This window comes from Thalia democratica, chromosome 7, assembly GCF_965202585.1.
Source record: "Thalia democratica chromosome 7, ktThaDemo2.hap1.1, whole genome shotgun sequence".
NCBI classification, from domain to species: Eukaryota; Metazoa; Chordata; class Thaliacea; order Salpida; family Salpidae; genus Thalia; species Thalia democratica.
Genome location: NC_139171.1, coordinates 17769847 through 17841935, shown reverse-complemented (window position 1 = coordinate 17841935; position 72089 = coordinate 17769847). Strand labels below are relative to the sequence as shown.

At 25.6% G+C, this 72089-nt stretch overlaps 2 protein-coding genes across 2 annotated transcripts; both read left to right on the top strand.

Annotated features, from left to right (window-relative positions):
- The first annotated feature begins 30364 nt into the window (after positions 1-30364).
- LOC145841151 (5'-deoxynucleotidase HDDC2-like) lies at positions 30365-31479 on the top strand. Its single transcript, XM_082948522.1, has 2 exons — positions 30365-30665; positions 31215-31479. The coding sequence occupies exons 1-2, from the start codon at positions 30370-30372 to the stop codon at positions 31477-31479; spliced, it is 561 nt and encodes a 186-aa protein (XP_082804648.1). The 5' UTR covers positions 30365-30369.
- Positions 31480-32480: 1001 nt separating this feature from the next.
- LOC145841044 (putative ATP-dependent RNA helicase DDX23) lies at positions 32481-44680 on the top strand. The gene is made up of 16 exons (XM_082948401.1): positions 32481-32686; positions 33470-33602; positions 34664-34729; positions 35455-35700; positions 37112-37233; positions 37444-37581; positions 38146-38256; positions 39092-39209; positions 39531-39676; positions 40245-40422; positions 40700-40939; positions 41616-41767; positions 42091-42202; positions 43168-43342; positions 43827-44003; positions 44417-44680. The coding sequence occupies exons 1-16, from the start codon at positions 32487-32489 to the stop codon at positions 44461-44463; spliced, it is 2361 nt and encodes a 786-aa protein (XP_082804527.1). The 5' UTR covers positions 32481-32486; the 3' UTR covers positions 44464-44680.
- Positions 44681-72089: the final 27409 nt, after the last annotated feature.

Genomic DNA, 72089 nt, shown 5'->3' with positions numbered 1-72089 from the left:
TTTAAAACTTGTATTAACAAAAACAGAATGTTTTAAACAACTTTTTACTTTTACTTACTATATCAAAAAAATTTGTAATTTTATTATAGTTATACAATTTCGTAGATATAAATTCGAGCGTACAAACATTTAATCACACCAAAAATAAAAGAAATAGTATACCTAAAACCGTGGTAAACATTACTTTGAAGCTTTAATTTTTTTACAATAAAGTTTTGTTTTATTCATGATAGTATTTCATATGCCACACTTGATATAAAACTAAAAAACAATATGCAAAAAACTATAACTAAAAATATAATTTTATGTAAAATATATCGGTATTCAAGTAAAAATTACTATTCAAATATCAAATTAAACATCAAAAGTATTTATATCAATTCTGGGTTTTCACCGATTCAAACTTTCCCAAATCTCAAGCCTTCTGTCCTCAGCACCATAAATTAAACCCATATCTCTGCGAGGCATTTCATCCGTGGTAACCTTGTTGTTGTGTTGAGTTAGTTTGTTACCATGGTAACCGCAACCTCTTTTAGGGTTATAACAATTTCTCCTTGAATTCCTGCACTGGTTTGTATTTCTGCTGTTTAAATCATGGTGATACCTCTGCATTCCAGGGTTGACTGCACTCTCAACATTATTCTGTTTGTATCGAACAACAACGTCGTCATCAATGCAATCAAATTTGACCTGGTTTTCGTCAAATGCGCCGTTTGCATTGCCATCAGCAGTGTTGTTTCTCTCTGAAACTTTTATGTTTGCATCTTTTTTTGATGCTTCGAAATCTGGATAGCTGATGTTGTCGAAACTTTTGTAGGTGTCTTTTTTACTTTTTAACCTGTTTAAATTTTGATTTCTATTGCTTTTGTCTACGTACCGGAACTAACGTTCAAAAACAAAAATTTGGTTGTAAATGATTTAATTTAATAAATCGTTTAGCAACACTGCGCATTTAGTAATATGACGTCATTGAGCAATAAACTAAATCAATAAATATTTATGATTTTTAAATAGGTTCGGCAACATTTTATAAATTGTTGGTTGCACTTTGCAGAAAAAATCTTTGGTGGATAGCAGTTTTTAAAATTTATAAATTATAAAAATAGAAATAATATAAAAGCTTTGATTAGACTCAAAAATGTTTAAGATAAGCAGTAATAAAGTATTAATGACTACTAGTAACTAGTCAATAGCATTGTATAAATTAAACACCTACTTGTTTTTATTTAAAAAAAGTAAATTTTAGCTGAAAAGCAGTTGCTTGCCGCTGGTTTTAGCTTTGCAAGTAGAGGATCCGCGTTATAATACTTTTAATTTGATAATTTTAAAACTTATTGTTGAATAATGTTTTAGGAAAAGTCAAACCTTAAATATAATTTTTTTTTAATCTTCTTAAACTTAAAAGAGTTCATAAACTTAAGGTGTGTTTTTAGCTACGTATGAGTTTATTAACTCAAAGTGTAATAATCTTTTGTATTTTTAAAATGAATTTAGTTTAGATTAAAGCATGAAACTTGAAGAACTTGTGATTTATATAGTTTAATTAAAAATAAAATTCATATTCATTTAGAAAAAACAATCTTTTTAAGATTTATGATTCTTACAAAAAAACAAACAAAAACTGTGTTTAAAAAATGTAGACTATAAAAAATTGCAGCAAAAACAACTTACTTTTTCTTATAATAGTTCTTGACTAGGCAAAATATTATGATAGATATTCCAATACACACGCCTGCACTAACACAAATCACCAAAGTAAGTTTCTTTTCGGCTACGTATAGAGAATATATATAAGTGACTAAAAAACTGTCTACAAAATAGCAATTCTAAAATTAATTAAAAAATTCAGTTCTTACATTAAAATGCAATTTGTGGGTTTAGCAAGCTTTATAGTATCTTCAAAGATATTTATAAACATATTTTTCATTTAATTAAGACAGTCAAAAATAGTTTTTCTACTTTATGCGTAGTACTATTGTATTGATTAATGTTTATATTGAATTTATTTCAATTATCTGAAAAACGGTACTTTTTCGTCTAAATTAGTAGTCAGCGTAACAAATAAGCTTAAAACATTAAAAGTTAAAAATATCAAATAATTTTGTATTAAAACAGCAATTTTAAGTATAACATACCACTAGTAGGTTTAGCTTCACACTCATATTTGCTAATCAAATAATTTCTAACATTATAAACTTTTCTGATGCACAGATGGGTGTTTGGATCGCATGATTCACATAAGTTATCTGTATAAATAACAATATTACAATGTTGAAGGTAAAAATATCCTCACTTATTTGATTAAAATTGATAGTGATTATTCATTTTCGCTTTAACTTTTATCACATAAGTAACAAATAAGCTATTTTGAAAATATTTTTCATATACTCACTATTAACAATGTTGTAGTAGTAAGTAGTTGATTGCTTATTTAAAACAATTGGAAAATGTACTTTATGTATTTATAAACAATAAGTACAGTTGTTGTAAAACTACGAAAAAAACTTGAATTAGGTATAGTGATACGTTCAACTTCTGTTTTAACTTTTTAATCAAGAGATTCAGCTAGCATATTTATTAATGATTATATGACAAACACATTTATTTATATCTACTTTAAGTTATTAAATTTGATGGGATATGAAGCTATTTAAAAGTAAATCTATTAAGTACTTTTATAAAATGAACTTAGAACACCACTTTTTAACTATTTAACAGTAGAACTCGCGCTGACCTACTCAAACGCTTTTATAAAACAGAACTAACAGTTTGCTATTTTCCTAAAAAATTCTAAAACAAAATTTTGTTTTCTGAATTTCAAAATCAACTTACTCGGAGCGACATCCCTCTCCGGGTGTAGACAATACCAGCTTGCTTTCTTGGCGGTGACCTTCAAGCAGGTTCCATCCGGTGCACATCGAGTGTTGCACTTGGCGGAGTCTGTGCGAGTGGAGTTTTTTAAAGTAAAAGTTTTAAGCTGAAATAAATACTGATTGTTTATTGAACAAAAAAGTCCTAAAACAGTTTGACCCGAGGACCTTGTGTACTTAAAAACCTCTGTGTTATCAAGTCATACTCAACGGGTACAAATTAATGTCTAGGACATAAGAACTGTGTAACATAATTACTAAGGACGTAATTTATTTTTTTTTTGCACATCACTAAACTAAACATTTACATAATTGTGCAAAAAATTAAATATTACTGTTTATACTAAAAAATAACTATTCAGTGCAATCAGTAGTCACAAAAATTTAAACAAAGGTCATGTACACACATCGAAATACAGAACAAGCTTTTATACAGAAGTTGTTTAAATTCAAATAATCAGCTAGCAATATTTGACTGTATATTTCTAATGAACAACAACGTTGAAAAATTTATTTATTATTTGCTTAATAGTTTTTTATCTGTGAGGTCATACAAGCGTTAAAAAGTATGTATAAACATTATTAAGTACAATTAAAATAAGCAAGAAAAGATCATAGTTTACCTAATTAAAATATTTTTTTTATTATGATTTCTAGAAATAATAAAAAAATTAGAGAAAATCTTTAATAAAATACTTTAGTTTCTTAATATTCTTTCAATCATACGACTTAATTGCTTTTAAAAAGGTCTAGATTTGGCAAATGTAAAAATTTATATGACCATTGAACTTAAATTGGTTTCCTTTTTGTTGAAGTTTTAGTATTGTTTGTGCAAAACTGTATACAGCAAATAAAATAAAGTTATAACTAAATTAAGGTAGAACAATAAAATGTTTACTTATATTAAAGTGTCATGAAAAATTAACTGTGCGACTTTTTAAGGAACATGTAAGATATTGAAGTTTTTGCAATTTATAAACCACTTTTTCGAATATGAACTTTAACTGGTAATCATTAAATATTTTACTATAACTTTGCTTCGTCGAGTTTATACTTATGTTGTCATAAAATTAGCAGTTACGTCTAATTAGATTATTTTCGTGGTACAAGAACACTAGTCTTAAACCCTTAGAAACAAGAAATGTTTTCTGGGCAAAAATTTCAATTTTATTCGTATTTGTACTTATACGTAAAGATAAAAACCTGGTGTTTGAAATTTGAATTTACGGCACTTCAACTCTCCATGAAAACCCATTTTTGTGCACACTTCATCAGCTGCACACTTTCCACATTTGTTTGTTTTCACATCTGTTTGAAAGTTTTTAACTGTTGTTAAGTCTACTAGTTTGTTAAAGCTTTGAGTATATGATTTTCTCTTTGAATATACAATATCTTTCAATAAAATAACTTTCAAAGTACATACTGTGACTAAAGTTATTTTTAGACTTACTTAGAACCTTACGTAAGTATGTAATGAAATAAAAATTATACGAATATTCAGTACACCATTTCAAACAAAAAACTCACATTTTTCACACCGTTTTCCCTTGTAATTGTAAGGACAATAGCACATGAGAGCGTTGTTAAAATTTTTAATATCTTGTGGAAAACTCATATTAGTCGTAACTGCTCCGTCTTTCAGCGCTCTGGTAATGTTGACGCAACTCCCGAATTTGCAATGGTTTACCAAACATTTGTACTTGCTGCTACTGAACAACCCAACCACTGCGTCATCATTACGATCTGTTGACGTCACTGAATGATGACGATCGTCTAAATGGTGGTCAAAATAATCTGACATAGCTACTACCACTTGTTGGCTTGCTGCATAGCGTAAGAACAGTGCTAATACAAACTTTATGTATATAAGCCTCATGGTTTAATTTTATTACCTTGAAAGTGAAGAAGATTATTAAAGCTTACACAAACATAAAGTAAATTATTTAAAAGCTATGTAGTGATGATTTTGTAGCTCATATACAGTTGAGTTTATTTTTACAGTGTACCCAAAAGATAGTGGTTAAACTTTAAAAAGTAAAAACTTGAGTAAAGTTTGTTAAAGTTTGAGAAAATTATTGATAAAACCTATAAGTAGAGTACAAAATAAAAGATAAAACCTAAAAACTTTTAAGTAAACAAATATAGTCATAAACTATAAATGTTTTTAGATATAAATGAAACCTAGATCAAACTAAAATAATAAAGAATAACTAAACTACAAAATTTTTAAAATAAAAACTAAAAAAAGTATTTTTTGTCATAATAAAATATAAAACAAATTATACTCAAATTAAACTCCTTATACTTTATTGTCATTATATTTTTGAATGAAGATGACGAAGTAAAACTTTTTTCCTTTTCTTTTAGATTTCGACGTAACAAAAAACCTTCAAATAAAACTATAATAAGCATAAAAATACTTTTAATCAAGGTTCTTATTAGTCTTGCAAACTTATTTTTAAATTTTACTTTGTATTAACCTATTATGTCATTTAATGTTTAGTTAATTATATATTATTTTAATTTTAACTCAGTTGATTATACTTACACTTGATTAAACTAAGTTTGTTTTATGCAATAAAGGTTATAGGATAAGATATCTCAAGTCTATTAAGATAAAGTTGTACTTCTAAAAAAGTTTAAATAAAATTAGAACATCTTTACTACATACTGACAATAAACTTAAACACTTTAATACTAAAATCCATACTAATAAAATGATTTAATAACTTTTTAAGTAATTTCGAAAACAGTGGTAATGAAAAACTAAGTTAGATAGTAATGTATTATAAAAATGACAATTTTGTAAACACACTAACTTAAAATTGTTAAAAACTGAGACTAGTAGTTAATAAACTGAATTTAGATTTTTTAAATTAATTGCTTGTTTTAAAATTAGGTAATAAGTATGTAAAACACAGTCACAGTGTGATGGAAATTTTAAAACAAATTTATTTTTCATGCTTGAGTTTTTTTTTTTATTGCAATCACTAAAACTTTGAAATTAAAATCTTATTTAATGTAGCTTTGTAGTAGTATTTCTTAATTTTAGATTTTAATTTTCCACGACATTAGCGATGTAAAATAAATAAAAAAACAAAATAAAAGTACGAACAATAAAAAATACAGACTATAAGTGCAGCGTATTTTTATCAATTAACCTAAGTAAATAGTCTAAACTACACTTAAATAAAAATTCTCAATTGAAGTCGACAAAATACAGTAAACAACTTTTCGAATAATTTTATTTTCTTAAATTTAAAGTTTATATAAAATAATGCATTATTTTGTTTTCTTTGTCAGAAGTTTTTTTGTTCAAACTAATATTAAAAAAAAAGTTTATTAAACAGACTGTAATAAACTTCTTTTTATGTTTTGAGCTAGTAGCACAGATCTTAAGCATAAACAAAACAAAGTCTATAAAGTACCCAAATTAGTTTTTATATCATTTAAACTAAAGTTCTTTAAAAGTAAAAGGGTATTGAAAACAGTATTGTTATAGTTTTGAAGAACTATATCATAACAAAAACAATACAGTAATTAATAAAAAAAAGTGTATTGGTAAAATATTTTTAAACTTTGCAAAACTAAAATCAGGTATTAAACAACGATTTATTTGTTAAGTCAAATTTTAATCAAATAATAAAAACAACTTGGTCTTATAACACAAACTCTAAGACCATTTATTATTTCTTATTTGAAAGCATACCCTTTAAATACAACTATATTTAGTAGTTTACTAACCAGATGATTGTATAAAAAGTTAAACTAATTAAATTTGCCTTTAAGCAACTAAATAACTACAAAGCAACTTTTGTTTGCTCAATAAGTTTGGTTACATTTGGAGTTTTCTTTAGGTCTAATTAACTTCTTTTTTTTGGCAGACTCTCTTAATTTTTTATTATTTTAATACCTTCATAGTATTAAATTTAAAATATTCTATTCTAATTTTGTTCAAAAGAAAATGTTAAAAAATAAAAAAAAAAGTTATATTAGAGTATGTTTCAAATATAAACTACCTATAAAATAATTTAAAGGTGTTTTTATTTGTCATCAAAAAATGTTGTCTGTTTAAATACCAGTATCTTACTATTTTCAATGTTTCAACTATTACATTTTTATATATATAAAATGTAGTGTTATTAGTATTTAATGAAATTTCGATTGAAAAAACTATTTTTGTAAAAACTTGTAATATAAGTAGAATAACACTTAAAATGTATTCATGAGAAACTTGGACATTTTGAGGTTTTTAAATACATAGCAATTACAATCAGCAAACAATGTCGTTGTTAACGATGTTTTTTTATAGAATGTAATAAATCTGGTTTAAAAAGATAATAGCGAGCGGGTTTGTTGAAAATGTTTTAGCTAGTCAAGTAATTAAGAAAAAAATAAAGAAACTCTGTTGAAGCAAAGTTGCAATAAAAAAAATTAATTAAACAGGCTGTGTACTTTGAACCGAAATCCATCATATTTGTAGTTAAAATTTCAAATTTATTTTTTTTGCACAAAAAGTTTCCAAGCCGAAAAAGCGTCACGGTCCAGAGATTTCTGTTGGCGAGTCGTACGTTGCTCATCCCTTAGTTACTTCTTAAAGCGCTAAAGGGTAAACAGACCTTTGGTGGTCGCAAGTTCAAAAGTAAAAGTATTCGTGGACTGTCATTGTAGTTTTACATAAAACAAGGCTTAAGTTCCTTATAAATTATACCTAAGACTTTTTTAAAAGCTTATTTCAAACTGTAAAACACCTTGTGTGAGTTTCAAAATAGTTAGAACGAACAACTTAAACGGTAAGAACAAGTTTAGCAAAAGTTGGTACTTAAAACCTGCTTATGATTTTACTTTTATTATTGTATTTAAAAAGAGAAACCAAAAATTCATTGTTTTATGTTAAAATATAAAGTAAATTTTTTTAACTGACAAAATTTTATTTAGAAGCCATGTGCTTGTTCATTTTATTAAGTAAGCTAAGAAATTACACAACTAATTATCTAAAAATTTTTACAACAGAAAAAAAGATTCTTCTGTTACAGTATGTATTTCAATCTTTACTGTGTGTATAAGGATGAAAAGTATTACTATATCCTTTTAACAGAATTGCTACTATTACTAATTTTCAATGAAAAAGTATGGAGACTAGTAGTTGAATAACATTACGTTTATTTTGCTGTTATGTCATCGTTATGCTGCTAGCAATTGCTATGTATTTAAAAATCTTAAATATCGACATATTTTATATAAAAATGTTGCAGTTTAAACAAAAAAATGTTTTTTATTATACTACGTTTTATATTAAAATATGCTTTAATAAAAACAAAAGTCATTGTTCGTTTTAAAGGTGAACTGTTTTAGTAACATGTAAGACCACATAAAAAATATTATACAATAGGTAATTTACTCTCAAAACTTACTTAATTTTAGTTGTTTTCTTTTTTTAAGCATTTTCGTTTTAACAAAAATGGTTAAAGACATATTTTAAATTTAATATTATAAAGGTATTTAGACGATCGTAAAGATTTTAATGAGTTTATTATAAAATCTAGATAGGCTTAAAGAAAATTAGTAATATAAAAGATAACTTAACTAATGGAGCAAAAAAAAACTTTGTTTTTTGATAAATGCTCAAAGACAAATTTGATAAGTAAGATTTTAGTTTAATCGGCCGGTTAATTTAAATATTAAAAACAAAACTTTTAGAATGGTATGTGTTGAAAAGGTGCTTAATGTTAAAGCTTGTGTTACTAAATCAAGTTGTTTTTAGTCTTCCTTTAACTTAACCAATATGTTCTTGCTAAATATATGATTTTATCTTTGCAAAGCTGACAAAGATCTACGAACGCAACATTTCTTAAAATCAACATACTTCTTTTTGTAACTTTATAATTGTATGTACAAAAATTATGACACCAAGCATTATTTTTGTCTTTTGCTTAATTGAGAAGTTTATCTAACTTAATTTAGTTCTTGTGAACTTTATTTTGATTTCCTAGGTTATTTTATAGTTTTTGATCAGTATATATTTTTTTATTTATACTAGCTCAAAACTTTTAATTGAGAATAATAGCTTAGATAACTTGAACCTATTTATGTAAGCAACTCAAAATTGAACCTTTATGAGATAACAAATATGGAAAATGTAAAAAAAATATATTTGAATTTGAAATATTAGATAATAAAAGATCTTAAAAATATTATTTTCTGCATTTTGTAAATTTTAAAAAAAACATTATATTTTAAGTAGATCGAGAGTTAGCTTAGCTGCTTTAATCAATTGCACTAAAAGTCTGTCTTTATGTGTTTTCATATTTGTATTGTAGTTTTTAATTCTTTATATTGAAAACAGTTTTAGAAATTCTAAAGTGTTTTGATTATAAAACATTTATTAAAAAAAATTTCCATGCTTCAAATTTTAAACTTTTAGTGTTGGCAATAAACAATTTTTAAACATAAAACTTAATTAATTTTAATTTTGACTCATATTGTAATAGTTTTTAAACACAATAAACCTAATTTGAAAACAACAAGGAAATTATTAAACCAAAACTGTGTGTATACTAATTACTGTTTTGATTATTTAACATTTTTGCATAACTTTATAATTGTTTTTAAATCTTTACCATTTATAAGTTTAAACAAATTAAATTAAAATGTTAAACATTTTCAGTTTAGTATATAACTATTCTACCATTAAAGGTTTTATCACAACTGTTTTTTAAAAAAAATAAGAAACTAGTAAATCAATTTTTTTATTTTAACTTTTGCATTAAAACGTTTGAGTTTTTTGTCAGTTTGTAGTTAAAAAGTGTTAAACTTCATAAATATTGCTTAGTAATAGTACTATAACTAAATAAACTTTATAAACATTATTTACCCAATTTTATAATATAAAGCAAATTTTTTATATTGATTGTAAATGTTTAGTAAATAAATTTTAGATCTAATACAGTAACTAGTAAATAACACGAAATGTAAACAAAAAGTAGAGTCAAAAAAAAAGTTTCTTAAACTGACAAGAACTTTGACTGAAAATGTTTTTGTGCTTATTAATGCTTTAACTTATGGTTTTTTGTTATGTCGAAAGCTAAATGAAAAGGAAAAAAAAGTTTTACTTAAACATTTTCATTTATAAAATAATAACTTAAAAATTAAATCTATTCAAATTTGAGTAACAATTTTTTCTTAAATCTACGGTAAATAATTAATGATTTTTTTAGTTTTAAATATATTTTTTTCAAACTTTAAAAATATTAATCCCTTTTTAAATTTTTTTTTTAAATTTTTATATAAAAGCATTTGATAGTTGTTTATTTTAACAGTTAATCAACAAACTTGCTTTTCTACTTCAAATCTTTTACATTTCTAATTAAATTAAAAGAAAATTGTTAAACGTTTTTACAACACAAAATTCAGAGTTTTCTCATAGATTACCAGTATTTTTTGCCTACATTATAAATCTAACTCAACTGTACATGGAGTTTGAAATCAACACTATGCATAAACTATTTGAATGTATTTTTCACAAAATAAATTCATAGCTAAGTTTACAAAATTTTTTTAAATTTCTACTGAACTTTCAAGGTTGATAAACTAAACCATGAACCTTATTAATATAAAGCTTATATTAGCACTGTTCTTACGCTGTGCAGTAAGCAAAAAAACATCAGTGACGTCATCATTTGACGACTACACAGACGATCGCCACGCGGTAGTCGGGCTGTTCAGTTCCAAGCGCAACTACAAGTGCGCGGTGAACCACTGCAAGTTCGGGAGTTGCGTCGACGTGACGTCAGCGTTGAACGACGGAGAGGTGGAGGTCAGTATGACGTTTCCGAACAAAATTGACGATTACAACAACGCCCTCATGTGTTACTGTCCGTACAATTACGAGGGAAAGCTGTGTGAAAAATGTGAGTTGTTGTTAGGTGTGCTGTAAAAAACTATTCCAAATATTTTTTGTGTAGTTACATATTTTTTTGGTGATTGTGCATTTTGCATTTTAAAGATTATTTTTAAGTTTCACGTGAATTTTTATTTTTTTTAACTGGTCTATTTTGTAAGGCACAAATGCTTTAAAAGCAGTTGTTTTAGTAACCCACTTTTAATTGTCGAGTATAAACGAAATATTTCGAAAACTTCAAACAGACGTGCACGCCAGCAGATGTGGAAAGTGTGCACAGGGTAAAGTATGCACAAGAATGAGCTATTTTGGAGAGTTTCATTGCCGTAAATTCGAATTTCAATCACCAGGTGTTTTTTTTTTTAATTTAATACATTTGTACATAAAATTGCTTTTATTGCTTCAAATATAAGAACTTGAGATTTTTTGCCTTAAAGATGTTGCTCCATCGAGATCTTAATTGTGCTGTTATAAAGCAGTTTCGTCATACGAAATGATTTAAGTTAATCTGTAAAATTTATTGTAAAATAAAAGATAGTTAGTACTCTTATGGTGCTTTAAAAAAATTAAGTGGCAGCTTGTGTGTTTCTCAAAATTTTTAACTTGCTCATTTTGTTTTTGATGATGATTTGGTACAAGTGAGCTTTTTTTTGTTGTCCCTAAATTAGTTTATCTTCATCTGATTTGCTTTTTATGATTTTGGCCAAGTATTAGTAAAACTTCAAAATAATAGAAAGTATATTTATGTAATGGTTATAATATATATATATATATATATATATACATATATTTTATAGACCCGTATCATTCTTAACAACCTGTTTAGTTTATTTTCATTTGCTTACATAGGTAAAACAATTAGTAAATAAATTAACTTACCTAATAATACTGTATAATAATTTTATTTTGAATTTATCAACCCGTTTCAACAATTACTTTATACAGACGCCGAACAGTGCAATACTCTTTGCAAACCTGAGAATACTTGCATTAAGATCAGCACGAAGTTAGCATACAACGCAAATTCAACAAGCTGGTATTGTCTGCGCGCAGAGCGAGATGTTGCTCCGAGTAAGTTAAATTATTTGCTTTAATAAAAACATACGTATTGTTACAGCTAATCAGTTAGTTGTTCAGTTTAGACTTAGTATTTTTATAAAGCTAGTAGCCCTTTAACATACAAGTAGTTTGGTGTGTCAGCGGTAATTTGCTGATAAAAAATTATAGCGTGGTGCTTTCATCCTTAAAATATTTTTTTTTTTGGTAGGTTCATAAGTTTTGAAAACTTGTTTTTGCCACTAAATATACAAATATATTGTTGTTATATAATACTAAGACTAAAATAGCCCACTGAATGTGTAATTATCTTGATTACAAAGATAAAAAAAAGTTAAATGGTTACTACACCTAATTTAAGACTTATTTTTGTATTTCACCCTAAAACTCTCTTACATTTTGTTTTAGTAATTGTTTATAAGTTTATAAAATGTATTTTAACTTTTAAAAAAGAAGTGAATAACTACTAACTATTACAACATACTTAAAAGTAAGTATAAAAGTGTTTTTTTTTAAATACATTAACTATTTTTCTCATAACAACTTTCAGCTAAAAAAGAAAAACAATTAAGGTCAGTTTGAATAGAACGACAAACAAAAAATTAAACTTCAAAAATAAAATATTGTTTTTATACAGATAACTTATGTGAATCATGCGATCCAAACACCCATCTGTGCATCAGAAAAGTTTACAATGTTGGAAATTATTTGATGAGCAAGTATGAGTGCGAAACTAAACCTACTAGTGGTATGAGTGGTATGTTATTGAAATTTCTTCATAAATGAAATACTATTTCGTTCTTCTTTTTATTACTTTCACTACAGATTCACTTAAAAATATAGAACAAGTTTTATTAAAATCAATGTAACTATAAGTAGATTAATAATAGTATATATACAACGGAAAGTAGTTTTTAAGGTATTAAAAAAATATGTTTGTAAATATTCTATAAGTACTACAAAGTTTATGAGACCTAAAAATTTGTATTTTAGAACAGTTTTTAACCATGCATATGGTTTTTTTTTAACCTAAATTTAGCTTTCAATTTCCTTTTCTTAAAAGTAGTTTGTATTTAACTATCAAAATTTTATTAACTTAAAACTTATGTTGTGTCTAATATATATTCTCTATACGCAGCCGAAAAAAAACTTATTTTGGTGACTTGTGTAAATGCAGGCGTGTGTCTTGGAGTATCTATCTTAATATTTTGCCTAGTCAAGAACCACTATAAGAAAAAGTAAGTTGTTTTGTATGTTTTATTGTTTTGCAAACTTACTTAGACTTGTTTATCGTTATTTACGGTTTCAGTTTGTTTTAGTTGTAATAAAATAGGTCACTTGTATATTTTAATCTTAAAAGGAATTACAAGTAATTGTTTTTAATAAAAATTATCTAATTAATAACTTTTTCAAACTTCTTGAACTAATCTTAACTTTTTAGGAGTTTATATTAAAACACAACATCTATTGCACATAATGCACAGTTCTATTATGTTTTATATGTCATATGCAAACATGGTTAACTTGACATAATACTTTAATTTTCAAGTAACTATTATACAACTTACTATGAGCTAGCAAGTTTTAATATTTTCCAACTAAAAGTTTGATAACGAGGTTTTTCAAAATCGCAAAGCAAAAATTAACAGCAAGCAATGTACTTTTCAGCTTAAAATATTCAAAAAAAAAAACCCTCGTATAAAAGGTAAGCTTGCAATTTGAAAAATCTCTAATGACTAGTGCTTTACTAATGTTTATACTAGCACATTTTATGAGTCAAATCATAGCTTTTGTATTATTTACTTCAACAAAGTAGAATAACTGCTTACCAACCAAAAACTTTTCTCTGCAAAGTTCAGCCCACAACCTATCAAACGCTTCCGACCTCTGTTTAAAAAAGCACTGACATTTATTATTAATTTAAAACTTAGTGAAGTCATAAATGGTGTTAACGAAAAATCAAGTTAGAGTTTTCTTATCAACTAGAATTTTTTTAACAAACTTTTTTCACTGAACCACATAAAAATAACAATTTTCAAAAAAACAGGTTAGAAAATGAAGACACAAACAAAACTTTCGATGACGTCAGCTATCCAGATTTTGACGCAACAAACACAGATGCGGAAAGAAGCAGTTCTGTTGAAAGTAACACAAATGCCGTTTTTAATGGGAACCCAACAGAATTTGACTGTGTTGATGATGACATTGTGATTAGAAACAAACAGAATAATGTTGAGAGTGCAATCAACACTGAAATGCAGAGGTATTACCGTGATTCAAACAGCAGAAATACAAACATGCCGAGATACTATCACCAGTGCAGAAATTCAAGGAGAAATGTAAATGACAACCAACCAAGAGGTTACGGTTGCCATGGTAACCAACTGACTCCCCACAATAACAAGATTTCCAAAATGTCTCAAATAGAAATGAGGCGGGTCTATGGGGCTGAGGACAGAAGACTTGAGATTTGGGAAAGTTTGAATCGGTGAAAACCCTGAAATGATATAAATACCTTTGATAATACCAAGTAGCTAGTTAAATAGTTTTTATACTTGACTAACATTATATTTTACATAAAGATATCTTTTTATAGTTGTTTTTGTGCATATTCAATTTTTTGTTTTGAAACTAGATTGATCAAAAAGTTTAAAGCTTTAAAAATTTGTTTTTAATGCTTTAGATAATAGCTTATTTTCTATTTTTAGTCTTATTTAATTATTTATAAAGTTTACTTAAAAAAATTGGATTTACAAAAAATAAAACTAAGTTAATAAAAAATATTAAAAAAACATATAAATAGGGTTATTTTTTAAATCTTCTACTTACAATATGTTTTGGTTTCAAATAGGTTTTTGTAAAAAAAAATTAATTAAAAATGTTTATAAAATCTAAGCTGAAATATATATATGATTTATAATGTTTTCTATTAGTTACAATGATGTAACTTAATCTTTAGTCTAACACAAACTTTTCTATATAATCTATAAAAGCTCTTGATTTTAAGATGTTCTATTAAGTTGTGCTTGTGTACAACCACTGAAAACAGAAAGAAAGTAAGAAAGTTTAGTATATTTATATAACTTTTGAAAGATAATGACTAATACAAAAACGTAAACGTAGTTTTGTACAATTTGGTATTTTCCTGCCACTAATTATTTTAAATCTTTTTTTTTGTTTTCTAAGATTTGCTATTTGAATGTTTTTGATGAAAAAATAACTAATTATCAGTTAAAAAAAACATAATAAATTAAAGATGTTGTTTTAAAGAGAAAAGTAGAACTATAAAACATAAAGATAATGTTAAAAGCATTTTTATACTTTTAATATTTACGAAGTCGTATAATTAAAAATTTGTTCGGTTACAATTTTATATGGTGTAGCAAGTTATAAAGTTTATTTATAACATTATCTATTTATCAATACAAGAGATGACACTTTGATGAAACTTCGATAAACAAAACTATTTATCTAAAAATCCAATAACAATAACGTGCATAATGTTTATTTTATATTTAAGGCTGGAAAATTGATGTTTTAGGCAGTTTTAATAAACCTCAAGTATGCACGATACTATTCTGTAAAATGATGTTAGATTAAGTAGTATGTTTTTATTGACACATCAATTAAAAAAAACTATAAGAAAAGACCATAGTGTTAGTTTATTTTAAAACTATAGATTGTTAATTGTTATAACTGTTTTTATTTTGCATAACTTAACTTGGTAGACACAAAGGTTGACGGTAACAACATTGGGTGCGCGACAATTCAATTTCTTGAATTTTTTTAAAGGTTGCAACTCAGAAATTGAAATATATGTATGAAAAAAAATATGTAGGTCTTAATGATATGTACAAACTGTTTTTTTAAGTTTAAATAACATTTTAATAACGTCTAAAATAATGTTTAAAAAGTTATATCTTTAAGTAATTTTTTTGATATCTAAAAACACATTTAAAGTTTTGTAAATAAGAAAGAATGTGTTGTAGGTTGTATTTTTGGCCGACAAAGCTATATCGTACTTTTTCAAACTTTTGTATCTTTTAAAGATATGGTTTCTTGAATTTTTTGTACGAGTTTGATTTGTCGAAACTTGAATTGTCCGAATTTGAATTTTCATGTAACCAGCAACAGTAAAAAAAACTATATCAAAAAATTTTTTAACTTAAGTTTCTTTGAATATTAAAACTAAACTTTTATATTTTAAATAAATAATTGTTATTTCTTTTCAACTGAATAAGTTTGTATTTTTTCACCGCTATTTTTATGCTAAGTTTAGATCAGGGACTCACAAAGTGAGTTGTATTTATTTCGGTAATTCTAGTAAGTCGAGGGCTACAAAAAGTTAATGCAACTAGATATTCTGAAGTCTGTAAAGAAAAAGAAAGGTCTGTGCGATATTTGACTAAAGATTATATACTTTAATTTATTTTTAAGACTTGTCTACCTATACCTGAATAGGATACTATTGTTTTTTAAACTTCTCGGAAGAGGGGTTGTTTTTTGAAATTAGTTTGAGAAACCTTGAAAAGTTTATAGAAACATTTATAACATATATATTTGTAACGTATTTCGTTCTTGGTCTTAAATGTGATTCTAAAAAGTAAACAATTCTACAAAACAACTTACTTAATCATACTTGAAAACAGGAAATTAATAAAATAAAAGGTTTTTTTCAAATTATATTTGTTAGTATATTTATAAAAATCCAAAAAAATAAACTAAAATAATATTTTATTGTTCAACAAACGATAAGGTAAAAACACCGTTTTATTCAAACTTATGCCTGCAAAGAGGGCAAGTGTTGTGGCCCTCAAACCACCCATCTGCGCAATCCTTGCACAAATAATGGTCAACGTGACAGTCCAAACGAACCATTCGAGTACCGATCTCAGTTTTGCTGAGGCAAACAACACATTTGGCACCAACCATGGACTCGTCCGCGTCGAAATGCTGAAACCTTTCAATTCGTTCGGATGTCAGGCCTTGCAACTGGTCGTGCCTTGCAAGTATCCTAGCCCTTAAGGCACCAACCATGGACTCGTCCGCGTCGAAATGCTGAAACCTTTCAATTCGTTCGGATGTCAGGCCTTGCAACTGGTCGTGCCTTGCAAGTATCCTAGCCCTTAAGGCACCAACCATGGACTGGTCCGCGTCGAAATGCTGAAACCTTTCAATTCGTTCGGATGTCAGGCCTTGCAACTGGTTGTGCCTTGCAAGTATCCTAGCCCTTAAGGCACCAACCATGGACTCGTCCGCGTCGAAATGCTGAAACCTTTCAATTCGTTCGGATGTCAGGCCTTGCAACTGGTTGTGCCTTGCAAGTATCCTAGCCCTTAAGGCACCAACCATGGACTCGTTCGCGTCGAAATGCTGAAACCTTTCAATTCGTTCGGATGTCAGGCCTTGCAACTGGTTGTGCCTTGCAAGTATCCTAGCCCTTAAGGCACCAACCATGGACTCGTCCGCGTCGAAATGCTGAAACCTTTCAATTCGTTCGGATGTCAGGCCTTGCAACTGGTTGTGCCTTGCAAATTGGCGATTCCTTCGATTCCTTTGGCGACGACGACGTGGACGAAGGATAAGTTGTTGTTGTAAAACATTCTGGTCCTCTGGAGCTTGTTGAGGATGGTCAAGAGGTGGCGGTTGGTTTTCCAAGCGTGGTTGCTGCAAAAGATGTCGACGGTGTTCTGGAGATTGTGAGCGTCTGCCTGGTGATTGGCTTGGAGACCGTCTAGGGTTGCCTAGTAATTGAAGGCTTCCAACTGTTGACCTGCTTGGTGATCTTCTAGGGTTGCTTGGAGATCGTCTTTCATTGCGGCGATCCATATCGACCAGATAATTGTTCCCTACTAGATTTTGATGACCGTCCCTTCTCACAAGCCTTCTTCCCCGATTTCTTTGATTTTCTTCATGCTCATGCATATCATAATCGTCCATTATGTTACTAGGTTAATTCTGAAAATTGAAAAAAAAAGTTTGTGTCAAGATTGCTATATTGAAAAAAATTCAAACGAAGCACAATAACTTTATAAACTAACATGCAACATCATATTTAAGCAACTATGCTTTGTACTACCTCAAATAATTTTTAAAATGTTAAACTTTAAAATATTAGTAATTGAAATGTCTATTTAACTTATTAATTGACAACTTATAGTTTTAACTAGTTGAAATGTAAATTTTATCTTCATGCTGTTTTATGAAATTAGTCTTTATTATGGTTTTTTAAATAAAAGGGTGAAACAAAACTCCTGGTCAGTCACTTCTAATTCAGTTAAGCACTTTCCCTAAAACTAACTGTAAAACAAGCTGAAATGTAACTACTTTTATGATCATAGTTAAACAAACAGTTTCAGAAATTTGTTTCAAAAAATGTTAAGTATAATAAAAACTTTCCTTGCAATAGGAATTTAAGCTTCTTTTAATTTATGAAAACCATTTTAAATAAAAGCAAATTTTATTCATTGTTCTTGACTAAAAAAAATCAGAATAAAAGTTTTCTGTTCTTAAACAACTTCTTTATTCTAATTGCTTTAGGACACAAGATAATTCTTTTTTTTTTGAATTAAGGTTTGTTGGACTGGTGCAGAAGCCCATAAAAGAAGTGGAACATTTTTGATTTTTTTTAGTCCTCAGAATAAATCTCAAAAAGTGCACGTATTTTTTAAGTATTACTTTTTTTATATTCTTCAATGCATAAGCTTTGTTCTTCAGGTTCTTTCTTTTTTTATATAAAACTAATATTTTATGGGATATAAGCCATTTCCGTTATTTTTTTAATTTTGGTCTTAAATTATGGTCTTCCTGCTCAGTGAAAAAAATAGAAAATATAAATTAATTTACTTAATATTTTTATTTTACTTTTTAAAATAAATTAAATACTTGATTTATCTTTAAAAAATATATAGCGAGAACTAAGCAACATAAATAAAACCTTTTTTATTGACTAAGCAGAAAGATCGTAACAAAAGACCAAAGTTGAAAAAAATAGCTTATATCCCTAAAAATATTAAGTTTATTTAAACAAGAAAGACATTTTGGCATAAAATTAATTTACTAGAATCTTTTTTTTTTAATTAAAAAAATGTATGTTTTATAATGAGATTTTTTCGAGACTAAAAATAACTAATTTTTCTCTTTTTTTTATGGGCTCTAGCACCAACTAAATAAACCCAGACTAAAAAAAAACATAATTTATTTTTGCTATATCCTTTACTTACCTATATACTTTATAAAAATAAAATTGATAATACTATTTAAGAACATAAAATAAAGAAGTCATTGTGTTTTGAAACTTTTAATTCAAAAACAATTGACTACATATCTAAAGTATGGATGTTGGTACTCTTAATTTTTTGGTTTTTCTAATCATAACTAAATCATACCTTATTAATTACTACCATATATACTAGATTTTATTTAGGACTACTTTCTACAAATTAGATAAGATAGTTTCAGTAGTGAATCTATTGTATAAAAGAACCTCAAAACACTATTACAGAGATTCTTAAACTTGGGTAAACTTACCACTGCAGGTAAATTCCCTTATTTTAGGGGCTAAACTTTCTTTATTGCATGTTTTGTAAATTAATGTATACTAATTGCATTTCTAGTTTATTATTTAGTGTTTAACTGTAGTTTTTTAAAGTTTAATTAATTCTTTATTTTTATGATTTTGTATATTTAATAAGCTTAAAGTTCAAAAAAATCTAAATTTACCTCAAAATTAAAAATTATTTTGTAAATTGTAACTATCTTATTAAATAGTAAAAAGGGTAAAAATGGTAATTATCTTCCAAAAAGGGGTAGAAAATTAAAAAATATTTAAGAACCGCTGCACTTCTATAACAACACAATTTCAAAAATTACTTTTAAAACTAACCTGGAATAAACAAACCTATTTAAAAGTAAACTAGAAGTAAAAAATAGTTTATAACTTTACATATAAATTATAAAATGCTAAAATAACTCTAAAACAATTTAAAAATGTTAAACAAAAACTCATAATACTTAAATAATAGACATACAAAAATAAATAATATGCATTCATAAAAAATGTCTCATAATAACTTATAGCCAAATCTCTTTACAAAATCTACATACTTTAATTAAAATTCACACTATTTTTTATATTTTTACTGCAAATACATTTGTATCTAAACGCTTCATTGATTCAGCTAGTTTTTTAAAACTCAACGTTTAAAATTAAACAATTGAATAGCGTATGAAAGATGCATTTCATTACAACTCAAATTTCCACATATTCTAGTATGATTATCGTGATATATTTAGCTAATAAAATTATGTTAGTTTTAATTTTAAATATCACTTAATTAATATAATTAATAGAGTATTTTTGATGATTTTAACCCTGTTTGTAACAAAACATTGTTAAAAGAGACGCAACTTTTAATTTACTTAAACGCGAGGTACAAAAAAATTTTAATATTTCACTATAGTAGTTTCGTGGTCATATATTTGAAATAACACGGTTACGTTTTTGTAGAATCTAAAAATTACAGGTAATTACTTAAACAAAAATTTATATTTAAATAAACATATCATTATAAAAAGTGTGGAGAAGTCTTATTTATTATAACCAAAAATTTAGTATTACTCTTAAAATATATAAGCTTTTAATAAGACATTGCAGGGTTGCCACAGATAGAGCTGAGAACAATTTCTTGAATTTCCTTGATTTTTTATTTCAACTCTGCTGACTTTTTTATCACTTTTTGTAAGTTATGTTGAATTTCCAGTTTTGTTGTTCAAAAAATCAAGAAATACCACCATACATGTTTTTTTAAATTGTTTTAAATTGTGCACAATATGTTTTTGTGATAATTGCCACATGAAGAAATTTTCTAAATAAATTATCAAAAAATAAAATTTCACTAAGATGAAACTTTTCTTAAAACGTCTAAAATCTTGCACATGGTGTTTTTGTGGTATTTGACAATTGTATTTTTATTTATAGCTGAATACTCAAAGGTTGCTGTATTGATAGTTCTATCCTAGTGAACATTAGATGCATTAAAATTCTTTACATCATCATCTTTAATGAGCCATTCATAATTTTTTTAGAAAGCCAAGAATTCTTAAAATATTTTGTTTTACCCTGAAATAATTAAAAATAAAAGACTTATCCAAGTAATATAAACTGATTTAAAAAGAAAAACACCAATGATAATTCTAAGTTTGAAAACCCTACAAATGACTAATAAAACATTAGTTTTCTGTACAAGTAATTCTACTTAAACACCTAAAAGCAAAAAAAAAATCAACTATCTACCACATAGTAAATACCTACGTGAGATCATAAAAGTCTTTAATTAGCCCCTGGATTTTAATCAACTGCAAAAGCAATGTTTTTTTAGAATACAACACTAGAAAAATGCATTTTTGGTAATGATAAACTTTCTTAAAAAAGAATGTTAGTATCAAATTTCCTAACTTTCCTGGCATTTCTTGAATATTGTCTTTTTTTTTCTGACTTTCCTGATTTTACTGACATTTTTCCTGTTGCAACCCTGGCATTTTTTTTTTCTGTTACATATACTATAGCTTTAATTTATTAAAACTATAAAACTTGAAAAGTAGGACTTTCTTTTTTATTTATCATTAATTTTGAACTAAGTTTGGTTTCTGAAATTTACATACAGCTATGAACTTTATATTGTTAACAGGTGTTTTAAAGGTGTTATTTTTCAAGTTGTACTCCTTTTTTATAAAAAGATTTTCATTTTGTTTTGTTATTTTAAGAAATCAACAAATATAATTTAAAATGAGTGTAAAAGAAGAAGTAAATATAATACCATTAGTTCAGTTTCTAATTTTTAAAATTAGTAAATACCTAAATAGAAATCCAGTCAGAAAAATATTTAAATGCATACATTGATATTAGATTTTTTAATTAGTTTACAAAAAGCACTCTTTTCACACCTTTAACTGGTAATTAACAAAGATGATGTTGCACCAATATAAAAGTGAAAAATAATTTCAATTAAATTGAAAAGATCAGAATCTATACCAGGGTTTGCTAAAGTGGTCTATGACAGATGTTCAGGGGACCAAGAGCAGCAAAGAGGCCAAAGGGGAGCCATGAGGTCATAATTTGAAATTTACACTAGAGAGTCTGGAGTTGCTAATAAAGAGCAAATAAAATACAGGTCTTCGGTTTTTCAAATGTTTTTTTTAGTAACATTATTAAAAAGGGCTATAGTTTATTTAATTTCTTCAAAAGGGGTCATATGAAAAAAGTTCGAGAAATTCTGACCTACATAATTTTTTTTAAATTTTAGATTGCATTTAACATTAATTCAAATCTTTATTTCAAAGCATTTTAAATTTTTTGCAGTAATTTGACAAATGATACTTTTAAAAAGTTTAACTCAAAAAAATGTATATTGTGAATTTTATCATTGTTATGTGTTAAGAAGTAGTCTCAATTAAAGTTTTAGAAATTACTAGAACGAATACAACTCTTGAATAAGTAACTTCTAGTTTAGTTGAACAGTTGCATAAAACTTACTTTAAAATAATCCAAAACATATTCACTTCTTTTTTATATGTAAAATTTATTTAAAAAAAATATTTACTCAGTGAAAACTTTTCTTAAAAGTTTGATTTTTTTGTTTATCCTTAACTAATGAAACTATATAAGTTCAAATGAAAGTTTCGTGCTTACAACATGCAATTCTTTTTCATAGATATCAGAAGAAAAATTTAAAACAACTTGAAAAGAAATGTATATAAATCATTAAAAATATTTTTGACTTATTAAAAATTAGTTCAACTTCACTGGAGTTTATTTCAAGTTTTTGTAACAACATTAACACTTACACAGTCAAACACTTTAGACAAGTGTTACATACAAATATAAAATCTTCTTTAAAAAAACTACAATTATTTTAAAATACTTTATTAGCAATCTTTATCCTTTTTTAGTTATTAAGTTTTATTTAAGTTTATTAAGTTTTTATTTACTTTTAATTTAAGTTTATTGTTAAGTTTATTAAGTTTTATTTAAGTTTATCAAGTTTTTATCTACTACCATATTTTTTAAACTCAAATGCAGAAACTTTGTAAGCAGGGTTTCTCAAACTTAGACACTTTAACATATAGACGTCTCACTGTAAAACGCCCGAATGGCTGATGTTGGCTATTTTTTGTTAAATAAAAGTTACTTAATTTTATAACAACTTTTGATCCATTACACTTGGAAATTAGCATCATACTTTTTTTTTATACTGAAATTCATTATTCTTCGAAAAATTACGAATTTTTAACATCATATAAAACATAAAACTTAATAAATAAGCTCTTTTAAACTGAGTTTTGACGTAAAACAACTTAGGCTTATTCATGTTTCTTATTAATCGATATGTCTAATTTAAACTAATAGTTTTTTAAAGTTGATCTAACTTATACTTTTTCACTTTTTTTTCTTTTAGATTAAAACCCAACTAAATTAAAATTCCAAAGAAAAAGCAAAAATAATTCTGAAAGTTTTACTTTTCTTAACTAAAAAAAAGAGATTGAGCTTTAAATTTTCCAATAAGCTATTTATACAAAAAACAACACAACTGGTTTAACAGCTACAATTAGTTTATTTTGTTTCCGGCAAGTATAGGGCAGGGCAGGGTTTCGAAAATTTTAAGAATGAAGAGTTTTCAACATTGAATAAACGTTTTTTATCGTAATTTATGGTACTAGAGTAATTTTGTGTTTTTTTTATATGAACCTTGTAACTGTTAAGTAAAATTGACTTGCTAGAAATAGAGTTTTCAACATTTAGTAGTTAATAAACAATAGTTTGTTCAGATAGAAAACTTTATACTATGCTATTAAAAATATATTGACAAAAGCAACTCTGGTACATCGTGTATTACAGTATAGATATAGAATTAAGCTAATAATATATTTGAGATGTGATACTTAAACTGTTTTTTTAAATTAAATTGTCCTAATTTTTTGTTATGCCATGTATCTTTTAGAAAAAATAGTAGTATAACAACTAATTAGCTGTTATCGCAGTTGCTAGATTTTAATGAAATAAAGCGATTACTTAAACATAGAATTTTATTTTAAATCAAACAAAAATTTATCCAGTTTTCAAAACTTTTTATGTGAAAAATCTTTGGAGCTCTTGTAACCTAGGCTGTAATTCAAAGTATACTATTAATTTTTTTTCATTTGTTTTGAATAATTCAAAATCTTAAAAAACGAAGTTATCCTATAAAAGATTAAGATAAAATTTATGAACAACTTAAGTAATAGCTCATTCTGATATATCAGCCAATTACTAGTTGAAATACTAGAGAATTTTTCTTTTAAATCAATGACTTGGCTTATTGGACGATTCTGAATTCTTAATACTTGAGTTTTTAGGGTAGTTTGATTTTTTGGTATACATTTTAAAAAGCAAATCAATTTTACAAATACTGAACAAATAAATTTATGCTGTTTTCAATCTTGAGAATATGTAAGGTACAAAAAGTATATTTTAAAAAACTTTATAAGCAAGGCCTGATGGCATGGGGTCCATGTGATGCTTTTGAAAACTTGTTAATGAGTTTAATGTTGTGAGATTAAACTGCCATGGCTGACAAATATACAAAACAAGTATTGAATTATTTCTTACATCATTTATCAACAAAGTTTTTTTTTTAGCATAAACTTAAATTAGTTCAATCCAGTCGAATTGCTCTGTTTGAAAGTCTTTGTTCTTTCTGTACATTTCCCTATTTTAGTACAAGTTTGAACTTCCTTCTTAGCTTGTAAAAAGTTTGTATTTGACACACTCAGGTTATTTTTTAAATTTGTATTCGGTTAGCCTTTTAATATTAAGAAAAATCTAGATGTTTTTTAGATTTTGAATGTTTTTGTTGATTCAGTCTAAAAAAGTTTAATTTTTTCACTATCGATTATGTTTTTTTTAAGGTAGAAAAACATCTGAAAATACTCACTCTCCCCTCTGCAATGATAAACGTTTTCTGAAGGTCAAGCAAGTGAGTTTGAGCTCATCACATGTTATTCCACCTGCCCTATTTTTAAATTTTACTAAGAAAAAAAAACTTATTAATTAAAAATAAAACTAAAAATGTCTATGTAATAAAAAAAAAACTTTAGCTAACTGAAATAAAAAATAATCTTATCCCTTTTTTGAAAAAACCTCTGGTGACACGTCATTTGGCAAACACTCATAAGGTTAAAATCTCTACACTAAAAACCACTAAGTGTGGGAAAATCATGAAGCTCAAATCCCCAAGTAAGTATTTGCTGAACCTACAACAAAAACACACCAACAATCCAATCATGTGATCACTGCCACCAGTGTGAGCTCACAATCAGCTGTTGTAAATAAACCAATATCTAATTTTAAGTATCTAGTTCTAAAAAATAAAAAAACTAACTAGAATAAAGAAATACTGTTAGTAGGAAAAAAAGATACTACTTGTAGTGAAAAAAAAAACATACATATATATATATATCAACAATAAAGTCAATAAATAATAAGAGTTTTAAAAATTTGTTAGTATTAACTTTCTACAAAAATCAAAAAAAAAAAAAAAAAAAGTAATAAACAAATAAAATTAGTGAAAAAAAAAGTAAAATAAATATTAAATAGATAACAAAAATTAATAAAACTAAAACTTTTAAAATAAATAATTAAAAAATAAATAAAAATTTTGTATTAAATTAATACTTTTACCTCTAATTTCTAATAAAAAAATAAATAAAAAATGAATTATCTTAAATCTAACACAATAACAAAATTAAAACAAGCAAAACAACTTAGCAATAAACATAATTTATTCTAATAATTTATAACAATCACTCTTTCATTACCAGGACATTCATAAAATAAAGACCCACACATCACAATCTGGTCCCAAATAACATGAATCAAATTTCAACACAAACAAAACATACATGTAGAAGCACTCTAGATCTACTCCATGTAGTTATTCAACAAAAAGTTTTTATATCTAAATATAAAAGGATCTTTTTTTAAGTTTTTAAAAGTTTCAGGGACACTAGACCAAAACTTGGGACCCAAATACCTAAAGCAGTTTAAGCCAAGTCTTGTTCTAGGTATTTCAGTTATAAAATTAATTTTCTTTAAAAATTTTGTATTGTGTGGGTGAACAGAGCTAGCAAGTGTAAATCTATTGTGTTCTACATCAAACCCTGTTATACAAATTACGCATCAACTTACAAATTTGCAATTTATACACATCCTTTAATTTTAGCACACCAGTTTTTTAAACAAAGTTTCATTATTTTGCTTTCTTTAATTTACAGTGTTTGTTTAAACTAGCAGTTGATTAAAATTTTCTGCTTTTACTTACTATAGCAAATATATTTTAAAAGTTTGAAACCTTATGTAATTATTTAGTGTGGAAGCATATATTCACTATATTGCTTTTACTGTTTTAAAAAAGAAGCACAAATTTAAAATGAAAGCAGTGCTTTTTGGAATCTTAGGTAGTGTGCTCTGTGAATAATGGAAACAATAGTAGATTACTGTAAAAATTTTTGTGCACATTAAAAAGCTAGTTTAAACTTTTTTTTTATTAAAAAGCTTGTTTAAACCTTTTTGTTATTAAAAAACAACTTTTTCAAGTTTAAGTTACTTTGCTAATATTCATAAAGTAGAACCAACCTATTATGTATGTATTGAAGTATGGTTTAAACTCTCAAACATTTCTTATGTGCACAATGTCTTTTTTATAATTGTGCTATATGCACAAATTAGTTAGAATATTTTTGATAAACTCATGATAGCATATATCAGGGGTCGGCAGGTCAAAAAGGAACCTTTTATATGTCCTTTTAAAAACATACTTAATAACAATTTTTTTGAACAAAAAAAATTAGGCGATAGATTATTCTTTAAAGATAACAGAAAAGTTTAATTTTTGTGTTTTAAGAATATTAATATATTAAACTAGTTTAATAAAAATTATAATGTGGCCTGCGGGCTGCAGTTTGCAGACCCCTGGCATATATAATTATCACTTTAGCTAGTATTTGGTCAATCATGTTTTTTTTTTGGCTAAAAGAGTGGTAACCCCAGTAAACTGTTTTACATGCTTGACATTGTTAAAACAGTTATATTATTTTATTTTAGTTCTATTATATTTGATCACTCAAATCTAACATTAATTACTTATGTATAACGTACAGTGAAAACTATTTATTAGAAGCATAAAGGGTAAAACTTTTGTTTTTTACAAATTGATTATTCTTTTAAGATTTTCATTTAAACTACCATTGACTTTTTACTGCTTAATGAAGTTTTAAGTAATTATTGTAAAAATGAGTTCAAATTTATAGAATTAAACAGATAGAAGCTTCTAAAATAATTTAGAAAAAAACTTTTAACAATAATTTTTTTAAACTTCAATTATAATCTTAAAATATTGAGCGGTTAATTATACAAATGTGGATATTTATAAAATATTTTTTTTAAAATATAATTGTACTGTATGATAATTATTTATTAATTTTTTGATGTAAAATTAAAACTAAAAGATTTTCAACTATTTAAGAAGTACTTTATAAGAAGTTTGGTGTGGTTGTGTAGATAGGTTGGTCATTTAATTTGGAATTTGAAAGTTTTTAAGAAAACTATCAGAAAATATTTTGAATTTTTAAGTATAATTATTATAATAAAACTTGAAGTTTTGAACAATTTTAGATACAAAATAATTAATTTTAGATGAGATAATAAATACCCCAAAAATACTATCTAAAATTTTCTTTGTTAAGGGTTGCCACTTTACCTGGAAAAACCTTGAATTTGAAAGTTTAGGCACAAAATCCTGGAATTTGAGAAATTTTGAAAAAATCTGGAATTTTGAGAAAAAGTCATATTACCAATTACTTTTGATTATATTAAGCAGGAATATTATTTTTAAACAATTTTTACATGCCAAGTAGAAAAGTTTTCAATATGATACAAATAATTTCTCATATAGATAATATTTTTTGGTCATTGTCAAATTTTTTTTATTCAAAGAGAAATTCAAAGTAACTTAACAACCTACTTTTAATCTTTTTATCCTATTTAAGTCAAATTTTTTACCTTAAACTAAACTTTAAACAAAAAATAGACCCAAAAAATTTGTTATTTTTAAAACCTGGAGAAAATTTTGAAAACCTAGAAAAAAAAAAAAAAAAAAAAAGTGGCAACCCTCTTTGTTATAATACACCTTTAAAGTAGCATTACAGTATTTTTCGTATTTAAAAAACTATTTTTATCCTTTAGTTTAAGATTCTTCTCAAAAGAAACAAGAAAACTAGTACTTTTAAAATCTGATAAGAGTGTCAGAAAACATAGAGAGAGCTTATAAAAAAACAGTTGCCACCCTATTTCCCAATGACAAAAAATACTAGAAAGATGAAATGGTTAGATTAAAACTGGCATGGAAAGCATATAACAGGGTTGCCATTAAACCTGGAATATTTTACAATTTATGCAAAAATAGAAACAGAAAAAAATTAAAATTTTAAATGAAAATAACTAACTAACTAAAAAACCTGGACTAATTTACAATTTTTACATGTTAAGTTATAAGATTTTAATTAGATATGAAAAATCTTTCACAATAATTTTTTTTTTATCAATCACAGATTTATTTATAAACAGGCTACCACTTACTTAAGATATTCAAGATTTTTTTTGATCAAGATAAGTTTTTAAAAATATCAGGATTAATTGATCTCAGGATTGAAAAGCACAGGATAACTCAGGATATTTTGAATTTTCTTTAAACTTGAGATGATTCTTGATATTTTTGTTATTATGAAAAACTTTAAGTAGATTTAGCTTTATTTATCTCAGGATATATATTTTTCTAGATTTTTAATGAGATATTGTTTCAATATTTTGTTATTTTATGACCAATTTTGATAACAAACTTGATTTTATCAATTTTCAAAGGTTTAATTTTTATTAAAAGATGAAAAAAATTCAAGATGACTCATTACAGTTTAGGTCACTGAGGGTATCTTTTTGATTCATAGAGACATTATACATACTTGTAGATAATGTTAACCAAAGGTGCAGACTATTTATTTATAATTATATGATTTCTAATAAAAATCTTAAAAATACTAATGTTTTTGTGATGAAAATAAAATACAACTACTCATATAATGTTTTTTGTTGTGGTAGAAAAAATCATGTGTACTTCTATTTCTTGATTGAAATAAGTCTTCTACTTTATTGGAAATGTTTGATCAGTTTGTACTTAAATTAAAGTTAGTTTTACTTTTAACTGTTCTATTTATATTTAAAATTAAAAACCTAGGGTTGCCACAAAATCTGAAATCCTGTATTAACCTAGAATTAGACAATTTAGCTAAAAAATATGAAAAAATCTTGAATTTGAGGAATTTTGAAAAAAAAATCACCAAAAAACATTAAACAAATTAAAAATTACATGTTAGTAGTAAAGTTTGAGTTTGACATGAAAAATCTATCATATTGATAATTTTTTGTCATCATCAATTTTTTTATTTTTTAAAACATTTAAAAAGGCTTTACAGAAGATAATAGCTTTAAAGAAGTTTTCCATGTTATTATACTACTTACACATCTCTTAAGGGTATAAGGGGTGGTAAAACATTTTGTATGAAATTTGATTATATTTTATTAAGTGTTTACTAAGCTACAAGATGCTTTTTACAGATTTAAAATATTCAAAATTATTTTTAAGATATAGGGGGTCAAAGTCGGAGGATACAATAGGATCCTTATGGGAGATGCAAACTAAAAATGTAAATAACTAGAAATCACTAAAATTTTATCTCCTCTTACGTTATTTGTGTTAACTGCCGCAAATTTCAAGCAAATGTTCCTTACAATATTTAGAAAATTCTGTTAGAACAAAATTTATAAATATTAAAAATTTTATAACAAAAAAACCAAAAAAAAACTGATTTTTTTGTTTATTTTTAATTTTTTTGAAATTCTTTCTGACAGAATTTTCTGAATATATCAAGTAATACTTCCTAAAATTTTGAGGTAGTTATCTTAAAAAAACGCAGGAGAAGATAAATTTTCAGTGAAATAGTCTATTTTGACAGTTCCAATTTGCACCTCTCATAAAGAACATATTGTTCCCTACAATATGTTTTAATTTTTAATAATCTATATTTTTTTAAGTATATACTTAAATTTACTTGTTGCTTTAGTTATATAGGTTTTTTGATTTATTAAGTACTATGTTATCTAAGCATTTATTTTTTATCTTAGATAGTACTTTCTTTAACATGATGTTGAAGTAAATATTTCAACAAATATTTTAATATCCCCTTTACATCCGCATTACTTTTTACATATTGTGCTTTAAAACAAGCTAAGTTAATGCTTCTAAGTCTCCAAAATATATTTTTTCGCATACAAAATAAGTAGTTATAATCTAATTAAAAGATTTTTTTTTAAGTATAACTTGTTTACACTTAAAGTTGCACTCTATTCAGAATAAATAAATTGTTCTTTTATTTCAGACAACATTTCATTTAATTATGGAGGGCTTGTTGAAATTTCTCACTGAAGTTGGAAAATTGAAACGGGTTAGGAGAACAGGATGGGTGGTGAGGGAAGTCCCCGACCCTGAAGCGGTCAGTGGCCACATGTACCGCATGTCTGTCATTGCCATGGTGACAAGACTCCCTCAAAACGTGGACAGGGACAAGTGTGTGAAGATGTGTCTCGTGCACGACATGGCGGAGTGTGTGGTTGGTGACATTGCTCCTTGTGACAATGTTCCAAAGGATGTGAAGAAGAAAATGGAGCAAGATGCCATGAATGACCTGTGCAAGTTGGTTGTAAAATTATATAGCATTAGCAATAACTGTTTTTTAATTAAAAAATGGTTATATAATTTTGGTGATATGTATAAATTTACAATGAATAAATATAAGATGCACTTAAGCATATAAATAAATTAAAACATGTTATATGTTTATTGGAAACTCTTGAAAATGTGTTTTTTTAAGAAGCCATTAATGATCTGCACAGGTTAGTGTTAGAATGTTAATAAAAAAAAAAACATTAAAAAGTTAGGTTAAAGTTTAAGTATAAATAGAAAACTATGTTGAATATATTTTTTATTATATTGGATGCCAAGATTGATTTGTGCAAGTTTGTGATAAAAATTAAAGCATAAAGATCTTTGTTTTTTTATTTTAACTAAACAATAGTCAGCTTACATGACAACATAATTTGTTATATAAACAAAACTTGACAAGCTTTTGTAAACTCTAACAGTTTATTTTTTCTTAAAAGAATGTTATACTCACCACAGCAAACAGCCTTTTCTCAAATGTTTATACTAGCAAAAAAAAAAACCACAAAATTCAACAAACAGACTGATATCTGATGATAACATCAGAAACGAGATCCTCACTCTCTTTCACGAGTACGAAGATCAATCTTCAGATGAAGCGATATTAGTGAAAGACATCGACAGGTTCGAGATGATCTTACAGGCGAAGGAGTATGAGGAAGAGGGGATGGGCGCGGGGAAGTTGCAGGAATTTTTTGACGGGGTCAGGGGCAAGTTCAAGACTGACGTTGTCAAGGAGATGGTGCAAGAGCTTGAAAGGGAGAGAATGGAGAAAATTGAATCTTAGTTGGAATTGAATCATATTACTGTGAATTTTAGATAATGTCTGTTGTTGCAATCTCCACATTGTGAACAAGTTTATTTTTTGTTGTGTTAGGTATAATTAGAAACTTTCAACTTAGTAATGAACTACATTCTTTAGCAAGTTTATCTAGTCTGGTTTTTAGCTGCTTTAATTTTTTTTAACCCTTTAAATAAAACTTTTTGATTAACAAATTATATGTTAACTTTTTTTTTTGAAATGTTTTTATTTATGAAAGTATTTTTAAAGCTTTTAATAATTCAAATGTTTAAAAGTTGTTTAATTTTAAAAGTTTTTAATAATCGTTTAACTTACAATGTAAAACTATTTAAAGTGCTTTAATTGAAAATATAATTTTTTGACTATTTTTTTATTATTTAATGCATTATTGTCACTTAATTATTGAAAAGGCATTTTTTTCATAAATTTTTAATTTTTTACACCAAGTAACATTAGACATTGACAGAGGATTGTTTAACATATTGCTTAAAATTAATGTGATATTTTTATTTTAAGAAGTATTAAATGTTTATAATGAATAGTCATAATATTATTTTGACTTTTAATTATCTGTTTTAGATTTCTTTAGTAAGCAAATTTCGTTTACAAAATTTTTAACTTAGATCTCTTTCACATTTAAAAGCATCCAATTTTTTATTTCTTTTTCTTATATAGACTATTATAGAGTTTGTACACATTTTATAAGACATACAGTTATCTGCATTTATTCATCTAGCATTTTGCAATATTTAAAATGTAATTTAATGCAAAAGTGTATTGACTTTAAATAATTTTTTCAAAACAAATATGTTTTTTTTTACAATTAAACACGACCAATAACCTTTTAAATGTTTTATGCCAAGCTTAGCTACCAAATAATTACTTAAGTAATTCTTTTGCACTTTAAAACTTGTAATTTGATTATTGAAATTAAGAAATTGCATCATAACTTACAACAGAAAATTTTCAGTTTTTTATAAACTTATTAAAACATGGACTCAAGAAGAGAAGGAAGAGATAGAAAGAGAAGGTCTCGATCCAGAGAGCGTAGATCCAGGTCCAGGGACAGAAGATCGAAGTCAAGAGAGAGAAGATCCAGATCTAGAGACAGGAGGTCCAGGTCTAGGGAGAGGACGAAAAGGTCTTCTCCTTCAAGACACAGACATAGATCGCGCTCTCCCGAAAAAAGAAGGTAATTGTATTAGTTTTTTTTTTAAATTCAAATTGCCTACTATTTAAATTCCTACAGTGTTTTAACAGATTAGTTTTAGAAATCCAAGGTTTGGGAATTAGAAGATACAATTAAAGGTTAGCTGTTAAAAATACTGTGTATAAGATGAATCGTTATCTATGTCAAATCTAGTAAGATGGTATAAAATTCAGGTAAAAAATTGGGGTGTTTTGTCAAAGAATAGAGTTACAAGTTATAAATTAAAGTCTAAGACCAAATAATAAAGATTTTAAAGTTTCAAAGATTTTTTTAAATGTTTAAAAGTCAAGTCTAACAGTTTTGGGCTAACGATTTGTTTATAAATCAAAATTTGGGTCCAATACTTTGGGAATACGAGTTAAAACTTAAAATTGAAGATGAACTATTTATGGTAGAAGCTTGACACCTATCCAATATTGATTACAATTGAAAAATTGAATCTCCTGAAGTAATTGATTATATAATTTTTTGTACTTATGTTGAAATAATATTTTTATCTGGTTATAAGTTTTACATTAATATCATTACGATAGAAAGTGATTATTTCAGAAAACTTTTATCAGTCATTGTACCATAAATTAAGAATTTTTACTACTCTTATTGAAAAGTTATATTTGAATAAATATAAATATAAAAATTTAGGCATGAAATTTAATTATTTAAGAGAGAAAATAGTAATTTAATATTTAGAAATCATACTGAGATAAATTCAACTCAAAAGTGTATAATTAAAAAACTTTAATTAATATATAAATATTTATACAGGGATAGAGACAGATCTCGTAGATCAAAATCACCTCGCGACAGAAGAGACAGAGACAAGAAAGGAGATGCAAGAGATAAGAACAAGAATCAGCCGCAACCAGTTGAAGAAGAGGAAGAAAAACCAAGACCCAAGGTAATAAGTTATATATATATGGTATATACAGTAACCTCTCGCATCTTTACGCACTCGTGACGTTACGAAATCTCGTTTAGTTACGCATTTTAGAATTCTAAAAATTCTAAAACTAAAAGTTTTAATTTTTTTAATATTGCACAAATTAGGTTTATTGTATATTTTTAAGTGAAATTAGTATTTTTTCATTTTTAGTTTGTGCTTTCCATAAGGAGCTTACTAAACTCTATTGCTTTGATTTTATAGCTTAGGTGTCTTAACACTCCTCCTTTTATACCTTTAAATAAAAAAAAATCAATTCCTCAAATTCTTATGACATGAAATTTCATTCCTACTTAAAAAATCCATTAATATATCCTTGATACAATGCAAGACAAGTTTATTCTTATGTGGGCAAAGGACAATTTAAAAAAGTTGTAGTAGCATAAACAATTTTTATTAAACATTTTTCTTATATTTTATAGATTTTTGTTCAAAAGAAGACATCCATTACAGCACCAAATGCATAATTTTGTAAAAGGATATAGAAACAAATTTTAATATAGACACCACACCATTTCTTAATTGTAAGCAAATGCTTAATTATGAATTGAAATTGCTAAGTGGAATAGAATATAAACGTCAAGTATCAAATATGTTACATATAAATAAAGATAAAATCTATTTATTATTAAAATTATTAAATTTAATTAGTAAAATTATTTTATACAAATTTAAATTCTTTTTTTTTAATATTTGTATAGTTTCATCTTTTGTTTTCGTATTCATAAATAAAGTAAACTATTGTTAAAAGATGAATAGATCCTAGTCTGCTTTTAAATAGCAGCAATATCAAAAAACAGCCATTTTAATAAGTATATTTAGTACCTCTCGTATCTTTACGCACTTTTTCTGTGGACACAATGTGCGTAAATAAGCGAGAGGCTACTGTAGTTAAATTATTTTTTTAAGTGTTTAATATTTTTAAAACAAATGGAGTAATTTTTTTTAAATAAATAGTGTTTTACTGAGCTCATAATATTTGTTATGTACTTTTTATTAAATACGATGAATTTTGACAGACCCAACCAATCAGTTTGGAAGAAATGCTTCAGAAAAAGAAGGAGCAAGAAGCTCTCGCTGCTAAAGTTTGTTTGATTGAATTTAAAATATTTATACATAAATTTATACTTCAATCACATAAATTATTTGTGTTTTTAATTAGTTTTGTAAATGAAGTTTTTTTAAATAAAGTAGATAAGTGTAGTAAATTTATAATATAACTTTAAGCAGACTTAGACCAGTTCGTCAACAAATTAAACTGAATTAATTATGTAAAAGGTTTAGCACAGGTACAAAATTAGTTGTTAAGCATTTAATTTTTTCAAAAACAAAGTTCATTTCAAAGTAAAGCTATAATGGAAAAAGTAAATAAACAAACTTAAGATGCATTAAGAAAAAAAAAATTGTAAACTTACATTAAAGGTCATTAAGGTCTTTCTTCAAATTTATATAAAAATTATATTAGGCATACACTAAAGGCTTAAAACTGTTTAGGGAACATGTGGGTTAAAATTTACAGGTTGAGGCGTAAAGAAATTAGAAGTTAAGCTTTAAAAGGTATGTAAGGTAATGTTTTAGTAAAAGGATTACAAAATGTAATGATCCATGGAAGTAATCTTTTAAAGATTTAAAGCAGGAAGTCTGACCCAAATTTTAAAAGTTAGAGGCTGCTTTTTTAAGTTGAATCTTCCCTAATTGTAGTATATTCAAGTAAAAAGCAAAAACTTTTTCCAACAGCTTCTAACTAGGAACTTTTAACCAGTCTTAAGTAGAAGTAGGTGTAAATTTAATATTATATTCTTTTAAACAGCCGAAGTTCCTGACAAAAGAAGAAAGGGCCGCAGCCGCACTGGAACGACGCAGGCTCAAGGTGGAGGAGGAGAAGAAGAAGTTGGAGGAGGTGCGGAAGAAGAACAAGGAGATGCTGGAGGAGGGAAGGAAGCTGCTGCAGGATCCGAGGGAGAGGGACCGGAGGGAGAGGGAGGAGAGAAGGAGGCAGCGGAATGAGGAGGAGCAGAGCAGGAGGATCGACAAGGACAAGAGCAAGGAGCTCGAGGTTTGTTGTTGTTTTGATAATTTGCTATATTTTATTTGGTTTCTAATTTGATTTGTAGTTCGAGCATTAGTATAGTTTTAGTTGCGTTTAACTTTGGTATTTACTGTGAATTTTTAGTTGTTTGAAAGTTTATTTTTATATATTAAATGTATTTTAAGTTAAGTATTATAAAAAAAGTATTTTTTATTGCTTTAGTTGCAACTTCTAAGGTCAAACACTCAGCTCTTTTATACAAGTTTATCTAAATGCACCTCGAAAAACAAAATAATTTAATTGTTCAGGGTTGCCACTCGGTCAGGAAAAGTCAGGAAATCAGAAAAAGTCAGGAAAAATTAAAAACAAATGACAAAAGTCAGGAAATTTGATAAAATTTAAAAAAAAAGTCAGATTTTGTCAGTTTAAATTTACAAAATTCCTTCTTTTTCAAAGCCTTTAAATGGTAAAAATTCATTAAAAGTCCTTTAAAGTCGGAAAAAAATTCCAAAATTTTCCTAGAAATTTACAAGTATATTTAATTAAATTTCCAATGCCTTCATCTGGTATAAATTAGTAAAATATCCTTTACAAAACTGCAAAAATTTTCTATTAACAATTTTCTATTTAAAAATTTCTTTATTGAACAAGTACCCTACTTGAAGAAGCAGATTTTGTAGACTGCTCGTTCAACTGTAAAAAATTGTTATTGTTTTAAGGTTTTAGTTGTGAAAGTTTGTTATTAATTCAAGGTTTTAATTGTAAAAGTTCCTTACATGTCGTTTGTATATCAAGATATATTTATGCTAGGAAATGCTATAAAATTGTGTCTTTTTTCAGATAAGCTGTGTTTATAAGGTAATAATACAAGTATTTTGCTGATAGAGCTGTTTATTGCAAATACATCAATCATACACAGATGGTTTAAGTGATGTACTGGAAGTTTGATGATAGAATTAAGCAAAAAATTGTTGTTTTTAACCTGTATTAAAATTAGATGAAAAACTTTATATAGTTTCAAGTGTTAGATTAAGTATTTTAGAATAAGTTTAATTTAAGAGTTTGATTTAGAAAAGTCAGGAAAATTTTAATAAAAAGTCAGGAAAAAGTCAGGAAGTTTTTCTCAGCTTGATCAGTGGCAACCATGATTGTTGTTTGTTTAAAAGAAAACATATTGTCAAAAAAGTTTTATTTAAGCTGTATAAAATTAACAATTAAGTTTTTGAATAGATTTGTTGTTAAGTTGGTATTTGTAATTGCCGAATTTAAAATAAATCTCTTATTAATAGTTGAACGGCGTTGAAGTTTTGCTTTAAATATGCAGTAAAAGTTGAAATAAACTAATTGAAAGAACTATAGGAAAAAGTATGCCTAAGACTTGATACCGTGGCAGCATGTGAAACTTTTTTTTCTTAACTAACTAAATATTATTTGCCAGGCAATCAAGAAGCGATACTTGGGAGGTGAAAAGAAAAAGAAGAGAGTAAGGAGATTGAACGACAGAAAATTTGTGTTTGACTGGGATGCTGGTGATGATACATCTGTTGATTATAATCCAATGTTGGTTTGATTGATTAAAAATGAATATGTTGTTAATGTTTGATTTTGAATAAAACTTATAAATATTAATTATTTTATGCAATATTATAATAATTTATTTGAATTTTCATATTTTTGTATAACATAGTTAACTTATATAAAATCTAAGTAGCTGTAGATAATATTGATATTTTTTATGACGTCACATAACTTATTATGTATCGTTCGCAGTTACAAGGAGAAACACGAGGTTAGGTTGTTCGGAAGGGGCACAGTTGCTGGTATCGACGTGAAAACGCAGAAAAAATCCGACTTCTACATGAGCATCATCGAAGAAAGAAGGAGCGCACAGGAGAAAGAACAAGAAAAGTTTGTTACTTAAGTGCTTGTAATTATTTTTCAGGTCTCCGTCGGGAAGCCTTTTTTAGTCTAATATTTTGTATAGAAATTACAAAGTTATTTATTATTTCTGTGTTTAATTATTTTATTATTATTTATAAGTTTTTTTTCCAAAATTAATTGTTTAATAGTTTGTTCTTTTTTTTTACATTTCCGATCGCGTCCGTTCATTACACAGTCCAATTAACAGGACTCAGTTAAAAAATATATTTAGAAAATATTATTTATTCATTTTTAGAACGCGATTGAAGAATATAATTTAAAGATTTATTTGTTCATTTTTTGGAGGCGATTGAAGAATTTAATTTATAGATTTATTTATTCATTTCTAGGACGTGATTAAAAATATATTTTAAGTATTTTTATTAACTTATTTTCCAATCAGGACTCGTTTGAAGAACATAATTCAATGGTTTATTTATTCATTTTTAGAACGTGACTGAAGAATATAATTTAAAGATTTGTTTATTCACTTCTAGGACGCGATTGAAGAAAATAAAATAAGTATTTTAATCAACTAATTTTTCTCACCAGGACCCGTTTAAAGAACATACAAAGGAAGGAGAGAAAGAGACTCCACGGAGACAGACACTGGAGCAAGAAGAAGAAAGAAGAAATGACCGAGAGAGATTGGAGAATTTTCAGGTAGTTGAATTTATTTTTTGATTAATACATTTTAAATGTAAGTGAGTAATCAAAAAAAAAAAATTAAATTAAATTTTTTCCTAAGTTTTATTTAATATTAAACGGGTAGTTTTTTTTTGTTATTTCTATTAGCTGTAGAAAATTCACCTATAAATTATGTAGAATGAACAATAATAATTAGAAGAATTTTTAATACTAAAAACTAGTTCTTAAGTTAGAACAAATGAATATTAAGCTAGCCTGTAAAAAGTACATTAATTAGTTTACCATTACCTAAACAAAACAAATTAAAAACCTACTGCTCCTTATTCAGGGTTTGGAAAAAATCTGGAATTTGACAATTGAGGCTGAAAAAATCTGGAAAAACCTAAGATTTTGAGATATTTTGAAAAAAAACTATAACTGTGAACGAAAACTACAAAGAAACCTGGAATTTTAAACAACTTTTGCATGTTAAGTAAAAGAATTTCAATTTTACACAAAAAAAATTCATATAGATAAAATAATTTTGTGATCATCAAACATTCTTTTTATTAAAAGACAAACATTAATATATCCTTTTAATGTTTTTATACTGTATAAAACAGTTTTTTACCTTAAAACTTTTAATTTTAAACTAAAAAATAGACCCAAAAATATGTAATTTTAAAAACCTGGAAGAAATTTTGAAGATTTGGGAAAATTTGTCAAAAACATTTGGTAACCCTGCTTATTTTACCTGTTGTTACATAAATTTACTTTACTTATTATATGTTACTTATATTATTATATATTACACAAATTATACAAAAAACAACTTTTAATGTTTATATAACACATTTATCTCAACACACAGAGAGGACTTCAACATAACAACAAAGGGTGGAAGCATTCCGGAACCAATAAGAAGCTGGAGCGAGTGCGAAGACCTCAACCCGAGCATACTGGAAGTCATCAACAACGTCGGATACAAGGTTTGATTGTAAACAAAATATATGTACAAAAAAAAAGATGTTCTAAATCTTATGAAGCAAATTGCTCATAAGAGTTCATCAGAGATTTCTTGAAATTCTGTTGTAGTTTATTTAGATATGCTAAAGAGTTTTTATTAATATTTAGTTAATCTGTTGTAACAATAAGTAGCTTTACTCAACTTTCATATTGACTGGGTTACAAAAAAGTAATAAGTATTTTTTAGTGTTGCACATAGCACTAATGATAATTTGTCTTACAAAATACAACCAAGTACAACACGATATTTTTGAAGTATAATTTAACACAATAATTTCAAACAGAAACCAACACCGATTCAGAGGCAGGCAATCCCGATTGGTTTTCTGAACAGAGACATCATAGGAGTGGCTGAAACCGGATCCGGTAAAACCGCTGCTTTTCTCATCCCACTGCTCACATGGATCACTTCACTACCTAAAATTGAACGGTACGTTTGTTATATTGTTAATAAATGCTTATTTTAATTAAGTATTTCATACTTTATTTCCAAAAGTTGTACAGTAGGTAATGTAAAAGGAATTGTTTACGGAATAGATGTATACAATGCGATTTAGTGATCAAAAGATTTTTACATTAAAGAAACAGAAAAATTTAGTTTGCACACATGCTTGGTATTTCATATGTTTTTGCATAGAGTAAGTTTGCAAACTAATCAATTAAAATGTTTGCTTAAATCTTGATTAGACTTTAGAATTATGATTATTTTCTCAATGACAAAAATTTAAATTATTTGATAAGGTTTATTACCTATATAGATAAATTTAGTTAAATAAACTTTTTGTAGTATGGAGGACAAAAAGATAAAATAATGAATAGGTAAATTTATTTTTAAATTAACTAATGTGGCTTTTTAAAATAACAACAAAACACTAATTTTACCAATTATGTAATTTATAATCAGAAAAAATATGTTTTTAATGATAAAAAATTTCCCTGTATGGAAAATAAACATTTTAAAAATTATGTGTTTAATAATAAAATAAACTTTTTACCAGTATGGAGGATGCGGACAAGGGTCCATACGCGATCATATTGGCGCCCACCAGGGAGTTGGCGCAGCAGATAGAGGAGGAAACAATAAAGTTCGGCAAGCAGCTGGGCATCAGGACCGTGGCTGTTATTGGTGGGTTGAGCAAGGAGGACCAGGGTTTCAAACTGAGAATGGGGTGTGAGGTTAGTGTTTGCTTTATTTTCCTTCAGATTTTTAATTTAAAAAAGTATATTTGTTTTATAAGTAAGGATTTTTTGTCTTTGCACTTATGATTATTTTGTTTGTATTCAACATATGAATTTAGTTATATTTAGTGCATTTATCAAACTATATCACTTTAGTTTTAAATAAATCAAGTTTGTTTCTCAAAACCCATATTTGTACAATAAGGTTAAAACCAATTAAATAAGTTCTAACACAACAACTATCAATCATCACAAAAACTAATATTCGAAACAGATAGTGATAGCGACCCCGGGTAGGTTGTTGGACGTGCTCGACAGCAGGTACATAGTTTTATCGCAGTGCACGTACATTGTGATGGACGAAGCTGACAGGATGATTGACATGGGTTTCGAGGAATCCGTCCAATCGATACTCGAATACATTCCGGTGTCCAATCAGAAGCCAGATAGCGATGAGATTGAGAACAAGGTGCTGATGAAGAGCAACTTTTTGTCCAAACACAAGTTCAGACAGGTTTGTGGGAGTTTTATTGTTTGATTACTCGTATTTATAACAAAAGAGATATGGAATTAGAGAACTTTTGTAAAATATCTTATGTATACATGCTTTTTTACCATCTTTGGTAATTGATGTGGAAGATTTTAAGTTAAACTACATTCCTAGGCACAAAGTTAAACAGCCACAAACCACAGTTATTGAGACATAAATTTACATACATTTTCTTATGTTCAATGTTTTTATATAATTGTGAAGATAATTTTAATAATATTATGGAAATTTACAATATATTGGTTCATGTTAGAAAAATGACATTTATTTATCACATTTACAGAAAGTTTGTAAAAATTTGTAAAGAATATATTCCTTATTTCTAATTTTCAAGCACATTAAATCTGAGTTTGATATAGAAATTTAGTAATTAAATTTTAGTGAGCAAAAAGCCATTTAAAGCATGTATTTTCAAATATAAGATATATAATAGCATAATTACATAATGTTATCTTCACCCCAACGATGCAACTAGCAGTAGAAAGACTCATAATATTTATAATATTTTGTACTTAAGAATACTAGTTTGATGTAAAAATTTGAGTTTTAGTTGTAGATATATTTAACCTATTATAGTATTCGAAAAAAAAATAATGTGAATATAGAATTTGTAAAAACTAACTATATGACATCCCAACAGACGGTCATGTTCACGGCAACGATGCCTCCGGCGGTGGAGAGACTTGCGAGAACGTACTTGAGAAGACCGGCCACAGTGTACATTGGAAGCGTGGGTAAACCCATAGAGAGGGTGAAGCAGATCGTGCATCTCATGAACGACAGTGATAAGAGGTTGTTTTATTGTAAAATGTATGAAACATAATTAAATTTATTGAGTTGTAAGTACATAAGAGTATGCTAAATTGTTTACAAATTTTTAATCCTGAGTTAAATTGAAAAGTTCTATAACTGATAATGCTGTTTTTTTAACAAACTTAATGTCATTAGTTATTTAATTGCAAGTTAGACATAAGTGTATAACGTTTTAGTACACAAAACTTTTGTTAAAGTAAGTGTTCTTATATTTAAAAGTATATAAAACGAAGTGTAAAAAAGACTCATAAATTATCTAAGAACAAATTTATAATTATATACTAATTATACTATAATTTTAGGTCCAAATTGTACTCAATATTGGAGAGCAGAAACTACAAACCACCTATTATTATATTCGTTAATCAAAAGAAGGGTTGTGATGTGCTCGCTAAAAATCTTGAAAAGAATAATGTTAGTTTGGTATTTGTATTAGTTGTTGAGTGAGAATTAAACTTTTTTAATTTTTGTAAATTTACAATGTTTTAACTTTTAAGTTGTTGTAAACTAAAATATATTATGTCACAAAATTGAAAACACCTCATTATATACTTAAAAAAACTAATTCAAGTATATGTATTAAAATAATTAGTTAATTTAAATGAAAAAATTATGAAATAAAAATTCAAAATAGAATTTGAAAATACTACAAAGTTTTAACACATTTCTAAGACAGTAAAAAATGCACCAAAGCAAATAGATAGTAAAATTTTTGTTCACTACAGCCAGTATTAAACTTAAAACATTAAAATAAGTAAATGATAGAGAATTTAATTACATACATGTGTCAGCTTGTTTTAAAAGTTGAAGTTCTAATAATAATAAAACCAATACATGGTATAAAGACAATAAAACAATAAATATTTTTTAGAAAAATTACACGTACAGATGTAAGCTTTAAAATTAGACATTAAAATAAGTAGCATATATTAAAAAGTTAAACTATTACAACCACATACAGTTGTCAGCTATGAATCAATGTTTCTTAATACGTATGCAGCATTAGAATAAGTAGTATGTATCAAAAATTACTAAGTTAAAGTTGAAAACATAGTTTAAAACACACTACAACTTCTAAAAAAAATTGTAGACATTAACACAAAATACAGTAAAATAAAAAGTTTTACTCTTACAATTATACACAGATTTTAGCAAAGTTTAGATATAAATAATAAAGTAAATAGAAAAATAGTATACAATTTATATTCCCCACTACACCAAAATGTCAACATAAATACAGTGGTAAATTGTAAACAATTCATTCCAACCAAATTCATTTCAACTAAACTGTAAAAAGTTTAATGCATCCCATACAGATGTCAGCATGATTAGACATACTTGTTTGTTATAAACCTTATTAAATAATTATTCTCACACAGATGTCAGCATGTACGCTTCACGGAGGCAAATCTCAGGAGGCCCGTGAAGCCGCGTTGTCAGATCTGAAAAATGGAAAGAAGGAGATCTTGGTTGCCACCGATGTAGCTGGTAGGGGTATCGATATTCAGGATGTGTCGCTCATCGTCAACTTCGACATGGCTAAGTCTATTGAAGGTTTGAATTATTAATAGTAATTATATTGAAGATTTATTAAATTTTTTTATATCTTTCATCGTCAATTTCGACATAGCCTAGTCTATTGAAGGTTTGAATTAGTTGTAGATTGCAATACTTAAGTATTAGTTGTAATTTTTATGTAATAGTAGCATAGTATAACCCGTTATGTGTGTAAAATTGTATCAGAGAGCCTAAAGCTTTTTGTTTGTTTACTCAACTTTAAGAACAAAATAAGTTATTACATATGAAGAATTTTTGGTGTGAAATGTGTACAAATGCAAAAAACAAACTTTATTTTTCTTACATCCGGATAAACCTTGAAGTTAAGGATGTTTTAACAAACATTAATATGCACGTATGATATGTTCTTCTCAAAGTTATTTAGTTACAAAAATTCTATACTGTGTTTAAAACTATACGTTTTTTACTTTGCTGACTGAATAGTTTGTAACGCCATTATGACTTTACAATTTTTTTGCAGATTACACGCACAGGATAGGACGTACGGGTAGGGCGGGCAAGTCGGGTACGGCGGTAACATTCCTGACGCAAGCGGATTCGCAAACTTTCTACGATTTGAAGCAGTACCTCATCGAATCGCCAGTCAGTACTTGCCCCGCTGAGTTGGACAGACACCCGGAAGCCCAACACAAACCTGGTTTGTATAATTGAAACTTGTTTATAAGAAATTAGAAAATTGCTTGCGTAAGTTTAAAACAATCTAAAGTTTTTGTATCTTTGTACTAACAACATTTATAACTGTTTAAGACGATGATTGTTTTTGTATATATATATATATATTAATTTATGTTAATAATGCAAAATAAAATAGTATATATACCCTTATAAGATATTGTAAAACTGTACTGTTACAAATAACCGTTTTAAGCAATAAATGTAATCAATTAGATTTTATAAACTTATACTATCTTATAAACCTTAGGTATGATTAATTAATCAAAACTGTTTTCCAACAGATGTATTACCCTACTTGGAAATTAAAATAAGTACATTTATTAATAAGTAAATTTTTAAATAGTTTTCCACATATAACTGTTAATTTTTTTACAGGTACCGTACTCACCAAGAGGCGTAGAGAAGAAGTTCTATTTGCGTGAAAAAAAGTCAAAACATATGTAATAAAACTTAATAGGTTAATTTTCATGTAAGTATTTTTACATTTGCTCATTAGAAGAGTTTGAAAAGGTCTAACAGTTAGCAAGATTAAGTTAATATCTATTTTTCTCTTATTAAGTTTTTTTATTCTAGTATTTTTCATAGCGAATGAGTATGTACCTAATTTTTCTTTTTCGTTTTGAAAATATTTTATATAAACTCTCGCTTTGTTTTGTTTTATTTTCAATAAATTTTATACTTGATACTAGTAAATTAATAAAATATTTTAAATTTTTTTTTGAACTTATAGCTTAGTATCAAAATGAAAATTTAGTCTATTATATGATTGATTGGATTTAGACTAATAAAAACTTTATAGTTCACATTTAAGTTTGTTCATTTTTGATGCTCCAAAATGAATTTAGGTTAATAAAAAACTCTGTGAAGATCATACTATTACAAATGTAAAAACAATTTTTCACTTCAAAAACGTTATTATATTTCTTAATACTAGCAGTGAGGTAAATTATAAAACTGACAGTCTTACTTTAAACACTTCTTTGCTTGAAATTAAATTATTTTTAGCTATTTTAGAAGGTCTACTAAACATTAAAGTTAAATCGTTTTAAGATGTAGCTATCGTATTATTTATTACTTATTCTAATAATTTGTAAATTGTTTATCATATTACTGTTCAAATACAACAAGTTTTAATATTTATGACTAAAAAGTTTTATAGTGATTTAACAAAAAAAAGTTGAAAGTCACGTGGTTTCGAAAAATCTATACAAAAAATGTACATGGGTATTCGGAAAATCAACAAATCAAATTCTTAAAAAATGTTTAAATGACAATGTCTCTAAAAGTAATACATGAGTTGAAATTAAAAAGGTTAAAAATTTAATTGAAAAGGTATTATGATAGTTGAAAATAATCTAAAGGATAGTTTTGACAATTACTAAATTTTATAAAAAAAATTTCTGGGTAGAAGTTTAATATGCACTAAGGGACTTTTTAGCACGAAGTGTCTAATATGCACAAAGAGACTCTTTTGTACAGCGTCAATTTTTCACAAAAAAACTTTTGTACGGGTTAACAAAAAAAAATATTTATAAAACATAACTATTACCACTTAACCTAGGTCGTAATTTTTTTTATAGCTGAATTTTTATCAGTTTTTTGATTAATAATTTTAAAAGGTTACTTTAACTTTTTTTCTATCGCTGTTACCCCTTACGCCCGCTCGGTCGGTAACATTTTAAACATCAATTTATACTTTTAATTTTTTTACTCTCGTGTAAAAGTGACCCTTTGTGTAAAAATGTGTTCGTGCATATTTTACTCATTTTGGCAATATCTCATAATAATTTTGCTATGAAAAAATAGTAGATAATTGATAAGTTTACAAAGTAACTTTTTGTATGTATAAATTATTGATATATAGCTTACAACCTTTTTTAAGGGTTTGAATAGTCGTGCACTCGGAAATATACAAGCCACCGCTTTGGATAATCTAAAGCAGTGTGGTTTTTACAGTTGCTAAGTAAAGTTTTTGGAAAGTTAAGATATTCTGTTGAACAGCAAAAAAAAATGTCTTCGGTATATTTGCAGAGAGTTTTTAGCTTTAGGTGAACATTTATTTTACATTCCAGATAAGTGTGCACAGACTTCAGTTCTAGTGAAGACGACATACCTAAAATATAGAAGAATACGGACAACAAGGTCTGTATTTATTTAAAGTTTGCAGGTGGACGCAGTTATTTTCAAATAATGAAAGTTTAATTTGTTTTAATAATGTTTTAGATCTAAAGAGTCAAACAGTTATTAAGTTACTTAAGTTTACATATTGTTTATTAAACAACAAAAAATGTACCAAAATTTTGGTTTAAGGACCTAGTGCATGAAAAACCTTTTGGTTATCGATTTATACAGCATAAGAACTGTTTAATGTCCGTCTAAGATAGGGGTCGGCAGCCTTTTGTTACTCGTGGGCCAATTTTCTCACAAAAAACTGCTCGCGGACCGCACATTTTAGAAAAAAGACTTCGAGAGCCGCAGTTATTCAAAAATAAACATAGTAGTTACTTGAAAACTATTATTTTAAACCAAAAATATAACAAAATAAGCAGTTAAGTAGCACCTTTAAATAGAATGCATTAAACTAAAAGCTTATTTGTAAGTTTTTGATTCAAAACCTTTTATCTTTATGTTTTTCAAAAAGTATACTTTTAGCTAAAAAGTGCCTCGAGGGCAGCATAAATTGGCTCTGAGAGCCACATTTAGCCCACGGGCCGCAGTTTGCCGACCCCTGGTCTGGGACTAAGTTTTGTATGTACTTTTACTTAAGCAAAATTAAAATTTTTAACCTTTTGTACTTGTAGTATTGCTGTAAAAAATTCTGTAATATTCTAGTTTAATTTTTGTGAACTAGTTTCAATTCAAAAAGCATATTTAATTAAAAATAAAATTTAAATAACAAATAAGTATAACTAAAAGTTAACTTTATTAACACATTACATATAGTTTTATAAATTGAATAGATTATTTTATTTTCAGGTCAATTGAGTATATAATATTTCAATTCTATGGGTGAAAAAAAAATTAAATCTCACTTAAAGAGCAGATGATTTAAACTAAGGCTTCCAAAAAAAGACCATAAAGCCTCTTTGGGAGTCATTTCGTAAATTTAGGGGGCTAAAATTTGAAACTTACATTATATATTCTATAGTTCATAATGAAAAGCAAAAAAAAACGTCGTTAGGAGTATTCAGTGGTAGTTTAAAATTTTACAGTAGAACAGGGCTTCCCAAAGTTTTAAACGTTTTAGACATTTAGGGGTACAATAAGCTGCAAAGAGGGGCACAAAACAATAACTCAAAACTTACACTAGGTATTCTGTAGGTGATGATTAAGAGCAAAATATGGTCTTACGGTTGTTTTTTGAAAAATATTATTAGAGGGTGCCTTTTTTACCTTCATAGGAGGCATTATGAGAAAAAGTAAAAATAAAACTCTGATCGAAACTTAGTATTGCTTGAATTTGAATTTCAACTAACATTTATTTTTATCAAAACTTTATAAATTTTTACTTTATACTAACAGTTGTGATTTATTGCAAAGTGAAGTAAGTATTTTTTTTTAGTTACAATATAAATTATAGTTATACTATCTTTACTAAAAAACTCACCTTTTTAATACTTATCTTTATCTTTAATCATATCTCATAGATAACTTTAAAAGTAAAGATTGAAAACTAGACAGTATAATCTGGTTTTTAAAGCTGACAAAAAATTTGCAACAACTATAAGTTATAATATTTGTTTTCCTTTAAAATTATTTAACCATTAACAAAAGTATATCTAATGAACTATTACTCAAAACTGTGTTTTATGTAAAACAAAAAAGCAATGTAATGTTAAAATTATTGGGGGAATAAAAACACTTCATCAAAAGGTGATAGTTATTACATTTTTTGTATCAAGACTTAATTGTGCAAACTAAATTTCGGTCAAAGACCTCCTCAGTGGTAAAATAAAAAATTTAGAATATAAGTAAGAGGCAATGGAAATAGTATTTAAACAATTAAATAAAAGAATTTTTTTACTTAAAAGCAAAACAAATTTTATTAAAATCTTAAGGTTGAATATATGGTTATATTTAAATTTTAATAAAGTTTCGAAATCAATATAGTAATAAAAACATTAACAACAGCCTATATGTAGACTTATTATTTCTTTTAATAAGTTTCTAAAATAAACATTGCTTAAATAAAAATGTAGTTAATAGTAGTAAGAGAGCTTTAAGTTGAGATACATTTTAATTTAGCTAATTTTAATCGTGACGTAACTATCGAAAATCTAATAAATTATATGCTTGAAAAAACTATTATAATTTGAAATCTTGCTTGAATGCTTCTTATAAAAACTTTTAGTTTCTAGAAAACAGTAGCTCTTTAAAACTTTTCAAGAGCATGCATAAAACCTATATCACGAACAACTTAATTTTTGAAGTGTAGTTTTTTGAAGTGAGGGCAAGAATAGAAGAGTTCGTAACGTTTTTTTTAAGTTATCCCTTCTGTCAGCTTTGGCAATCGCGACTTTTTCTAGTATGCGAGTACTGCAATCACTTTGTGGGTTTTTGTTTTTGCAAATATGGTGCATTATTTCCCAGATTATTTTATAATCTATAATTTAGTTTTCTATTTCCAGATGTATTTTGATATTTCTGTGCCGTTTTCTTAATAGTTTTTAAATTCAATGATATGGCTGTACCATCTTTTTTTGAAAGTCCCACCAGTTGATCCCAAATAGTTTTATGTTTCATTATCTGTTGCTTTATATAAGACATATTCAACTAAGCATTTGTTGTTTAGAGGACATTTATTTTTTGTTCCACAGTTGCAAAGTGTTTCATTTTTTTCATCGTTTTTTGTTTTTTAATATTTTCAATTATGTTTTTGGATTAATTTCTTAATACTGCTCATGCAGCTATATGAAGTTTTACAATTATTTCTATTAATTATTTTGTTTAACTTGTAATCTTCTTTAAAATGTTTATCTATTAGTTGCAGAAAAGTTTTACCTATATTGGTATTTTACTGACTTATAGTAGGGTGGGTTGAAGTAAATTGTTTTTTGTTCGTGTTGGTTTTTTATTTGTTTTCATTAATTTGGTGATTTGAACGTTTAAGTCTGTATTTGAAATTTGAGTTAGTTAAAGCATTCTGGTATCCGGTTATTTAGTTTTTGAAAACTTACAGCTTACGTACAGTTTGATTGTGTACTCTTTTTTATTGACCAAGGTGTATCTTTAAGGCTATAGTTAAGTTTTATCTTTTTTTAATTTTCTTTGACTCACAAATTAGTTTTCTTATAGAGGGCTCAATTTCTGCAGGCGCGTAGCTTTGTACGTTTCTGTAGGTTTGCAGAAACTTATAAAATTGAAAAAAACGACTTTTGTTTTAATCCTTTAGCTTAAAAAGACCATGCTTTCATAAAATTTCATATTTAGTTTTACCCTTTGGTAGATAAATTTAAATTATAAACTCTATTTAACACTCGTAGTGCCTAACAAATAACAATTAAACAAACTTTTTATAAATAAATTATATACATTTAACTCAGCCCAGATTCTCTTTATCAAAAATCAATACATTGTGAAAAAATTATTTTTGAATCTACATTTTTTTTAATATGTGAATTAAAAAATATTATCTTGCGTTGTTGAGAATTTACTACAACGTAAAAACAATAAGACGGGTAGTGACAAAATTGCGCTCGAGCAAAGACAGCTCGAGTAGTGGAAATACGATATGGCGCAACTCATGCAGGAGCAACTGGAGTAGGGGAAACTGGAGTAGGACCAGAATAGTTTAAATTTCAAATATATATATATTACTTGTAAGAAAACTTAAATTTCCCTCTACTCCTTATTACTTTATCATGCGTCGTACTTTTTGTATTTTGCATATTTGTAACTTTTTTGAGCTAGCTACGTCCCTGCTTCACTGTACTGCTTGGTGTAAATTAATTATTTAACCGTAAATTTATGGTTGGAATTAATTATATTTATGGTATGAAACATTTTTAATTTTATTCTCTAGTGCTACAATATTTTATTACGATCAGTATCTAAATTTGTTACAGCTATTAAGCAGAATTTTTATTAAAAATCTAAAATCCCATTACTGTAAGAGGCAGAAAACTTATGCTCTAGACAAGGGTCTCCTAAACTATTTTCAAAAGCCTTTTTAAAGTAACTTAATAAAGCTATGGTTTCTTTTACAATACTTCTCTAAAAATTACCATAAAAAACGCCCAAAACTTTTATTTTTTGCGTTTAAAAATCATCTACTCAAAATTATCTAGCCCCTAAATTTCTGTGATGGTCCCCAAGGGGACGACTTGGTTCACTTTGGGAAACTCTGCATTAGACCTACAAAGTTATTTTTCAGGTTTATACTTCTGCCCTTAATTCATTCTTGTCCCTTAAAATAATTTAAAAAACTATAAGATTTGTTTAAGGTTTTGCATTAAAAATTTCGGGACATTTGAAAACATTACCTTTTATATAACTCAATAACTATTTACTACTTAAAAAATATCCAAGATTTTTTCAACCTATACCTAACTGGTAATTTATAGTAAAATTTAAATACAACGTTGATTATTTAGATTTTAGAAATAAATTGATTTATTTTCTTACAAATTATAGATTACTTTTAACAAATCCCGATGATATGTATTCGGATCACTCTGTACAAATGGGTAGGTGTTAGAAATGCACGGTGTCAGTTTAGCATACTTTGAAAGTATCTTTTATTTATCTTTAACTTCCACTATTATCCCTAAACAAACTTGGTAAAGTGCACTGTGTCAAAAATACCCGGCAGAAGGGTTTAAATTAAACTGTTATTTTTGTAATTTAAATCCTACTGACAGGGATTATTTTAACATTTAACACAATGTTTTTACAAATTCTAACCCTATCTCATGGTTGGTAATAATAATTTTTAGTATTTTATAACGTCTTTGTGCAAAACTGACCAGTCTTGTTTCAAGTATTTAGGGTAAAATACTTTGACTTTTTTACTTTTTATTTATTTATATATTTGAACAACGTAAATGAAGGTCTTACCACACGTTACATATTATAGTTTTAAAAATTATGTAGTTATTTTCAGAAAATTTCATAATGCTTTGCTTTATACTTAATTAATAAAACTAAATATGTTTGAAAAATGATAATCTAACACTTACATTTACTGTTATCGCATTAGTTCTCACAAAAATTGATTATTTTTATCACTCTTTTGTAATTACAGCTGCATACATTTACATAAATTGTAAATAAATTACATTTCAATCAATTTATTTTTATAACTGCCTAGTTTCATTAATATGCATTTAAAAAGTTTTAGTAATGCATCAGTCACTAATAAACTTTATTGTTGAATAAATGATTTAAAATCAATTTGTATTTACAAAAACTATTGAGCAATATTCTAGCAGTAAAGTTAAATAACACAAAAAAATCAGATTATATAACAAAAAAAGTCTAAATATTGCAAGTTAACTAAACAAAACAGTAACAAGTTTGTTATTTTGTGTAAAAATATTTCAAAGTTTAACAAGTATGTGCACTAAATGCAAAAAACAATGCATACATGGAAATGTATCTAGCATACATGGAAATGAAATCTATCTATTAGTTAAATTTTGCTAGTATTTTTATTTTCTAAATAGAACAAAATAAAGTAAACCATATAATAAAAAAATATTTAACAATAAGAGTGGAACAAAAAAAATCAATATACGATTCAAAATAATAAAACAATAGCAAAAAAAAATTATACCTTTTAACTTTAAAAACTAAGAAGAAGTTATTTTAATCTAGTTTATATTATGTTTATAATTGAACTTTAAAAAAATTAAATTAATTTAGTTTAAAAAATTTTAGTTTGGTTAAAAAAAAAATAGTGGCCTTATTTTGCTAATTAATAGTGTATTATCACTGTTCAGTTAGGTTGCGTAATTCTACATAAATTGTATATAAGTTACACAAAAATAAAATTATTTTCATATCTATTTAGTTTCTTTACGCTCAATTTTTACTGTTTAAAAATGATCAACTACTAATAAACATTTTTAATAAATAAATGTTTTGAAAACAAAACTTATGAATAAGAATTATTTAGCAATATTCTAATCGTAAAAAGGTAATTAAATAACACAAAATATGCAAAGATTGCAGATAAGTTAAAAAAATTAGTAACACATTTTTTATTAAATAAATATTTCTAACCAAATAAGAAAGTAGATTAAAACTCAAATTACTTTGTACGCACATTCTTATAAGTTAATGTAAAATTAAATTGGTTTTCAGTATTTATTTCAAAATTACAGTTTGATCTATTTACTTAAAAGGAACAGTTTCCCTTACAGAAAGAAGCCTATAAAAAAGTGGAAAATTAGTAGTTAAAAGTATTTAAACTGCTTCAAATTTAGCTAATGGTTATAAAAAAAACTATTTGTTAGTTTGTAAAAAAATCATTTTTAAATAAATAGTATACAACAAACCACAATAAAAACTCAAACAAAATAGTTCTTCGTATATTATATATTTTATAGTGTAATTTGAAATTTTTACTTTTTCAAACGAAATAACAAAATTTACCAAAAAAAACTACATTAAACACGCTTGAATGAAAAAGTTTTTTTTTCAATGACACACAAAATAATAAAAATTCAAAAAAGTAAACTGAACTTTAAACTAGTAATTATAGCTGAATAAAAATAAAAAAACAATAAAATATTGACCTACAATTTAAAAACCGCAGATGTTTCCGTATTGAGCCACATTTTTTAGTTAATTCTGATTTTCCTGTGTTTTATTTAGTTAGTGTAAAAAAAAATTAAGTGAACTTATTTGAAACAAAGTTTTAAGATTGATTTTCTAATTTTTTAAGTTCTGTTATAAAAGTATGTTAGCTGCAAAACTAGCTAAAAATTGCTTAAAGTTTGTTTAAGTTAAAGTTTAAAGTTGCATAAAAATAATTTACCTTAGTTAGAAAAAAACTAATAAAATTATAATTAAAATTTAAAAGAACAAAATTTAGTCAAAATTTAAGCGAATTAGAAAAATAATATCAGTAGAAAAATTTTTTATTAGCACAAAATCTAATTACATAAGAAGTTTTATTGGCAACTAAGATTATAAACACTGTAAAATAAATCATAAACTTATAACTCAAAGTTTTTCCAAAAATGATAAATAGAAAACATAAAATAGAATTTTAGCCGGATAAAAAAAAATTTGTAGATTACATAATGAATTTAAAATTCTAAAAAAAACTTAATTTTTGTAAATCTATAAAAATTACATTAATTTTTTTACTAAAACAATTTAAAGTTAGTTCAAAAACACCTCATATAAGTAGTGTATGATTTTAATTAAACTTTATAAAACTTCTTAACAAAAGATAACCTTTACAAATTACACAATAAAAACAATTTGATTGTATTTTATAGTAAAATAAATTTGATGACATTTTGAAAAATTATTTTATAAAGCTATTAGTTTTTTATATTACATTTATAAAAGCTTATCTTAAATAATTTTAAACATAACTATAACATTACATCAAAATAAATTTAAATATTCTTTAGCTTTTATCCAAATGAAAACAGTAAATATTATAACTATTTTTTAATATCAGTAAAAGTTTCAATATATTATAAAATCATGAAAAGTATGTTTCGGGATTAATTTTACTTAATTAAGGGCATAGGGGGGGTAAACACCCTTTTTTGGTTTTTGATCTTATTTTATATAGTTTTTACTAAGTTACAAAATGCTTTTTACAGATTTTAAAAATTCAAAATAATTTTTGAGATATAGCCGGTCAAAGTCGGAGGCAACAATAGGTTTCTTATGGGAGGCGCAAACTAAAACAGCAAAAATAGACTATTTCACTAAAAATCTATCTTCTCCTACGTTTTTTGAGATAACTACCTCAAACTTTCAGGAAACCTTCCTTGATATATTTAGAAAATTCTGTCGGAAGGAATTTTTAAAAAATTGAAAAATAAAAATTTTATAAAAAAAATAAACAAAAAAAAACAGTTTTTTTTTAGTTTTTTTATTATAAAATTTTTATTTTTTAATTTTTTTAAATTCTGTTCCGACAGAATTTTCTAAATATTGCAAGGAACATTTCCTGAAAATTTGAGGTAGTTAGCTCAAAAAATGTAGGAGGAGATAGATTTTTAGTGATTTCTAGTTATTTGCCGTTTTAGTTTGCGCCTCCCATAAGGATCCTATTGTAGCCTCCGACTTTGACCGGCTATATCTACAAAATTATTTTGAATTTTTAAAATCTGTAAAAAGCATCTTGTAGCTTAGTAAAAACTATATAAAATAAGATCAAAAACCAAAAAAGGGTGTTTACCCCCCCCCTATGCCCTTAACATATTACATAAAGATTCTAGAAAATTTTACATTTGATTTCTCAAAGAACTAATATCAAACAAATAGTTTTATAATTTTTATCTCAAAACTTTACAGCCAAGCTGCTAACTTTTTTATAGCTATTGACTTAATATTATCAAAAGAAAAAAATTATCATTCTTACCAAATTGTTATGGCTTTAATCAAATTGTTCTTTACACTGATTTGAATTAATAATCACATCTCATTTAAGCTATGAAAATATTGTTCTCTTACTGAGTGCTTCAATGAATTATTTGTTTGTTTTCAATCACTTACGTGAAAACCCAGGTCTGTTTACAAAAATTACCCATTAGTAAAAAAGCTTCTAACAAAATATAGACCACCTTTGTTAAAAGATACTAAAAACTCTTGGCCGTAAGAAAACTTTAAAAACTTTAGTGAAACTCAAAAATAAAAAAACTTTACAAAACCATTATTAAAATAGATAATACTTACCTGGTAGCAACCATTTTCTAGTTATTCATCAATATTTTAAGCTTATTTCAACTTGAAAGTTGCATCTCAATTAAGCTATTTAGCATAATGAAGGTAAGTTGTATCAACATGAGCAGAAAATTGTTAACTTTATAAACCATTTAAAAACACTGAAAAGAACTTAAAAAGTGTATAAAGCAACATAATAAAACTAAATTTAAAAAATTGATATGATTGAAACTTTTTATTTAACAACTTTATTCCATTATTATACAAAACTAATTCAAAAATATACTGAACATTTATCAAAACATTAATGGTTAATTGAGTTAAAAAAAAGGCAACCTCTTAATTAATATTCAACTCATGTTTATTTGATGGAAGAATATACTGACAAAAAAATAAATTTAAATAAATCAAATCATACTTGTCTTTTGTGAGCTTATGCATTACCTTTTGACTAAATATGAATACATTAATGAAAGTTGCATAAGATGAATGATGGAAGAGAAGTAGGATGTTACGTTGTGTATTAACTAATTTTACAAAAAAATTGATTTAAAATTAAAATAAAAATAGCTTAAAATTGTAACTTGAGTAAAACAAAAATGGTGATTACATGATTAGATAATTAAAAGTATCTATCATACAATATTTTAATATTTGAATTGTTTTCGTCAATATATTCCAAAGCAGCATTAGTTCCCTCAGTTGTAACTTCAGGACAACATAAAGCTTGCATAAAAAGTTCATTACTTAAGTAAACCTTAACTATCCGCATGATATCTGTGTCAGACAAAAGCTTCACACATTTAAAGTTTAAAACATTCAAAGGCGGTTTTTTTGAGCATATGAAATCAAGTATTTTTTCAATGTTGGCAAACTCATAAAACTCCAGCGTAAAGCTTGTTAAAGTTTTTTGACAGCCTTTAAGTATGGTCAAAATGGTACTTAATAGCAAAGGATTAGGTTTCTCAACCCAGTTATAGCAAAGTTTGAAGCTTTTTAAGTTTTCAAAAACGCACAAACTCATGTCATTAAACCTACTGAAATGTCTATCTATTTCAACAGTATCCCAAATTCCTTTACCTAAATAGACTACTGATAAAAACTGCAAGTTCTTAAATCTATTCCCAACATACAACAAAATACTGATTGGTTCAACAAAAGTTAGTTTGAGGCTTACCAAATTTTGACTCAGGTTGTTAATTATTGACATTTTTTTATGATTTGATACAAACAAAAAATTAAGTTCTGCTTCCTCAACACCAGTGAGAAGTGCAATTGCTTCCTCGAGCTTGCAAGAACTTCTCCTACTTCTTCTAAAAGTTCTTTTCAATAACCCACAAAATTTCTTCTCCGTCATAATGCTGTCTTTTTCCGCCACAAACTTCAAAATGTTAAGGCTACTGTCTTGACTTGTGACCATTTTTTCGTAAAAATATTGACTCACCCTATTACCTCTGCCATAATATCTAGCTATTTCGTAAAATATTTCATCCACACAACTGTGATACACTTCAGCGCCACAAGTAAATCCAGGAAAACCCAAGCATTTCAATGCTTTCAAAAAACCAAAAGTCTTTCCTTCACACAAGTCAAAAAATAATAGTTTTGAGTAGAACAACAGCTTTGCTATGCTGTGTTCTATAACTGCTAGCTTAAGTAGCTTGTGGGAACTTTTTTTTATTGCAAGAGGAACCATAGGTTGATACCTGATTTTTCTTCTGTTTAAATAAAATTCCGTTAGTTGGGAATTGTGATTCAATCTTGCCAGACATACTTCATACTTGTAACTGCTTCCAATGAAGCTAATTTCACTTAAATTCTTACAGTATTTACTTGTCCAGTTTGTCAGTATGCTTGCTCTGTAGTCAGTTATTAGTGAATGTCTAATATCTTCCTTCCAGACAAAATGGTGTAAAAACCACAAACATTTGCTGAAGTTGTCTGTTTCTCCTAGATTTTTGTAAAACTTTTGTTTTGACAGAATTTTTTTAAGATGATGAAAATCATTTATAACATCACTAAATTCGTCTGTGTATGAAAATTTTATGTCAATTCCATAAGCAGTAGTAATGTTTTGTAAGCATAAACTTTTCAAGCTCTTAACAGGTCTGTAAATTTCCATTTTACTTCAATAAATTTCTATTAAATATATCATACCTACAAAAAAATATCACAATGTTTAATTTAAACATAATAAAAAAAAATTAAATAATTTTCATTTCAAAACTAAAAATTATAATATTTAAAAATAAAGATAAATTTTTGTTATAAACTTATTGCAATGAACCGCCTAAAACAACCTCGAATTCTAAAATATCAATTAATAAATTCACTATATAAATAATTCATTAGGGAATACAACCATTTTCTATCACAATTAAATCTAATTCTATAAAGTTTAAACTTATTTAATAAATACACTTCACACCTTAATAAATACTGTATAATATAAATTATTAACAGGCATACATTTAAAAAAGTATTATTCTTGAAAGTTTAAAAAACAACCATACTTAAAACAAATTTACTTTTGTTTTGGTTTGAATATTACCTTCAGCTAGTAGTAAGAATCAGTAAAAATCACATCAAAACAATATCATGGTCATAAAAAAGTTACTGACTTTAATAATAAAAAGTTGCATAAAAATATATTACTAACTTGTAAAGTTAATTTAGATGTTAATTATAAAACAATTAAGACTATTTAAAATAGGGGTAGGGTGTACAGCACATTTTTTGGTCATATTGTAAAATAAATACAAGTCCATATGATTTAGATGTGATTTTGTTTCATTGAGAAAAATTTGACATGAAAATAAAAGTTTTTGAAAAAAAAGTATGCTGCCAAAAAAACTAATTTTGACCCCTAAAATCACATAATTTTTTATTTGTTGACCTTAATAATAAAATCACTTAAACATGTCCTAGATGTATAACTTAAGTCTTAAATGAAAGCTTATAATTGTTGACACAGATTTAAAGACATATTAACTGCTTTTCATGTATTGTGATGTCAAAATCATCCTAAATGTGCAAATTTTGTCTGTAAAATGGTGCATTTTTTGAAAATAGAAAGCATAGCTTGTTAGTGATTTAAATAAAAAAAAATATTGATAAAAGTTAAAAGTCTAGGGCATGTATAAGTGATTTTATTACTATTAAAGTCAACAAATTAAAAATTATGTGATTTTTGGGGTCAAAATTAGTTTTTAGGGCAGAATACTTTTTTTACTTTTTTGTTTTCAGATTCTTCTTTTTGAAGCAAAAATACAAATATATCATATGGACTTATAAGTCCAGCAAACATCACTAAAGTACTCCCTACCCCTATTTAAAATAATTCAAGTAGCATCTAAACCTTAGCACAATGAGTATTTGAGGATAATCTTTTTTCACTTTGAACTGAGAAACTTGATTTTTAAATCACATTGAACTGAACAATAATAAGGTATTTAAAATATCTGAAAATAATGTAAGATGTACTAGTTAACATTTTTTAATAATTTTTTTGAACAAAACAATTGGTGTATTTTTATCTTTATAGAACACAAACATTGTTATATGAATTTCTGTTAAACTAGCTACAATTCTTTATTTAGCTAATTTTTAAACTGAAAAATGTTTACAATATAACCCATGATTAATAACACTGTAAAATTAAATTTGCAAACTTATCAAAACAAACTTAACTATTACTTAACTAAATAAGTATGGCAATATTTGTCATGTATGGCAAAAAGAAAAGCAATCAACTTTAAAAATTATATTTATGATTTTTTAATTCAACAAACGAACTCTAAATTTATGCGCTTAACAAGGTTTAACTATGAATTTAATTTTTAACATATATTATTATTGGGTTCAACATATCATAAAAATTTTGTTAGCTTTAGCATTTACAGCCAGCATGAAATTTTGAATGAATTCTCAATGTAAAGTTAATATAAAAATGAATAGCAGTTTTAAGTATCACAATACTAATACTTCTAAACTAAAATGTTTTATAATGTGATACATGAGTATCTAAAGTTATTTTTCAATGTGTTGCAAAGTTATTAAAATACTAAAAATGATCATTTACATAAAGAAACATAGCAGTTTTTCATTCAAGCTAATATTAATTCGATGCAAAAAAAAAGTGCTAAAACCTTGTCCTAAAAATAAAATAGAAAAACTTTTAAACACATACATAGTTTCGCACAAGTTCTACAACTTATTTTAGCTTAGGTACTTCGTTTTAAATTTCAAATGTATCAAAAAAGCTAACTAATATATGTGAAAGATAAATTGACAAAATATGTTATAGGTTTAAACATAAAATGTAGTGCAATTAGCTTTTAAGCCATACATGGTTATCTAAAACTTTTAAAATACAACACCAATAAAAAATTTGTACAAAAATTACTAAAAAAAAGTTTTATTTGTTTTAAAAATTTTTAAAACATTTTATGTCTTTTATTATAATTGAAATAAACTAAAACTATGTTACCTCATAAGTTAATAGTTTACTGGTATTATTTATGATAATCTAGATTCTAGATTTAGTAAAAGTATTTTAGTTTAAGTTAAAAACTTTTCAAAAGTCAAATAAAATTATTAAATATGTTCAAGAACATTTGTGTCTAAAATTAATATAGGCTAATATTTAAAAAAAAAGTTAAAAAATATTGTACACAGTAGATGATTAAAAAACTAAATAAACTGCCATTACTAAATATTGCTATTTAAACAAAACTTTAATATTCAATTTGTTCTCATAAATATATTTCAAAACTGCACTTATTCCTTGACATGTAACTCTTTCACAATACAAAATTTGTATGTACAGTTCATTGCTACTGTAAGCCTTAACAATTTTCATAATATCTGCATCACACAAAAGTTCAAGGCACTTAAAACTTAAAAACTCCAGAGGAAAGTTTTCTGAGCAGATGAGATCAATTAACTTACTTGTGTCAGCGAGCTTGTAATATTCAAACTCAAAACTTGATAAAGTTCTTTGACAACCTTTAAGTATAGTCAAAATGGTACTCAAAAATAAAGGATTGGGTTCAACAATCAGATTAAAGCAAAGTTTAAAGCTTTTCAAGTTTTCAAACACACACAAATTCATGTCATTAAGCTTTTTGAATTGTTTGTCTTTTTCAATAACAAAAAGATTATCCTTACCAATATAGACTACTGATAAACTCTGCAAGTTCTTAAATCTTTTGCCAACATACAACAAAAAACTAATTGATTCATAAAATGTTAGTTTCAGACTTACCAAGTTTTGACTCAAACTATCAATTATTGAAATTTTTTTATGATTTGATACATGTAAAAAATTTATTTCTGCCTCTTCAATAAGCCTTAGACATCTTATTGTTTTCTTAAAACTTAAAAGACTTTTTCTGTTAGGTTTTTTGAAAAACCTGTCTAATTTGCTCTTCTTTTCGACATAGTTTGATACTGGAAAAAACTTAATAATATTAATACTATTTTCTTGGTTACTAGAAACTTTTGGGTAAAAGTATTGAGAACTCCATTTAAACCACTGGGCAATTCTAAAAAATATGTCATTCAATAAATTATCATAAGTTTCAGCCTCACATGTAAAAGCAGCAAATCCTAAATGCTTTATTGTTTTATGATAATCAAACATTATTCCTTTTTCTAAATCAAAAAAGCATGCACGTGAAGATGAATAGCATTTTAGGTCATAAGACATAACTGTTAGCTTAAGTAACTTATAATGGTGTGTTTCAATTTCAGCCGGTACCTCAGTTTGGTGATAAGGCATTTTTCCATTTAAATTGACTTTTTCTAGTTGATTCCTATAAAGTAAGCTTGCTAAATGTATTGTTTCATTTTTGTAGCTACAACCAATAAATTTAACTTTACTATAGCTTTTACACTTTCTATTGATCCAGTTTGTGAATGTACTTGCATGGTAGTCAGTTATAAAAGAATTTCTAACACTTTTCTCCCAAACAAAGCAGTTTAAAAACCAAATGAATTCGCTTAAATTGTCTTCTTTTGCTTTTAACTTTGTATAAAACTTTTGTTTTGACAAAACAGGTTTAAGATTATGAAAAGCATCAACAACAAAACAAAACTCAGCTGTGGAAGACAACTTGCTTTCAACTCCACAAGTATTGAAAATCTTTTGTAAACATAAACTTTTTAAACTCTCTACAGGTCTATCAAATTCCATTGAAATATAAATGTTTTATAAAGATATTTTTGTATATATTACACCTGTTAAAATAGAAAAAATGTTAATACATACATTAAATGAAAAAACAACTTTTTAATGCATCAAAAGTTTGGAATAGTTAGAAAGTAAAGACTTAATTAAAGAAAAAAGTATGTCAAAAATTAATATTGTGCAACTTTAATTTATTAAAAACATTTATTAAATTAGCATACGAGCTACTTAATTTTTTTTTAAATATACAATACTTGAAAATTTAATATATCAAATAACATAATAATCAAAAAGTATAATCTAAACTCCCATAAAAATGTTGAATAATAAAACTGATGCTATAAAAACTATACAAAAATAAAATAAAATATTATATATTTTTTTAATAAACATTTTAATAGTAGAATACATAATTACTTACATCTATTTTTTCATTACAAGTTAATGAATATATTTTTTATGATTACTAAAGCAAAAAAAATTGGCAATTATTCCATTTAGAAAATTAAGGGCATAGGGAGGTCAAACATTTTTTAACAAAAATTAACATTAGCACTTAATTTAAAGCTTAAACTATATATACTATTAGGTACTTTTCATAAAACAGAAAAAATTCATGAATTTTTGAGATATAACAAGTTTTGTAAAAAACTCCCAGTACAACCATATGGAATCAAAACTTTTAAAGCTAATTTTTTCAGAACTTTGAAAAATTTACTAAAATTCTATATTCTTCATTTTTTTAGAAATTTATTTCAAATTTTGAGGCTCTAACTAATCAATAGACTAATAAAACAAATTAAACATTATATATATAACAAAAATAGTTGTTGATATTAATTTGAAGTTGTGATAGGTAAGTGGATATTGTGTGTTTTACAAGCAGATTAGACTACAAGATATTATTAAGTTCAACTTGGAGTAGTTTGTGAAACATTTAGGATCAAAACAATTAAGTTCAATAAGTTTTACTATAATAAGCATACATGGTTGCCACTGATCAAGCTGAGAAAAATTTCCTGACTTTTCCTGACTTTTTACCAGAATTTTTATGACTTTTCTAATTAAGTTTTACTTATATAAATTGTTCACTTAGTTTATAAAATACTACCCAGACTATTTAATATAAAATCCTTAAATTAAAAATAAATTAAAAAAGAATATACTTAGTAACTGTAAAAAAAAGACATAAAAAAGTAAACTATATATCTGTTGTGTAAAATATTTCCTCTTATCATTTAGTATAAAATTTGTAACAAATAAATATACTCTTCTTATTTAGTTTAAAAACATAAGTTACTCTACAAAAAATACAAACAATAAGTAAACTTAATCTTTGCATATACCTCTCTTATAACTTAAACAACTTTTAAAAAAACTATAAAGAGGTAAAGTATACACATTAACTTGTTACATAAAATACTAAACTAACTGCTTAGTTATAAACAACTCAATTATTTAAACAAAAAACACTTTAACTCTAAAATTATGCTAGATAAACTTTTGTGTATATATCACAGTTTCACTATGGAAGTGTCCTTGCTACAGATCTTCAATACTAAAAAGCTTACAAAATCTGCTTGCTCAAGTAGGGTACTTGTTCAATATGTTAATAGAAAGTTTCTGCAGTTTTATAGGGATATTTTACTAATTTATACCAGGTGAAGGCATTGGAAATAAAATTAAATATTTTGTAAATTTATAGGAAAATTTTGGATTTTTTTTTTATAACTTTAAAGGACTTTTAAATAGTTTTTAACATTTGAAGACTTTGGAAAACAAGAATTTTTTAAGTTTAAACTGACAAAATCTGACTTTTTTTCAAAACCCCCCGTTTTTTCCTGACTTTTGTCATATTTTTAAATTTTTCCTGACTTTTCCTGATTTCCTGACTTTTCCTGACCGAGTGGCAACCCTGAGCATATAAAATAGAAGTTTGTTTACTTTTTTACTTGTGATCATCGCTCTAGCGTGAAACAATTGTTAAGTAATAAACTTTTTAACAATTTAACTTTTGTCATAATTGTATATAGGATCCTTAATTGTGAAGCTCTCTAAAAATTTATTGTTAAAACTCCAATATATAAAATAGAAGTACATAAAGTTTTAGATCCAAAGCTATATTCTGATTCTTTTTTTTTTATAATTTTTATTATACATTTTGTGTTTTTCTATTATGTAAGAAAGCATCATAGATTTATATAGTTCTTTTTGTGAAATTTTTAGTAAATACATTTTTATTCAACTAATTTTTACCAAAAATGTCTATGACCATTTTTAGTAAGTAGTAATATAAAGTTACATTTTCAAGACATTGCAAAACAAACGTCTACTTTAAAAACTTTTTTAAATTCTTACCAAGTTAACAAAAAAAAATTTGTTAAAGTTTACTTTAAAGTTTGTAAAAGTGTCAAAAAATAAAATATCAGTATTACCAACATTTGCTGCAAAATTTGCAAAATATAATTTAAATTATTATTGAAATTCCCCAACAGTGTAACAAACACAACACAGTTTTGTTTTTAAAGAGTTCTTCTATCAAGTTACAATTTAGTTTTACGTTAGTAAAATGACCACAATTGTTATACACTATTCGTATCAGGTTTGTGCAGAAAAATTTAGTTCCTTTGAAAAATTCCTAAATTGTTTTTTTTTTTAGGTAGTAAATTTTTTTTTTGGTTTGAGTATTTTTATCTTTACAACTATCAAGTTTTAACATACTTTTTACGCATGCATATTGTTTTATTTCTATTAACTATATTAGAAATTTTAAAATATGCACCTAATTAGCATATATGTAAACTTTGTTGTTTTTTCCGTATAATTATTTTGTAGGTTTTTTTATTAACTTAAGTACATACTTTTCTGACTAATTCCAGATACAATATAATCTAATAACATTTGATAGCGACCAAAATGAATATGACTTTATTTTAATAATCTAGTTTGAAAACTACTTAATAAACTAAAGTTAATATTTATATCTTTTGTCTTTCTGTTTAAATTTATATTTTAGTTCTCAAACAAAAATATGTTATTATCTCCTTTTTCTTTCACGTAATTTCAAAGTTAAAGGAAAAAGATTCAATGTTGTGTTCTTAAAATTTTAATTAGCTAGGTATGCAACAGTCATGATTAATGAAATAAGTATTTATTTGAATGGATAAAAAGCTTTTAAAAAGTTACAAATGTAATAAATAATATTGTTCACAATTATCGATAGCAACAAAATTAAAATATCGATAAATAAACTTATACATGTTTTGAAAAACATTGTAGAAGGAATAACATATACGAATTCAAAACAAAATTTACAATCAATAACAATTAATGTTATAAAATTGTTTTGTTTATATCAAAGTATTTATGGAACTAAAATACTATTACTGATACAGTTTTAAAAGCTATATGTAATTAATGGTACTTTTCTGATCATGTTTAGTCTTGAAATTCTAATGTAATATTTTTAACACTTGCAAGCTTTAGAATGTTCTATCTCATTGTTATAAAAACTTTTTGATTTATTTCAAAATTCATAAAAAAAAAGTAAAGTTAAAAATCAAACACCATACAGTAAACATATAAAAAATTTACAAAGTTTTAATTAGATTTATTTTATACCATTGATGCTACACTGCATGTGCAACCAACCGGAACGTCTAATCTGGTCGTTATCCAAACTTCACAACCATTAGCAAAGCTTCTTTTCTTCACATCCATGGGTACTGTCACCTGAAAAGAGTACCTTCGGTTGCTGTCCTTTACAAACGAGCCAAAACTGTCCCTTTCAACACAACTCCTGCAGTTACAACATGTCATTGCTATCCGGACTGGAATTCGATCATAGTCGTAATCGTAACTGGATTAAAAAAAACATATATATTAATATTTTAATTATTAATTATAACATTTTTAAATAATTTTTTTCTAAAGTCTATTCAAAGTGAAATGAAAAAGCGTGACATTTTTAACTGTAAGACTTTGTTTTTTATTCCTAATGATTTTCAGCTACTAAAATTTATTGTTTTTACTGAAATATTAAAACGAACATACTAGTAAGAACAAGGTGAAGAACTCCTTTTGTTTATCGGAAGTCTGTAATAACTAGAACCTTGCCAATTTTCTTCCATAAAATAGTTTGAATAAGGACACATTTTACCGTCTTTTTTACATAATTCTTCCTTTATAAAATATTTTTATTATTTTTTTAGAAAGTATAAATATGCATAAATAACAAAGGTAATAAAATAAGTAACATCTGTGCCTATATATTAATAAAATTTGCCATTTTGTTTTACATTTAATCATAAAACGAAAAATATCCTCAATTATTTTTGATATATTTATAAAAAAAGTAAATCATAACTATCATGTTAATAAATTACTTGAATATTTGTTTTTTATTTTTTTAATTAATTTAATATACTAAATACAAAAATAATTTTTACTTACTTTTTGTTCGTTAACATTGTTGTTTCTCCTGTTGATTCTCGGGTATTCAGCATATGCTCTGTAAAATTAATAATAAAAATAAACAAATTAATTATTAAAATTTACTGTGTTTATTTCTTACCTTTTTGAAGAATGACTTTGGACAATTTCAATAAATTCTAACATTAAAACCATGAAAGAAATTGTGATTAAAAACTGTTTCTGAAAATAATAAACTTGAATTTCTCAATCCTTTTGTTATAAAGTAGTTCAGTTTTTTGTTCTTAACTAAATTAATTTCGCTAAACTACGGACTTACTATGATTAATTTTGTATACAAAACTTATGCAGTTAAATAAAAATAAAATCAATAACAAAAAAGCTTAAAACTCAAACTTCAGTTAATATTATTTTTTTTAGTTTTTAATTAAATAGTTTTTACTTATTTAAGTTTTTCCTAAAATAAAAGAGGTAATAGTAATGTGATCTCGATTAAACTATACTGTTTTAATCAAATATTTTTCTCCTAAACATAACATGTAGTATACTTTTTATTTAATACCAATACAAATATCGTAATTTTTAATATTTACAACTATTATGACTTTATAAACAAAATGTTCTATGTTTCTTTGTAGTGTATAAAAAAATCAGGACCCAAGTAGTTTATATTAATGATTGCTTTGTCACTTTCTTTATCTTGAGAAAAAAAAATTTATACTTGATGGTGTAATACTTTTTTTATTTTTTGAAATGCGATTAAATTTTTAGTTCATAATTACAACAAATGACTTTTTTTTTTACTTAGTTATCTAACACTTATTTTTAATTTTTTTTTTAACTATCTATATTTTATCCCAATAACAAGCATTAATAAGTTTAAAAAATCTTATGACAAACCATTGAAAAGCGTACATCAGATTAAGCGTGATTGTTATTTTTATTTAATTGCATAAGATGTTAACAATGTTGATAAGTTGTTACAGTAAGATGCTATAGATATTAAAAATATACATAAATGTTCGAGAGAAAACAATCATAAATGTAATTTAATGTAGTTAATGTTTGTACCTAAGATGTCATAAAGCGTCTACATTATAAATTATATAAAGCGTTTTTTATGAAATTTAATTTAGTATTTTACAAGTTATGACCTTATTAATGTTTTATAGTAGTAAAATAACTAACCATGGCTTATTATTTGATTTGCTTGTCGAAATATTTTCAATTAGATTTGTAACTTAACAAAATACAACTGTTATTAAAACTGTAATTTCACTCATATATATATAGTTCTTCTTCTTTTTTCTTTAACAATGATATTTAGAATTAAAATATCCAAGTCATTTTTGTTGTTGACAGAGTATAAGTTAAGAGCTCAGTTTCATATTTATAAGAAAAACTAAAACTCAATACTTGTAATTTTACACAAAATACTTTTAGTGCTCATACATATCAAGTTTGAAAAAACATTTAACTAAATATTAAATTTTTTTTGACTTGTTTGATGAATCAAAATTATAGTTTAAACAAGAGGGTTTCGAGAAATTATCAATCTGTAAATATAAAACTGTTTAGACAATATAAAATTCCATGGAATTTAAGAAGTGATATCAAGTATTAATATCATAGAAAGTTGAGTAAAATACTTATTATTCTCTTCGCAAACAAGTTGTTAAACAAGTATTTCATGAAATCAACTTAATCTAGCTTTCAGAACAAAAAAAGTTTATTATTTTAAATGGAATTTAGTATATTTATGTTAAAAGTTTTACATTTATCTGACTTTGTTAAGCTAAACTTTAAAACGTAAAGTTTATATATTCTGTTTTTTTTTTCAATTTGAAAAATAAACTAAATTTTAATTTTGTTTCAGATACTATTTTAGATATTATAGCAACTTTCGTTTATAATTTATCGGCCATACGAAACACTTTACAAATATAAAATTTTGACTTTTAATTATCTTTGAAAAAAGTTTTATATAGTAAAAGTTCAAAACAATACACGTAAAAATGTTTAAAACTAAAAAAAGCTAAGACTTGTTATATTTGTCCAACATAAATAGTGAGAAATAAATTTTAGTTAAGACTATCTATGAACCTTTTTATCTTTACAAGTTTGAAAAAATAGTTGTTTAAAGGTTCCAAAATTAGATAAAAATTATATTGAAAAAATATAATACTTTATTTTATGTTATTGATAGTCGGCAATGTTACAATATTAAACTATATTTAACAAACTATTAACAAATTTAAAGTTATCAGAAAATAACAAGCTTTATGCAAAAGATAGAAAATCGCATTTACTATTAATATATTTCTACTCACAAACTTGAATAACAATTAATACATCTAAGAAACATTTCTTCTACTGATTTATAGTTTTGAACAAGTTATAATAACTTTAGAATATTTATTTCAGATTAAAAAAAAAGGTTTAACCAATTAATATTTTTTGTGTTTTGTTTAAAACTTGTTTATCTCTTTTATCCTGAAATCAATGCATTTTCTATCACATGCTATTTTTCGATTCAAAACGTTTATGTATCTTTAGAAACAAACAGTCATTAGAGAAATAAAAAAAACAGTTAAAAAAAAAAACATAATCAAGTAGTTTCATGACTAAATTTAAAACAAAACTTTTAAAATTATTATTTTACGTTTTTAATTATTAGTAAATAGCTGTAGCACTTTTTCAATATGATATTTAGTGCATTAGTAAGAAATTTCTTTGAATAATAAAAATTTAATGGAATTAATAGCTAAATTTCCATGAGAATTTTTGCTTTTACACAAATTTCTACTATATAAGACTAACTGTACGCATACTTTTTCGGAAACTACACATTTTATATGTCAGTAACGGTGGTAAAATACACTTTAAATATGTGTATATTATTTGTTTTTTATCTGATATTTAAAATTGTTGTCTTCTATATTGTTCTGCCAAGACATAACATTATAAGTTTGCAAGAATTAAACTGTTAAAAGTATTTAAATAAGCTGTTTAATACTTAATAACTTTTAATAAACGAAAATTCTTATGAAAAAAGTGTCCATCATTCTATATAAAAGACAGGTAAATTAAACTGTGTAAATATTTTGTTATCTGTGATAATATCATAATTAAACACTAGACTTGTAGAAAAATTATTTCATCGTTAAAGTATCATGTAAACCCAATTCTAGTTATTATGAAATCAAATAGAACTTTTCTCCTTAACTTGTTAAGGCAAAAGAAATAATAAAAGTTAATTTTGTTGAGTATTTACTAATTATTGTAAATTGCTAAAGGTTAGTTATTTATTTACTGTGTTAAATTTTAGTAAAGTAAATATACTTAATAGTACATTTTGTATCATATAAATGTAAAAAATAAATCTATCCTTGTCATATAGCATTCTATGAACAAAAACGTTTATTAGCTTAAAAATGATATTGATTATATAAACTCGCTATGACTTGTTGTTCACACAAACTAATATTAAGTCCTTACTTTCAGTAAACTTATTAATTAAGTAAACAAGTAGTCTATAAGTGAGAAATTTAGTCTTAATTTATATAGTTTTTATCATTTTAAAAAGTAAACTTTTATTAGATTAAGTTAATTAGTATACAAATAATAAATGTTTTGAATACAACTTTTGAGAAACAAAAGAAACGAAAAATATAAAAACAGTTAAATCATTTTTCGCTTTAAATCCAAAAGCTTACTCATTTTTTAATACTAATTAATAGAAATTTTAAAATTAAAACAAGGTTTACTACTAATTTTTATATTATTTTAATCCTTAAAAAACTAGCAAAAGTTGTTAAATTTAGATGCCTCTAAACGGTATAAAACAGTGTTTATAAAGCTTTAACATTATTAGAAAAAAAAAAACACAAGGTTATAAAGCTTTTGAAAGAACTTTTATTTAATCTGTATTAATACAAATTATTTTTCGTCTCACAGTTTATAAATAAAAAAAATTGTACGAATGCTTTTTTTAAATAACTTAATTGTGGCAAATAAAATTAAAACTGCTAATCAAATTTTACAACGCAAATAATTTAGACAAAGGGTTGGCAAAAGTAAGATCAAAAGATCCTGATCACGACATCATTTTGTTAATAAACTAATTAAACCAAGTGAAAAACTATTAAAATCTAAAATTACAAATGGTTCGTAAAAACAGTTGCAAGTAGGAAATAGAGCAAGTTAGTTTTAAAAAATCGTTCAGTAAAAAAGTCTCGATTTTTTATTTACAACTTATAAAAATTGCCACTGTGAAAAATTCTACATAACCACTCCTAATTCTTTTAAAATATTGCAGACCTTTTGTTAAAACTATTATATATGTATTTTTTAAATTAAAAATAAAAATTTCTTTTGTGTTTAGGCTAGCTAAGAAATAATATTTTTGTTCATAAGATTTTCATTTGACAAACAACACAATAAGCTTATCTGCTTACAAGCAAACTTTTATTGTTTTGCTGTTAAACTTTACAATAGGAACTTATTTATTATTCTTTTATTAAAAAATAAAAAAAAACTATATATTTTTTTTTATATCAATATTTATAAAAAGTTTATATACAATTTTAAAGCTTTGTAAATTTTTCATAAATATAAAATTTTACTCTTGCTGGAACAGTTTTGAAATTAAGAAATTTCCTAGTTAATAAAATTATTTTTACGTCATTGTAATACTTTATAATGAAATGACGTATTATAATAGAGTAAATATTTTGATATTTAATAACAGAAGAATGCGTTAGAATTCAATTCTTTTATAATGAGTATGAGAAAAAAGAAGAGTAAAAATATTTGTTTACTAAGTTTTACTATAATAATTTTCAGTGTCTAATAACATAATAAAAGAAATCTAACAAAAATCTAAAGTTGTGCATGTAATATTCAAAGTTTCATAATTGTAACATAAAGTATTTAGGCTTCTAAATAAAGAACACAATGCAATAAGTAAAACTATATAAAATAAAACGATAGTTTTTTATTAGAAAAGTAAATTGAATGTGAAATATTTTTGTACTACGAAGTTGGTAACTTTAAAAGTATAAAAATACATACTCTTATTTTACCTTAAGCTATTTTAGGTCATTTTTTTAAAACATTTTTTCAATAAATGAAGCAAATTTGGTTTATATGTCACAAAATTTTGATAACTCTGATTTACAAAATATATACAACATTATACTTTTGCAAAAAAAAAACTGTTTTGTAGATGAATAAATCTTTTTATACTTAAAAAAATCAAATTAGTAAAGAAAGTTCTTATGTAAAAAATGTTTTTTTCGTTTAAATAAAAGACAGTGAAATTATATTATAGTAGAATTTTGTTGTTGATAATTAAGTATAAAAATAAGTATTACAAAAACAAATCGTCGCTAAAGTTTTGTGTTAAACAAATTCTAAAACTTTATGAAATCAAACAAAAATTTTCTTTGATTTTTTTAGGCAAGAACAAATGATAAAAGTTATTTTTGCTTAGTATCTACTCATTATTTGTAATGATAAAGATTAAGTATTTCTTTGCTCTCTTAAAACTTAATAACATAAGTTATACCAAATAGTATATGTCGTACCATAACACAGTAATAAAATATATATACCCATGTCATACAGTCTCATATTTACGAAAATTTAGCTTGTTTAAATATAATATTCTTTAAATGAAATTGCTATGACTTGTTGTTCACACAACTTAGTTTAATCAAGTGCTTAATTTCGTAAACTTTTTTAACAAATAAACAAGCAATCTTTGATTGGTGTGTTAGTTTTCAAATCAAATACGCTTAATATCGATATGATTGAGAAATTTTTATTGGAACTATTAATTTAACATGTAAACGAACAGTCTAAAGCTAATATTTTTGATTTTTTAGAACATAGACAATATTATTTTGAAGATTACAACATTATTAGTTCTATTCACATAGTTTAAAATTAAGAAAAAAGTTTGAGCTCAATATTTTGATTGTTCAGTTTCTTATTTATTCTTATTTTTTTTATTTGTGTTAACTTCAAAATGTAAGGCAACATTTTCACATTGTCAATAAAAAATGACCTAGGTGTATACTTTAACTATTTTAATAAAATCTAAAGAACCGTTTTACTTATCAAAATTTTGCATTCTGTTTGAATAGTCTAGACAAACCCCTGCTGGTCAGACAACTTGAAAAATAATAAAGTAAATTTAGGTATTGAGAATATTTGTACCAAGTATGATACTTTACAATGAATTTACGTAATAAAATACGTTAATAATTTCGTATATAATAACAGCAAACTGTATGGAAACTGTAATAGATTACAATGCTTATGAAAAAAAAAACTTTTCTACTTATTTAGTTTTATTTTTAATAAGCTCAAAAACTGAAAATATTAAACTATCTAAAAACGAAATTTTACATACACAGTGTAAAAATTTACAACTTTTATGTATACATGTACAATGTACAAATACAATTACATATAATACACTAAATGTTTTATTATTTAATAACAGAAAAAAACATGTCAATTCCGTTTTTTATAATGTGTTTGAGAAAAAGAATAGTAAAAATATTT

Excerpts from the sequence above, each read along its gene's own strand:
- LOC145841151 (XM_082948522.1), top strand. The coding sequence starts at position 30,370 with ATGGAGGGCTTGTTGAAATTTCTCACTGAAGTTGGAAAATTGAAACGG. Across the intron at positions 30,666-31,214 it reads GCCATGAATGACCTGTGCAA|ACTGATATCTGATGATAACA; the intron begins GTTGGTTGTAAA and ends TTCAACAAACAG.
- LOC145841044 (XM_082948401.1), top strand. The coding sequence starts at position 32,487 with ATGGACTCAAGAAGAGAAGGAAGAGATAGAAAGAGAAGGTCTCGATCC. Across the intron at positions 32,687-33,469 it reads CGCTCTCCCGAAAAAAGAAG|GGATAGAGACAGATCTCGTA; the intron begins GTAATTGTATTA and ends ATATTTATACAG. Across the intron at positions 41,768-42,090 it reads ATGAACGACAGTGATAAGAG|GTCCAAATTGTACTCAATAT; the intron begins GTTGTTTTATTG and ends CTATAATTTTAG.